This window comes from Ovis canadensis, chromosome 1 (genome assembly GCF_042477335.2).
Source record: "Ovis canadensis isolate MfBH-ARS-UI-01 breed Bighorn chromosome 1, ARS-UI_OviCan_v2, whole genome shotgun sequence".
NCBI classification, from domain to species: Eukaryota; Metazoa; Chordata; class Mammalia; order Artiodactyla; family Bovidae; genus Ovis; species Ovis canadensis.
This window is the reverse complement of record NC_091245.1, coordinates 174,396,179-174,468,267: the sequence shown is the minus strand read 5'-3', so window position 1 is coordinate 174,468,267 and position 72,089 is coordinate 174,396,179. Positions and strand designations below refer to the sequence as shown.

General features: G+C 38.0%; 1 long non-coding RNA gene and 1 pseudogene across 1 annotated transcript; one reads left to right on the top strand and one right to left on the bottom strand.

The window, feature by feature from the left end:
• Window positions 1-28,463: 28,463 nt before the first annotated feature.
• Window positions 28,464-47,938, top strand: LOC138419567 (uncharacterized). The gene is made up of 3 exons (XR_011249008.1): window positions 28,464-28,544; window positions 29,177-29,204; window positions 47,864-47,938. It is a non-coding gene; the product is annotated as an uncharacterized lncRNA (long non-coding RNA).
• A 2,428-nt stretch (window positions 47,939-50,366) lies between these two features.
• Window positions 50,367-50,910, bottom strand: LOC138430763 (ferritin heavy chain pseudogene; annotated as a pseudogene).
• Window positions 50,911-72,089: the final 21,179 nt, after the last annotated feature.

The window sequence follows — 72,089 nt, the reverse complement described above, 5'->3', positions numbered from 1 at the left end:
CGGGTTTCCCTGGTGGCTCAGTGGTAAAGCTTCTGCCTACAGTGAGGGGGTGTGGGTTTCTTGCTTGGGTTGGGAAGATCCCCTGGAAAAGGGAGTGACTGCCCACTCCAGTATTCTTGCCTGAAAAGACCCATGGGCAGAAGAGCCTGATGGGCTACAGTCCATGGGGTTGCAAAAGAATGGGATATGACTTAGCTACTAAACAACAACAAAATTCCATTGGACACATAGGTATGAGTACCATGTTAGAACTATAGGATAGAGTTGTTAGATATAGTAACTGTTAAAAAATAATCCTTAACACCCAGTTAAATTTTAATTTCAGATAAATAATATTTTTATTATAAGATGTCCCATGTAATATATGACTCTTTGTGACCCCATGGACTGTAGCCCACCAGGCTCCTCTGTCCATGGGATTTCCCAGGCAAGAATACTGGAGTGGGTAGGCATTCCCTTCTCCAGGGGTTGTTCCCAACGTTCGAACCCAGATCTCCTGCATTGCAGGCTGAGCCACCAGGGAAGCTCATATGAGATTGGACTTAAGCTAATTTTTTTTCATTATTTATCTTAAATATAAGTTTAACTCAGTGTCCTGTATTTTATCTGTCAACTTTATAGAAGGAATATTTAAGAAGCTGTGTATGTTTGCCTCTGAAGTACTGTGGAGGGGTAGTATGTGGAGAGTCCATGGAAAGAAGCAATAACTCTGTGGCTACACAGCTAAGTATGTGGCAGTGAACCAGGGGCTATTGTTGGTAAACAGAGTCACTGGTCAGGAAGAGGAGCTAGATCTGGAGCAGGAGAGACCAAGAATAACCTGAAACCCACTGGACACTTCTGTGCCCATAATGATGACTTCACATCTATCTTCTAAATTGCACAGAGACCTCTCTTGACCACACAGAAGGAGATTCTGGGAAAGGCAGTTTCTGGTTATAGTCAAATTAGTGTAACTCAGTGTCATATATCTATCCTTTTTGCCCTAAATTCATACTCTCTCTCCTTCTCTCTCTTTGCTAAGCTAAAATATATATAGAAATGAATGGATAATAAACATAACAGTTATATGAGTTTTGACAAATGTATATACTTATTTAAGCAATACAAAATCAAGATTCAGAATATTTCTGTCTCCCTAGAAAGTTTTCTAGCCCCTGTTCAGTTAATCCTCTCTCTCCAATAGGTACACAATATTGATTTTTTTTTTTATCATGGTTTTGCCATGTATTCAAAGTGTTAGTCACTCAATCACATCCAACTCTTTGTGAGCCCATGGACTGTAGCACACCAGGCTCTTCTGTCCTTGGAATTCTCCAGGCAATAACACTGGAGTGGCTTGCCATTCCCTTCTCCAGGGGGTCTTCCCAATCCAGGGGTAAAACCTGGGTCTTTTGCGCTGCAGATTCTTCACCGTCTTGGAGTTTTCTAAAATGGAAGCATACAGTATTTTTCTTGTGGATCTTGCTTCTTTCACACTACATCATGTGCTCGTCAGTGTTACTGCATGTATCAGTAATTTATTCATTTTTCTTACTGGTTGGTAGTTCACTGTAGAAATATATCCATTATGAAAATTAAGATAAATTTATTGAAAAGATAACTTTATTCCAACACTAGAATTATTGTCATATGTAGAAGATAAGCATGCAGAAAATTCCATAAAATACAATCTAATGCTAGTAAATTATGCTTGTTTGTCAAATGTTCTGAAACCCTGGTAATTTCCTGATGTTATCTAGAAAGGTATCAAATACATATAGGCACTGACCAGAGACTCTTTTTCTTGAGTGATCAAAAGTATTGATGAATGAAAGAAGATAACTTATTTTGATCCCTTAACTTCAAACAAACTAAAATCATTTTGTTCAGTATTAACTGACACCACCTCAACTCTCCACACACATTCTGAAAAGTATACACTAGAACGTGATGCAGGAATCCTTGGAAACTAGGGAGTTGGGACACCATGGGGTTCTCAGCGGTCCATAGTTCAAACACAACTGTGGAAAATAACTCAACACCGAGCCTGTGGCAAGCCTAGAAAAGCTTTCAGCAGAGCCCAGAATACTGCTGTTGGCCAAAACTAGAACCTAAAATGAGCTGGAAAGGACTAGACGTGGATATGACTTTGTAATAGCCAATTGGCCTGGGGTTCGCAGCAATTGTTATCAAACAAAGGGTACTGTAACTGATGCTTAAAAGTTTCCATATGCTTCTCTGTACTGCTCTTAATTCCTGCTTACCTGCTTCTGTGGTCTATCCCCTTTAGGATAGAAGCCATGTCCTTTAATCTATGTATCTCTATTGCTTAACAAGGTATATAACATTTGCAGGACACTTGAATGAACAGCAGTAGCAGTACGGGGATATATCATAGAAACAAAGGCACACACAACCTGTGATGAAGTTGGTGGAGCAAAGTAATAGAATGGGGAAGACTGAAACTCAGGCTCTTGGATGAATGCTTGTTTATAGCGGGACTGCTGAACTTCACGAAGCTCTGCTTTCTTCCAGTTGTCTGGGGAACAGATGTTTCTTAGGGTGACGTTCTTACACCTTGCTGGCATATTTCATCTACCAGTGGCTTGGCTGTTTCTGAATGTAAATACCAAGAGAGACTCATTAGTGACAGGTGTTCTGGGAGAAGAGTTTATGATACCTGAAGAGAAACAGTCTATTATTTGGAGTTCCAATAATGGGGAATGTGGTGTCAAGAAAACGCCCTCAATAACTAGACCAATTGATCACCTATTAAAAGGGGCTAATGTGACCTAGCCATGGCCAGAAGAACATAGATCTTCTAAGACTCAATACGGTTTTTTTATAAACTGGCTAAGGGCCCAAAAAGACACTAATGAGCATGGAGTATAAGAATATAATCACCCTTGCTCCCAACTGGATGGATGGATAGATAGAGATAGGTGATAGATATTATACATTAAAATAATAAAAGCTCTATGTAACTTTAAATAAATTTCACGGGACTGATGCATTTAAAGAATATATTTTTTAGATATTTAATCATTAGGTTCAAGAATAGTGGCCCTAGTGGTAAAGAACCCACCTGACAATGCAGGAGACAAGCAATGCAGGATCAGTCCTTGGGTCGGGAAGATCCTCTGGAGGAGGAAATGGAACCCACTCCAGTATTCGTGCCTGGAGAATCCCATGGACAGAGGAGCCTGGCAGACTACGGTTGATGGGGTTGCAAAGAGTCAAACATGATTGAAGCAACTTAGGATGCACAATGATAGATCCTTTTAAGCTTTCTGTCGTGATTCCATGCTAAAACAGAAGAGTGAGAACTAATGATAAATTCATTTGTTCTAATATTAAAGCAATATTTTTGAAGACAGGAAGGCATAAAGCATATTGTGAAATAATCTATAAAAGCTCCCAGCATGATGTCTGGCTCAGTAAATAGTCAATAAGTATTAGTGTCTTTTCATCTATTGAAATCCCAGGATTAGGAATTCTTGTACAGCCTAGAAAATGGAGTTGATAACTATCACTGACAAAAGCTTTACTTTTTAAAAATGCCTAAGTCTAGTAAAGAAGATACTAAAACTTTTTTAAACTTTAACATAAATGGTGTGTGTGCTCAGTTGCTCAGTCGTTTCCAACTCTTTGAGACCCTGTGGACTGTACCTGGCCAGGCTCCTCTGTCCATGGGTTTATCCCAGCAAAAATACTGGAGTGGGTTGCCATTTCCTCCTCCAGAGGATCTTCCCGACCCAGGGATCAATCCACGTCTCCTGAGGCTCTTGCACTGGCAGGCAGATTCTTTGCCACTGAGCCGCCCGGGAAACCCATTAACCTAGATTAGACCTACAATAATGAATGAATAGCAGAAATGGTTTCAGTGTAAAATGAAGTCTTGCTGTGAATGAAAGCTAAATTTACCTCATAGGTTTTCCAGAGGAATCATTTTATTCATGCCATATATACACAAGGAAGTTTTTCAACCATTTTTTGCTATTTGGCATGAAAATTGTTTTCTGATTTTCTTTGTGAATCCTGCATGTTTTGACTTGCCCATAGCTGTGCCTAATAAGTATAAATTAAATGAAAATTCGGCAACATGGGATGCTAAGTGGGTAAGGAGGGCTCTCCTTACATGAAACCAGAATAGCAACATCAGGAGGAAATTGTGATGAAAATTTGCCCTCAATATATCAGGAGAAAGAATTGCATAATACTTTGAAGGACTATTCTTACAACATAAGACCAGATTTCAGCAAAACCATGTTGTCGTAGACTTGCTTTCCCTTGCAGTAAGTGGCCTTTCCCCTTCCTCCTGGACCTGTTGTCCTTGTTGGCCCCATTCCTTCTGGTTTCAGTCCTGTGCCCTGGTCAGTGTAATCTGAACAGTGGCTAATGTGGACTAACCTGTTGGTCAGTCAAAGCCCACCCACCTGAGGCTGCGCTTCTCACCAGATCAGGTCCCCAGGGCAGACAGAATTGTCTGGTGCACCTACAAGACTTTATTATACAAGTAATAAATTGAACTACTATGTCTTCCAAAAAATTTGCATTTTATCAGAGCACTTAAAAGGTTTCAAATAATGTATCACTAATGCAAAAATTTTCCCCATCAATTTACCATGAAGTGATGGGACCAGATGCCATGATCTTAGTTTTCTGAATGTTGAGTTTTAAGCCAACTTTTTCACTCTCCTCTTTCACTTTCATCAATAGGCTTTTTAGTTCCTCTTTGCTTTCTGCCATAAGGGTGGTGTCACCTGCATATCTGAGGTTATTGATATTTCTCCTGGCAATCTTGATTCCAGCTTGTGCTTCCTCCAGCCCAGTGTTTCTCATGATGTACTCTGCATATAAGTTAAATGAGCAGGGTGACAATATACCGCCTTGATATACTCCATTTCCTAATTGGAACCAGTCTGTTGTTCCACATCCTGTTCTAACTGTTGCTTCCTGACCTGCATATAGGTTTCTCAAGAGGCAGGTCAGGTGGTCTGGTATTCCCATCTCTCTCAGAATTTTCCACAGTTTATTGTGATCCTCACAGTCAAAGGCTTTGGCATAGTCAATAAAGCAGACATAGATGTTTTTCTGGAACTCTCTTGCTTTTTCGATGATCCAGCAGATGTTGGCAATTTGATCTCTGGTTCCTCTGCCTTTTCTAAAATCACTGCAGATGGTGATTGCAGCCATGAAATTAAAAGACGCTTACTCCTTGGAAGGAAAGTTACGACCAACCTAGATAGCATATTCAAAAGCAGAGATATTACTTTGCCGACTAAGGTCCGTCTAGTCAAGGCTATGGTTTTTCCACTAGTCATGTATGGATGTGAGAGTTGGACTGTGAAGAAGGCTGAGCACTGAAGAAATGATGGTTTTGAACTATGATGTTGGGGAAGACTCTTGAGAGTCCCTTGGACTGCAAGGAGATCCAACCAGTCCATTCTGAAGGAGATCAGTCCTGGGTGTTCTTTGGAGGGAATGATGCTAAAGCTGAAACTCCAGTACTTTGGCCACCTCATGCGAAGAGTTGACTCATTGGAAAAGACTCTGATGCTGGGAGGGATTGGGGGCAGGAGGAGAAGGGGACGACAGAGGATGAGATGACTGGATGGCACCACCGACTCAATGGACATGAGTTTGAGTGAACTCTGGGAGTTGGTGATGGACAGGGAGGCCTGGAATGCTGCGATTCATGGGGTCACAAAGAGTCGGACACAACTGAGTGACTGAACTGAACGGAATGCCAAAATTCAGTCTAGGAGAGAGATTTTTAGAAGATATGGTTCCCTACTTTTCACATGCTTTTCATTAAGTTTTGCTACCCCAGCTTATGGATATCATCAACTTATTATTTCTGTTTAAACTTGAAGCCTTGTTACCCATTTAAAACCATTTGTACTGATCAATCGTACATAGACAGCCTGGTTCTCCCAGTCTGTACTTATGTTCCTCATAATATCACAATCTGACAGTGTTCAAACTGTTCTGGGGGCTCTAGAGCATGCCCCTTGAGGAAACTGAGCTTGCTAGACAGTGAAGAAATGTGGTTTGCTAGAGAATGAGCCCCTTACACTCTGCAGGATGCATGCATTTCAGGATAAATAAATCTTGAATTTCCTCCATCTGAAGTCTTCTTCCTCAGAGTATGAAAAAAATTTACAATGTTTCTCTTAAATGAATGACTGGTGGAAAGGAATAAACAACAATCTCAGGTTGCCCTTAAAGAATCATAACATTATTAATTCAGTAAATTACTGTGCATTTGTAACCTAAAAATGTTTGCATTTCCCCATGTGGCTTTTTAAAACCAGTATCTTTATATTTTACCTTTCGTTTATGTGTTCCACTAATGATGGTTATGCAGACTTGATAGTCTTGAAAATTCATGGCTAACCATGGTGCATCACTATTACTCTTTCAGCTGCCAGTATTAAAAAATATTTCAAATTAGTTCTTAAGCAGAAAGAGACTATATGAAAGCTTTTATATAACTGCAAATTTCTGAAGTAGCTCAGGCATGACTTGATCTAAAGCTCAAATGATGTCACTCACTGTTTTTGTTGTTGTTTGTTTCTTTGTTTTTTTTTCTCTCCAGCTTGTGTCAACTTCATGCTTAGAAACCTTCTTTCCTTGTGGTTAAGAGATGATTACAGTAGGTCCAGCCTCATAATTTATCAGATTCAACATGAGTGAGAACTATATATTGCTTTGTAGCTCACTTCCATCTGTTGAAGTGAATGTTCAGCTTATCCCTAAACCAATTACTCTAACTCTACCAGGATGAATAGATTAGGAAGAGGGTGATGACAGAAACACAGACAGACAGACAGACAGAGACAAAGAGATGGAGAGAAACAGAGAGAAAGAGAGAGAGAGACAGAGAAAGGGGAAAGAGAATTTCCATGAATGCAGAATGGTGTCTCTTATTAACCATCTTTTTTTCCAGTTTATTCCAAAAGTTTGGTACAATACTAGGTCCATAATACATAATCAGTACATATAATTTGAATTGATATAAAATTAATATCTGATTCAATTCTCACATTATCAGTTTTTCAGTTTAATGTTTTGTTGGATTACTTTAATTCTGCCAAGACAATTTAAAAATTCCTCCAACTTTTACTTATCTAACTCTAATTTATTTCCTTTGCATGTTATTCTGGTTTCTTTGTTTCATAGCTTCTTACACATTCACGCTTCTCTTAGAATGGTTACATCTGTTAGTATCACATGAAATATCAGAAGAAACTTCATAATTTGTTGTCTCATGAGACTTAAGGGGTGAAGGAGGGGCATGGCGAAGCAGGAAAAGAATGCATTGAGGGCTTATGATTACTCTACATACTCCATATGTATTAGCACCTTTAATCCTAAGAACAAATGCTTGAGGGAGAATAATCCCCATCTTACAGATGGGAAAATCAAGCATAGAATGGTAAGTTTCTTGCCCAAATTTTCAAAGTAGGGGTAAATGAGCCATTTCAGGAAAAAAAAAAAAAATCATGTCAGTAAACTGTTGATTGGTTGTTTGGCTTTTGACTTGAAGGGATAACGTACCCTGTCTTTCATGGTGCAGTTTTCCTTTGGGACTTTCATTTTATTCATTGGTGGTGTTTTGAATATTGACTTTTCCCTCTAACAAGGAGAAATATATTCAAACCTGTGTTTGCAAAGCAGACTTGGGGTGCATATTTGAGTACAGTGTTAAAACCCTTTCTCAGACAATATGAGGACAGGTTAGTGTGCATGTTTCCTGACTGTATTTTCACACTTAGTAGCTATTTCATCTAACAAGCCTTATGTTTTAGGGGGAAATTTTTTCCTACTGGATATTCTTCAGATATTCTATATAGGGGAATATAGGAAAATTTTAAATCCTTGCCATTTGGCAGTAAATTATTATGCAGTTTTCTGTTGGAGTCATCCCTGGCTCCCTAAGCAAGAGGCTATACTATAGTGAGAAACATGCTCTGTGTTCTCATGTTCTTTCACCTGGAGAATGTCATGACTCATGGAGCAAAACATAGAAGGAAAATTATTTCCCACCCTATATCTAGTTCCTTCTATTTATATTTACTAGAAATTACTCTTACATACCACAAATACATTGCATGATCATCTTAATATTTAGGTTTTAGGAATTTGCATCTTTTTCTGGATATCATAGATAATTTTATGGAAGTTTATATGGCTATTAGCCAAAACCACTTTAAACCAGACAACTCATTCATTAGTTTCATTGATTTTTATAATTTAACTATCAGAAAGTTATCTTCTATATTTCCTTTACTTACAAGTTATTGGTGGGGAAGAGCGAACTCATTTTTCTTGCTTGAGCTCTAACATTATTATTTTATACTCAACAACATAAAGATTAAATAAAATGAAAATGAAGTCTTTTTTTTAAAAAAAGATAAAAGCATCTAAGTGAAACTTATGATGATTTTATTTAAAATCAGTTCCACTCACTACTTAATTTAAATTTAATATTGTTCCTAACTTAAACATTAATTTATATAGTTGTTTATTTTAATTCTAGAAATTGAAAAATGCAAGGGCCTTAAAAGAGTACTAAGTTCATGAATTCAGCATTTAAGTACAGACTGGACAACAGGTATAGTATTAGCAAATTCTGAAGTCAGAGTACTAGAAACTTAACTCACTGTACTAGTACTGAGTTCCTCCTTATACTTTTTTCCTAGCTTATCATTGAGTCTGAATATTCTATTCTTTAAAATAGGAATAGTAAAATATATCTTATAAATAAAATCTATAAGATTATATATTAATAATAGATATAGATAAAATTATGGATATAAATTAGATACCCATATATAAATACAGATAAAATTATGGGTTATGGTGGAGAATTCTGAAAAAACATGGTCCACTGGAGAAGAACCACATGAACAGTATGAAAAGGCAAAAAATAGGACACTGAAAGATGAACTCCCGGGTCAGTAGGTGCCCAATATGCTACTGGAAATTAGTGGAGAACTAACTTCAGAAAGAATGAAGGGATGGAGCCAAAGCAAAAAAAAAAAAAAAAAAACAAACCACCCACTTGCAGATGTGGGTGATGGAAGTAAAGTCTGATGCTATGAAGAGCAACATTGCATAGGAACCTGGAATGTTAGGTCCATGAATCAAGGCAAATTGGAAGTGGTCAAACAGGAGATGGCAAGAGTGAACATCCACACTTTAAGAATTGGTAAAATAAAATGGACTTGGAATGGATGAATTTAGCTCAGACGACCATTACATATACTATTATGAGCAAGAATCACTTAAAAAAATGGAATATTAGCCATCATAGTCAACAAGAGAGTCCAAAATGCAGTACTTGGATGCAATCTCAAAAACAACAGAATGATCTCTGTTCATTTCCAAGGCAAACCATTCAATATCACAGTAATCCAAGATTATGCCCCGACCAGTAATGCTAAAGAAGCTGGTGATGAACGGTTCTATTAAGACCTACAAGAATTCTAGAACAAACACCCAAAAAAGATGTCCTTTCATTACAGGGGACTAGAATGCAAAAGTAGGAAGTCCAGATATATCTGTAGTAACAGGCAAATTTGGCCTTGGAGTACAGAATGAAGCAGGGCAAAGGCTAATAGAGTTTTGCAAATAGAATGCACTGGTCACAGCAAACACCATCTTTCAACAACACAAGGGAAGACTCTTCACATGGACATCACCAGATGGTCAATACCAAAATCAGATTGATTATATTCTTTGCAGCCAAAGATGGAGAAGCTCTATACAGCCAGTAAAAACAAGACTGGGAGCTGACTGTGGCTCAGATCATGAACTCATTATAGCCAAATTCAGACTTAAATTGAAGAAAGTAGGGAAAACCACTACAGCATTCAGGCATAACCTAAATCAAATCCCTTATGATTATACAGTGGAAGTGACAAATAGATTCAAAGGATTAGATCTGATAGACAGAGTGTCCAAAGAACTATGGGCAGAGGTTCTTGACATTGTACAGGAGGCAGTGATTAAGACCATCCCCAAGAAAATGAAATGCAAAAAGGCAAAATGGCTGTCTGAGGAGGCCTTACAAATAGCTGTGAAAAGAAGAGAAGCGACAGTCAAAGGAGAAAAGGAAAGAGACGTCCATTTGAATAAAGAGTTCCAAAGAATAGCAAGGAGAGATAAGAAAGCCTTCCTCAGTGATCAATGCAAAGAAATAGAGGAAAACAATAAAATGGGAAAGACTGGAGATCTCATCAAGAAAATTAGAGATATCAAGGGAACATTTCATGCAAACACAGGACAATAAAAGAAAGAAATGGCATGGACCTAACAGAAGCTGAAGATATTAAGAAGAGGTGGCAAGAATACACAGAAGAACTATACAAAAAAGAAGATCATCGTGACCCAGATAATCACGATGGTGTAATCACTCATCTAGAGCCAGATCCTGGACTGTGAAGTCAAGCGGGCCTTAGGAAGCATCACTATGAACAAAGCTAGTGGAGGTGACGGAATTCCAGTTGAACTATTTCAAATCCTAAAAGATGTTGCTTTGAAACATCTTAAGTGTTGCTGCACTTAACATACCAGCAAATTTGGAAAACTCAGAAGTGGTCACAGGACTGGAATAGGTCAGTTTTCCTTCCAATACCAAAGAAAGGCAATACCAAAGAATGCTCAAACTACTGCACAATTGCACTAATCTCACACACAAAGCAATGCTCAAAATTCTCCAAGCCAGGGTTCAATAGTGGGTGAACTTTGAACTTCGAGATGTTTAACCTGGATTTAGAAAAGGCAGAGGAACGAGAGTTCAAATTGCCAAAACTCGTTGGATCATCAAAAAGGTGAGAGAGTTCCAGAAAAACATCTACTTCTGATTTATTGACTCTGCCAAAGCCTTTGACGGTGTGGATCACAATAAACTGTGGAAAATTATTAAAGAGATGGAATACCAGACCACCTGACCTGCCTCTTGAGAAACCTATATGCAGGTCAGGAAGAAACAGTTAGAGCTGGATATGGAACAACAGACTAGTTCCAAATTGGGAAAGGAATATGTCAAGGATGCATATTTCACCCTGCTTGTTTAACTTATATGCAGAGTATATTATGCAAAACACTGGGCTGGATGAAGCACAAGCTGTAATCAAGATTGCCGGGAGAAATATCAATAACCTCAGATAGGCAGATAACACCTCCCTTGTGGCAGAAAGTGAAGAAGAGCTAAAGAGCCTCTTGATGAAAGTGAAAGAGGAGAGTGAAAAAGTTGGCTTAAAGCTCAACATTCTGAGAACTAAGATCATGGCATCTGGTCCTATCATTTCATGGCAAATAGATGGGGAAACAGTGGAAACCGTGACAGACTTTATTTTCCTGGGCCCCAAAATCACTGCAGATGGTGACTGCAGCCATGAAATTTTAAAGATGATTGCTCCTTGGAAGAAAAGTTATGACCAACCTAGGCAGAGTATAAAAAAATAGAGACATTACTTTGTCACAAATATCTGTCTAGTCAAAGCTTTGGTTTTTTCAGTAGTCATGTATGGAAGTGAGAGTTGGACTATAGAGAAAGCTGAGCACTGAAGAATTGATGCTTTTGAACTGTAGTGTTGGAGAACACTCCTGAGAGTCCATTGGACTGCAAGGAGATCCAACGAGTCGATCCTAAAGGAAATAAGTCCTGAATATTCATTGGAAGGACTGATGCTGAAGCTGAAACTCCAATATTCTTACCACTTATGCGAAGAACTGACTCATTGGAAAAGACCCTGATGCTGGGAAAGATTGAAGGTGGGTAGAGAAGGCGAAAACAGAGGATGAGATGGTTGGATGGCATCACTGACTCAATAGGCATGAGCTTGAGTAAGCTCTGGGAGTTGGTGATGGACAGGGAATCCTGGTTTGCTGCAGTCCATGGGATCACAGATTCAAACATGACTGAGCAACTGAAGTGAACTGAACTGAACTGAACTGATGGGTATAGATAGGATGTGAGTTTTGATGAACAATATTCAAAGAAATAATTTGAAGTAACAGATACTTGAAATGTAGGAAATGTAGGCATTATCCCTAATAATTATGAAAACATTTATTTTGGGTTTTGTTCCAAAGTATTTTAATTGATATTTCTTAGAAAAAGCTCTGATCCTCAATTAACAACTATTCTAAAGGAAAATGCCACCACTAGGTTTAAGAATGCCACTTCCCTCATCTTTTATTTTTTTTTGAAATTTCACATGCAGATTAAAAATAAACTTTGCATTTCACTTTGCATCTTTTTTTTCCATTTGAATAAAGTTAGGATAAGCTTGTTATTTTTTTTTCCAATACAAAAAGCCTACTTACATGGTCAAATTGCAAACTAATTGGAACATTTTCATTTCTTCTTAATCAAAGACAGATCAATACAGGCCAGTGTTCATTTTTCTTCAATTTTCTATATAGCCTTTCTTTTAAAATGATGTTTTGAAGAAGATCTTAACCTATTTGAATATAACCTAACAATGTACTACATAAAATCAAAGATTTAAAATATCTTCTGGAGTATCTTCTGCATTTAACTCTCTCATCTCCCGCTAATGTCATCATCGTCACCCAGGATGGCTTGCTTGTCCACAAGCTTTTTGTATTCAAGCTTTTAAATCAGCCCACCTATCAGTTATGTCCAAATACCTTCTCTTCCATTTTTCACCTAATCTTATTCTTCTCCTGAAGACTTGTCTACTCTATGAAGCTCTCCAAGAATGATATTATTCTCCAGGCAATTCATAATGCCATTTCTACCAGCTTTTCCAAGACAGCATATTTGAATTTGGCACTTGGTATTTCACTTCAGTATTAACCAGTATGTAAAAATACATACTGACACATAATTAGTGAAATCTCAGTGATGTATTTTCCTCAAGAAAACTTAAGAATAAAATCACTGGTCTGTTAATTTTACTAAGTCATCCTTTGTGTCGCCAACTTTGAGTCTATTATTTCATGTATAGAATGGGTATTTAGTAACTATCACTACTTCTCACACTACTTCTCCTCTACCTTTCATCAGTGAAGAAATAGTTTATTCTTTGCCTATTACAACAGTTTAAAAATTTACTATTTTCCTTACATATTTCCTTTCCGTATAATCATGTCCTGATTTTACAAATGGCTGTTATGTATATATCCCATTCAATGCCCACAAGCAACTCTTCAATAAGGCTATTAGTCATCTTTTTAGAGATGTAGAAACAGGCTTAATTAGTTCATATGACTTGACTGAAATTGTACAACTTAAGTAGTGGAACCAGGTATTTGACCTGGTTTTTGAACTGTTGGCAGGCAGAATATGTTAATGATTTCATAGCCTGCTCTGAAATTAGGCTGCCTCAGAATTCTGGCTCCTGTACTTACTAGTTGTATCACCTTGAACTGACTGACTTATTTTTACTCATCTCTGAAAAGATTGTCCTAATGGTATTAACCTCCTTGGACTGTTCTGATTCAACCTGTTAGTAGAAGTAAAACACTTTGAATACTGATGTTGTCCCTACTAAGTGCTCAGTAAGTATAAGCTGCTGATTTGAATGGAAGGGAAAGATAGGTGAAGACTGAAGCAATAAACTCTTCACGCCAGTTTGTCAGAGCTTGTCTCATTTAACACAAATGAAATATGTGTTAAGCTATTGAATAAACTATTGAAACATGGCAAGGAATAAAATATAAAATAAAATAAACCTACCAGCTAGCAGAAGATCAATTTTGTAGGAGTAGGTTAATTGGCAGTAGAGATGCCCACTTACATGAACAAAGCACTAAAAATTGGACAATGAAGTGTGGGGGCAAGAGATACCAACACAGCATCCTGGGAGGGTAATATTGCCCTGATGAGAAAATGAGAAATGACACATAATGATCTGATGGCCTCTCTGACTAAGAGTATAGTAGGAAAGTCCACATTAACTCCCTTTTAAGCACATTCCCTGAGACTTCGTCAAATTCAGCTGCACCATAACACCTGCTACGTGTAACAGTTGTTGACTCTGGGAACAAAGCAACAACTAACGTGATCTGTAAAATTCATTGACAATTGAAGCTTTGTGTACCACTGACCAGCTGAAGGGCTGATTATTCTTAAGGATGCAAGCCAAGAGAAGCAGAATCTGAATCTTTACAATGTGCTCCAAAATCACCGTAGATCATGATTGCAGCCCTGAAATTAAAAAATGCTTCCTCCTTGGAAGGAAAGTTATGATCAGTCTAGATAGCATATTAGAAATCAGAGACATTACTTTTCTAAAAAAGGTCCATCTTTCCAAGGCTATGGTTTTTCCAGTGGTCATGTATGGATGTGAGAGTTGGACTGTGAAGAAGGCTGAGCGCTGAAGAATTAATGCTTTTGAACTGTGGTGTTGGAGAAGACTCTTGAGAGTCCCTTGGACAGCAAGGAGATCCAACCAGTCCATTCTAAAGGAGATCAGTCCTGGGTGTTCTTTGGAGGGAATGATGCTAAAGCTGAAACTCCAGTACTTTGGCCACCTCATGTGAAGAGTTGACTCATTGGAAAAGAGTCCACATTTGGCAAGGTGCTCATCAATAATATTAATGTACAGGAAGTAATTCATTAATTAAGTACCAGATATTAGATGAATTCTCTAAGGACTATTATCCATTCATTTTTCTTCTTTTATTTTTCAGGTCCTATTGTGTCATTTTAGATAGTCAGAGGATATATCTAGACTTTCTTGATTGAACTCACAGTCTTGTTCTTAAACTTTTTCTTGGCATTTAATAAGAAAGAATTAAAAATGGACAAGTTTTCATCTTCTGAAAAAAAATACGTCAGATTTTCCTTAGTATATGGTCTAAGAAAACATGTCTCTTCTGTAGAACATGGCCTTTCTTTTTATCTTACAGTAAGAAACATGTAAAATCCTGAGGTTCCATTTTTACTTTGACACCCACCATATTCAAAACAAAGTTGAGTGTTCAAATACAGTAACAACTGCATTCAAATTCCTGAAAGAATTATCTCTCTCCCTTTCTCTTTACCTCCCTTATTTAACTGTATAACTCAATGGCCTGAATGCCGTGGTGTAATAAGTCTTTTAAAAGCAGTAGAAAAATAAATAATAATTATGTATATGTGGTAGAGGTGTTAGCTAATGCTGTATATCATATTGCAACACATAAATGTATCAAATCAACATGCTACATATCTTTTTTTTTCATGCTACATATCTTAAACACAATATTCCATGTCAGTTATATCTCAATAAGAAAATGAAAATCAACCAATTTGTAAGTCACTTAAAACCATTTGTGTAGTAGACATGGTGAAAATGGAAAATAAACAAATAAATAGTAATAAGAAATCTAAGACTGCAGGGCACAAATACCAAGAAAACAAAGAATACATGTGACCCATGATAAATATAATTAGGAAAACTAACAGTTGCTGAGCAAGGTATATTTAGACATTGAATGCAAATATAAGTGAAATAAGACTTAACTTTTCTGAAATGGTAGAAATTACCATGGAAATGTGGAGAAGGAAATGGCAACCCACTTTAGTACTTTTGCCTGGAAAATCCCACGAACAGAGGAGCCTGGTAGGCTACAGTCCATGGGGTCGATAAGAGTCAGACACGACTGAGCGATTTCACGCACTTCACTCACTTCATACTTTATCACTGAAGAAGGAAATAACAACCCACTCCAGTATTCTTGCCTGAAGAATCCCATGGACACAGGAGCCAGGCGGGCTGTGGTCCATGGGGTCACAGACAGCTGGACATGACTGAAGTGACTGAGCGCAAGCACCATGGAAATGTATAGAAATTGTTGTAATGAGATGATCAATTTTTATTTTCTTCAAACACATTTGCAGATTTTCAATATTTCCTGAGTGATTTTCCCCACTCTAAAGCTACACTAAAAACTTGCCATGAGGAAGGATTAGGCAGTAAAAGCAATTCTTTGCTCCAAAGATGCTTCTTAGTAAATTCAAAGAGCAAACTTGTTACTGAATGGATTCATTAATATGTGTCTTATGATGGCTTTCATTATATCAACTTTAAAATCACTATTCATTTAGAGCATCCAAAAATATTGCTGCTTTTTATAGAGAACCAAATCATAGCTATACCCAACCTTTGTGACATTAATGACAGAGTCCAGTGAGTCACCTTTTTCTGGAAATAAGTTTTGCTGGAAGATTGCTGTACCGATTGGTGACATTTTCATCTATGGCTTCTTTTTTTACTACAGTGCCAGAGTTGAGTGGTTGTGACAGAGACATGGCATTCCGAGTCCAGAATATTTACTATCCACTCTTTTACAGAAAGTGTTTGCTGACTCCTGATTTAGAGGATCTTGGGAATGGAACCTTCAATTGTTTTCAGTGATAATTGTTTTAGGATATTTTTCTTTTTTAATTCCAAGAATAGGAGAAAGCAATCATTGCCTTTCTGTCCAGCAAACATATTTTGAAAAAGAACACAGTATATTCCAGTCTGAACAGGAAGACAGCATATTTCAGTCCTAGATATTCAGTTCAGTTCAGTCACTTAGTCATATCCGACTCTTTGCGACCCCATGGACTGCAACACACCAGGCTTTTCTGTCCATCACCAACTTCTGGGGCCTACTTGAACCCATGCCCATCGAGTGGTAATGCCATCCAACCATCTCATCCTCTGGCATCCCTTTCCCCTCCTGCCTTCAATCTTTGTCAGCATCAGGACTTGTTCAATGCGTCAGTTCTTCACATCAGGTGGCCAAAGTATGGAGTTTCAACTTCAGCATCAGTCCTTCCAATGGATATTCAAGACTTATTTCCTCTAGGATGGACTGGCTGGACCTCCTTCCAGTCCAGGGGACTCTCAAGAGTCTTCTCCTATAGCACAGTTCAAAAGCATCAATTCTTCAGTGCTCAGCTTTAACTCTCACATCCATACATGACTCCTGGAAAAATCATAGCTTTGAAGATGGCCCTTTTTTGGCAAAGTAATATCTCTGCTTTTTAATATGCTGTCTAGGTTGGTCATAGCTTTTCTTCCAAAGAGCAAGTGTCTTTTAATTTCATGGCTGCAGTCACCATAAGCTATGATTTTGAGCCAAGAAAAAAAAGTCTCTCATTGTTTCCCCTGTTTCCCCATCCATTTGCCATGAAGTGATGGGACCAGATGCCATGACCTTAGTTTTTTGAATGTTGAGTTTTAAGCCAACATTTTCACTCTCCTCTTTCACTTTCATCAAGAGGCTCTTCGGTTCCTCTTTGCTTACTAACATAAGGGTGGTGTTGTCTGTGTATTTGAGGTTATTTATATTTCTCCTGGCAATCTTGAATCCAGCTTGTGCTCTATCCAGCCTGGTATTTCACATGATGTTCTCTGCATATAAATTAAATAAGCAAGGTGACGATATACAGCCTTGAGTTGGCTCTGTACCAGTTTTGATTATGTACCTGACATTATACCAAGATATTTACATAAATTAATTCTCATGTTATTGCTTAGAGATTGATATTTTTAGGTAAAATTATTGTTTTGATGCCCCCAAGTAATGATATCCTTTTGTGTTGTAATTTTTTAGTTTCTATCTAGTTTGATTCTGAGCTAATCCTGTGAATTACTTTAGCAGAAGTAACACTTTGCTAATTATATCATCATGCTCTTAAAGCCCTGCCATTGGCATGAGGACTAATCCAGGCTGAGAGACCATGCACAGCAGAGTTGAATAACCCAATAAAAGCTCCCCATAGACCAGTCGATTCTCAGCAAACCTACCCGCTAAAAATACATCCTGAATAAGTCATGCTGAGATCAGTCATGCCCAGAGCATCAGACCAGCTCAGACAACCCATAGGGTCTTGAGAAATAATAAAATGATTATTGTTTTATGGTGCTAAGTTTCTGGGTGATTTGTTATGCAGCAAGAACTGGTATAGTATTGCTTTATATTCCACTTTTCAGACAAGTAAATTGAAGAATTAGATTAACTAATATGATGAAGAATGCATAGATGGTTAGTGGAGAATTCAGGATTAGTAACCAGTAATCAAATTCCAGAGCCCTTAAAAACATTAGGATCAGGGTGACCTTACAAAGAATAGCAAGGAGAGATAAGAAAGCCTTCCTGAGAGATCAGTGCAAAGAAATAGAGGAAAATAATAGAATGAAAAAGACTAGAGATCTCTCCAAGATAATTAGAGATACCAAGGGAACATTTCATGCAAAGATGGGCTCAATAAAGGACAGAAAATGTAGGGACCTAACAGAAGCAGAAGATATTAAGAAGAGGTGGCAGGAATACACAGAAGAACTATACAAAAAAGATCTTCACAATCCAGAAAATCATGATGGTGTGATGACTCGACCTAGAGCCAGATCCTGGACTGTGAGGTCAAGTGGGCCTTAGGAAGCATCACTATGAACAAAGCTAGTGGAGGTGATGGAATTCCAGTTGAGCTATTTCAAATCCTAAAATATGTTGCTTTGAAAATGCTGCACTTAATATACCAGCAAATTTGGAAAACTCAGAAGTGGCCACAGGGCTGGAATAGGTCCGTTTTCATTCCAATCTCAAAGAAAGGCAATGCCAAAGAGCGCTCAAGCTACCACACAATTGCACTCATCTCACATACTAGTAAAGTAATGCTCAAAATTCTCCAAGCCAGGCTTCAGCAATACATTAACTGTGGACTTCCAGATGTTCAAGCTGGTTTTACAAAAGGCAGAGAACCAGAAATCAAATTGCCAACATTTGCTGGATCATCGAAAAAGCAAGAGAGTTCCAGAAAAAGCATCTATGTCTACTTTATTGACTATGCCAAAGCCTTTGACTGTGTGGATCACAATAAACTGTGGAAAATTCTGAAGGAGATGGGAATACCAGACCACCTGACCTGCCTCTTGAGAAATCTGTATGCAGGTCAGGAAGCAAGAGTTAGAACTGGACATGGAACAACAGACTGGTTCCAAATAGGAAAAAGGAGTATGTCAAGGCTGTATATTGTCACCCTGCTTATTTAACTTCTATGCAGAGTACATCTTGAGAAATGCTGGGCTGGATGAAGCACAAGCTGGAATCAAGATTACTGGGAGAAATATCAATAACCTCAGTTATGCAGATGACACCTCCCTTATGGCAGAAAGTGAAGAAGAACTAAAGAGCCTCTTGATGAAAGTGAAAGAGGAGAGTGAAAAAGGTGGCTTAAAGCTCAACGTTCAGAAAACGAAGATCATGGCATCTGGTCCCATCACTTCATGGGGAATAGATGGGGAAACAGTGGAAACAGTGGCAGACTTTATTTTGGGGGGCTCCAAAATCACTGCAGATTGTGACTGCAGCCATGAAATTAAAACACGCTTACTCCTTGGAAGGAAAGTTATGACCAACTTAGACAGCATATTAAAAGCAGAGACATTACTTTGCCAACAAAAGTCCATCTAGTCAAGGCTATGGTCTTTCCAGTAGTCATGTATGGATGTGGGAGTTGAACTATAAAGAAAGCTGAGCCCTGAAGAATCTATGCTTTGGACTGTGGTGATGGATAAGACTCTTGAGAGTCCCTTGGACTGCAAGGAGATCCAACCAGTCCATCCTAAGAGTTCAGTCCTGGGTGTTCATTGCAAGGACTGCTGTTGAAGCTGAAACTCCAATAGTTTGGCCACCTGCTGCTTGGAAAGATTGAATGCAGGTGGAGAAGCGGACAACAGAGGATGAGATGGTTGCATGGCATCACTGAATCAATGGACATGAGTTTGGGGAGACTCTGGGAGTTGATGATGGACAAGGTGGCCTGGCGTGCTGCGGTTCATGGGGTCACAAAGAGTCAGATACAACTGAGTGACTGAACTGAACTGAACTGAAGATCAGGGTAAGTGGGACTGTATCTGAAATGGCCAGGTGTGAGGACTCCTTATTTTTTACTGCTGTAATGTGGTTGTAAGAGGTTAGACAGAATCCTATTACCACCTCATCTGTAAGAGTCAGTAGTGCAGAGACGAGACAAGCAATAGTGTTATCTGACTGAGAGACTGACTGATAAAGCAATATGTTCCATTGCTGCAGTAGTAATAAAACTCCTGAAATGGTCTATAAAGCTTAGCAGCCAAAGGCAAAAAGTAGCGGAGCCTCATGGAGATGCAGAGACATCTGAGAGAGGTGCTGGAGCTAATAAATCAGAGTAGAAACTTGATGCTGAGAAACTTGTTTCAGTGGTTTACTTAACAGAAATTGGTCAACAATTTTCACAATTATTTTGAGTAAAAGCACGTACCTTAATACACTCAATATGACATAATAGACAGGAGAGAGTACAGAGAGTTTTCCTTATTGTTTTCTTTATGATAGCCAGGGCATGTTTTCATTGCCTTTGTGAAAGGTTTTAATTATATCTTTGTTTTCCATATTTTAGAAATTTGGGGGGCAGTGAGTACAATGGTGGAGAATGAGAAGAGAGGTTCAGACTGCAGAAATGTGGGCAGAGAGAAACAACAGATGAAGATAAAGAAACATCCATGGCCTACCTCCTAAGTAGACTCAAACAATGCACCTTGTACAGTGTTGTAACTTCCTTGTGGATTTAACAGGAAATTAGAACCTAGATTTTGTTTAAAACGTGAAACAATATCTGATGAAAAGAATGATTTTATTTTTAATAGTGAAAAACAAAAAATTAAAGGCACTTAAAATATCTACAGACTATAACTTGAATAAATAAGAAGTGTGATATTTATCCAATGGAATAAAATTCAGCAGTGAAAATAAAATAAGTATTTAAGAAAACAAAAAACAAACTATTTTAAGACAACAAGAGAGATAGCAAATGAATATATGATTTCATTTGTTAAAAAGTTACTAAACACATAAAGATAAATATAGTTGATTAGGTATATAGACATAAGTGATAAAACTATCAAAAAAAAGTAATGGGCTATCTCTGGATGTGGAGCTTCTCTTTCAGAAAGGCGCTTGGTGGTCTTCAAAGCAGTGGTAATTAATTTTTGTTAGGAGGAAAACGTGCCTGTGTTCATTTGTAAATACTATGTATTTCCTTACATATAAGGTACAGAGTGTAGAATCCACATGTAATAACTTAAGGCAGCATCCTCTCAACAAATCTATTAGTATGTTTTTTCCCATAATAAAGTAAAATTTCCCTTAGTTCACATTGCTTTCATATAAAATGGTGTCATTGACCTCATGTGAGTGACAGTGGAACTAGGGCACTTCATCAATTTTTAAAAAGTACCTGTAAAAACCATTTTTGACCCACAAACACTAAACTGAAGGTGCATTAGGATATAAGTCCATTTTGATTCTTGCATGTCAAGGACATCATCATAATTTAGTTTCCTTTGAGACGTCTTGAAAATGAAAGTGATAGAATATTGAATTAAAAAGAGCAAAGGACATGAGACAGGACATTAGCAAATTCAGTATGCATTTAAAAGTGGAAATACTTCCAGTAAAACAGCTATATTCTTACATCCTAATAAACTTATGACAAGTGTCCTTCATTACCTTCAAAAATTGAAAAACTCTATTTCCTGGGCACTGAAGGATCCTGCTCTGAGAGCCACTAGGAGGTGACAGAAATAGCTGCATAAATAATGAAGTTTGTACTTGCTCCCAAGTTACTAATAACACTGCATATAGGTTAAACATTCATAACTGGGTGACAAATTTTCCTCCCTTTTTTTTCCCCTGTGTCTTTAATGGATCTTTACTGTTTCTCTCTCAAAAGCATGTGTTTGTTAATTGCTCAGTTGTGTTCGACTCTTTGTGACCCCATGGAGTGTAGCCCACCAGGCTCCTCTGTCCATGGGATTCTCCAGAAAAGACTACTGGAGGGGTTGTTAGTTCCTTATCCAGGGGATCTTTCTGACCCAGGAATCAAATGCTGGTCTCCCAAACTGCAGGTGGATTCTTTACCATATGAGCCACCAGGGAAGCCCTCTCAGAAGCATAAAAAAGCTAACATATACATATTCCCACACTGACTCACACCTGAGGAAACTATGCAAAAGTGCTGGCACATTCAGGGATGAGCACAGGTCTTATCAGGCACTGGAAGTTAAACCAGACTGCTTGACAAATCTGATAGAAAAGCATCCTTACCCTCAATGCAATTGCTATGGAACTTGTGAGTGCACTCCCTGCTGGTACAGTCAGTAGAGAATCTACCTGCAATGCGGGAGACCTGGGTTTGATCCCAGAGTTGGAAAGATCCCCTGAAGGAGGACATGGCAACCCACTCCACTATTCTTGCCTGGAGAATCCCCATGGACTGAGAAGCCTGGCGGGCTGCAGTCCATGGGGTTGCAAAGAGTCAGAGATGGCTGAGTGACTAAGCACACAACCTCAATGCAATTTTTATGGAATCTGTAACTGCTCTCTGGATAAGTCCAATGTCTTACAAGAGCAGGGGAGAGTGAAACTGAAAGTCGCTCAGTTGTGTCCGACTCGTTATGACCCCATGGACTATACAATCGATGGAATTCTCCAGGCCAGAATACTGGAATGGCTGGCCTTTCCCTTCTCCAGGGGATCTTCCCAACCCAGGAATCGAACCGGGGACTCCTGCTCATGAATAAGCTCATGGGCTTTTCAGTTCAGTTCAGGTCAGTCGCTCAGTCGTGCCCAACTCTTTGCAACCCCATGAACCACAGCATGCCAGGCATCCCTGTCCGTCACCAATTTCCCGGTGTCCAACCAAACCCATGTCCATTGAGTAGTGATGCCATCCAACAATCTCATCCTCTGTCATCCCCTTCTCCTTCTGCCCTCAATCTTTCCCAGCATCAGGATCTTTTCAAATGAGTCAGCTCTTCTAATCAGGTGGCCAAGGTATTGGAGTTTCAGCTTCAACATCAGTCCTTCCAATGAACACCCAGGACTGATCTGCTTTAGGATGGACTGGTTGGATCTCCTTGCAGTCCAAGGAACTCTCAAGAGTCTTCTCCAACACCACAGTTCAAAGCATCATTCTTCAGTGCCCAGCTTTCTTTATAGTTCAACTCTCACATCCATACATGACCACTGGAAAAACCATAGCCTTAACTAGACGGACCTTTGTTGGCAAAGTAATGTCTCTGCTTTTAATATGCTATCTAAGTTGGTCATAACTTTCCTTCCAAGGAGTAAGCGTGTTTTAATTTCATGGCTGCAGTCACAATCTGCAGTGATTTTGGAGCCCCCCAAAATAAAGTCAGCCACTGTTTCTACTGTTTCCCCATCTATTCCCCATGAAGCGATGGAACCAGATGCCATGATCTTTGTTTTCTGAACGTTGAGCTTTAAGCCAATTTTTCACTTTCCTCTTTCACTTTCATCAAGAGGCTCTTTAGTTCTTCTTCACTTTCTGCCATAAGGGAGGTGTTATCTGCATATTTGAGGTTATTGATATTTCTCCCGGCAATCTTGGTTCCAGCTTGTGCTTCATCCAGCCCAGCATTTCTCAAGATGTACTCTGCATAGAAGTTAAATAAGCAGGGTGACAATATACAGCCTTGACATACTCCTTTTTCCTATTTGGAACCAGTCTGTTGTTCCATGTCCAGTTCTAACTCTTGCTTCCTGACCTGCATACAGGTTTCTCAAGAGGCAGGTCAGGTGGTCTGGTATTCCCTCCTCTTTCAGAATTTTCCACAGTTTATTGTGATCCACACAGTCAAAGGCTTTGGCATAGTCAATAAAGCAGACATAGATGCTTTTCTGGAACTCTCTTGCTTTTTCGATGATCCAGCAAATGTTGGCAATTTGATTTCTGGTTCTCTGCCTTTTGTAAAACCAGCTTGACCATCTGGAAGTTCACAGTTAATGTATTGCTGAAGCCTGGCTTGGAGAATTTTGAGCGTTACTTTACTAGTATGTGAGATGAGTGCAATTGTGTGGTAGCTTGAGCATTCTTTGGCATTGCCTTTCTTTGGGATTGGAATGAAAACTGACCTATTCCAGTCCTGTGGCCACTGTTGAGTCTTCCAATTTTGCTGGCATATTGCATGAAGCACTTTCACAGCATCATCTTTCAGGATTTGAAATAGCTCAACTGGAATTCCATCACCTCCACTAGCTTTGTTCATAGTGATGCTTCCTAAGGCCCGCTTGACTTCACATTCCAGGATATCTGGCTCTAGGTGAGTCATCACACCATCATGATTTTCTGGGTCGTGAAGATCTTTTTTGTGTAGTTCTTCTGTGTATTCCTGCCACCTCTTCTTAATATCTTCTGCTTCTCTTAGGTCCATACCATTTCTGTCCCTTATTGAGCCCATCTTTGCATGAAATGTTCCCTTGGTATCTCTAATTATCTTGAAGAGACCTCTATTTTTTCCCATCTATTGTTTTCCTCTATTTCTATGCATTGATCACTGAGGAAGGTTTTATCTCTCCTTGCTATTCGTTGGAAGTCTGCATTCAAATGGGAATATCTTTCCTTTTCTCCTTTGCTTTTCACTTCTCTTCTTTTCACAGCTATTTGTAAGGCCTCCCCAGACAGCCATTTTGCTTTTTTGCATTTCTTTTTCTTGGGAATGGTCTTGATTCTTGTCTATTGTACAGTGTCACGAACCTCCACCCATATCTCATCAGGCACTCTGTCGGTCAGATCTAGTCCCTTAAATCTATTTCTTGCTTCCACTGTATAGTCATAAGGGATTTCTGCATTGCAGGCAAATTCTTTACCAACTGAGCTATGTAGGAAGCTCAAAAATGCTGAAAGTGAAAGTAGCTCAGTCTTGTCTGACTCTGCTACCCCAGGGACTATACATTCCATGGAATTCTCCAGGTCAGAATGCTGGAGTTGATGGCCTTTCCCTTCTCCAGGGGATTGTCCCAACGCAGGGATCAAAACCAGGTCGCCCACATTGCAGGCAGATTCTTTACCTGCTGAGCCACAAGGGAAGACCAAGAGCAGGGTAGGACACACTAATAAGAAACATTTGGGACAGGATGAGGATCAAAACGCTGGGGACAGAATTCTGAGAGCCTCAAGCATTCCACACTATCTTGAACTCCTTCCAGCTTCAATTTTAAAATCACGAGGTGGAGGGGAAAAAGGTACTGGGAGGGCAGAGGGATAGTTTATAACGCTTCTCTTTTGATGGATTACCTGCTCTCTGGTACAGCAACTGAGAGAGACCACAAGGTTACAAGGAACATAAAGTGAAGGAGAAGCACTGGCATTTCCTGAATTCTGCACAGGTCCTGCTGCTTTGATACATGACTGCCCCACACAAGGCCGTCAGTTCTCTGTGCAGCTTCATGCAGAGTGGAATATGCGATTTGTGTGATTATAGTTATCATTATTGTATCAAGCTGAACAATACCGTTAGCTCTGTGAACTAGAGGGAGGAGAAGCACCAGAGGGGTTGGATTCAGACTGACAAAGGAGTGGAGAGGGAGAGGTTTGGAAATTCTTTTTATTCTCTCTTTCTCCTGGTTTCCAATTCTTGATAATGAATTGCATATCTGGGCTGTCATCTAATAGATTCAGATTCAGTGGCTAGCAGGCCAAGGAATCGACTTCTTATAAGAGGCCCCAGGTGACAGGAAATTTTTTAAATGGTGCAAAATCAGATACATTATGAGATTGAGAGTGAAAGTTAGTCACTCAGTTGCAACCTTATAGACTATATCCTGCCAGGCTCCTCTGACTATGAAATTCTCCAGACAGGAATACTGGAGTGGGTTGCCATTTCCTTCTCCAGGGAATCTTCCCAACCTAAGCATTAAGTTGCAGGCAGATTCTTTACCATTTGAACCACCAGGGGAAGCCTTACTATGAGGTGAAATCCCCTGAAAACATCTTTCTTTTTACTCTGAGAAACCTGATGTATATCGGTTAAACTTTCTGATTTTGTGAGATGATTGTGTATGTTTCTTGAGCGATATGAGTTTGTTTGGTTCCCCTGCCCCTAGAAGAGTATAATAGGTATCAATCAATAAATATAGATTTAATTCTAAAGGTATGCATATTCTGAGTAAAATCATGGCTACATTTTAGATGCTCTTGGATACTAGCTTGTCTACGCGGCATCCAGGAAGCTGGAGGTACAATGTACTCCTGTAATTTCATGATAAACATATAAAGGAGGCTCAAGATAAACCTAAATTTTTCAGTTATTTGCTCTATTATCTTAGACTGTGATTTAAGAAAATGTAGTACAGATTTACTCAGTGGTGCATCTCCTAGAAGCAAAATAAAGCCCCAGCTTCTCTCTTTAGAGCACAGATCTTGACAATGGCTTTATTGGCATATCTTCCCAGTTAGAGGGACTAAATTTTAGTTTAGGACATGAGTTTTAGATAGATCAAGAGGATTTTTCTCTGTGCATTGCTGAGTTTTCCTGTTCTATAAGAAGAATGAATTTTATTAATAAAATGGAGATTGAAATTAAATTTTGGAAAATGAAAGTCTCTGAATTGGTAAAAGTCAAAGAACACTCTAAATATTGGACTTTGACTGAATCATTGTAAGCTGACTATCCTCAGTATGGGAATAGTCTTTCATAAGCCACTGATCTGCATGTTAGCATGCATGTGTTGGTTTTTTTTTTCCCCCAGTAACATTTTCAGGAGCCGTACTGAGGACTTCATAGGGAGAATTAGGATATAGATAATGGGCGCTGTCAATAAGAAAAAATTATGTCATTTGAAAACATCTACCATATGAATTTTTGAAAATTCAAATGAAACAATATTCTGGAGACATTATAACATTAGGTAATTTGAAAATACATGATTTGAACTTGTTTTGCTGGATAAATAAATGAAGAAGAATTAACCTCAAAGACTGGATTTTTGCATTTGCATAGATGAATTCAAAGGACAAAATTTAAGTAGAATATTGACTTTATGATAATGCTAGTGATATGCACTACAGGCTTAGAGGAACATGCCAACAATTGTAGCATAGTCAATTATGTAATAGTTGAAAGCTGTGGCCACAGTGTCAGATGAGGTATAAAACAAATTTTATTTTTAAAATTTTTTGTATATATTATATATAATGCATCAAATTGTAATTGATTCACAGATAATAATTAGAAGGAAGGATATAGGGCCTTGAGCTTCCTATACCTGGTTCTAGGTGTGGGGATATAAGCAGCAAACAAAGGGAAGTTCCTTCTATCACAGAACTCATATTGTCATGTACAATAGACAATACATTATGTAATATGTCCAGTGATGACAAATACTATGAATAAAACTAATAAAATAGGATGAGGGGATAGGAAGTGATGCAGAAGGTGCTATTTTGTGTAGACTGGGTAGGGAGTAATGAATGTATCTGAACAAATAAGGGGACATTTCAGCAGAAACCTATTTAAAGAGGATGAGCCAAGAAAATAGCTCCAAGAATAACTTTATAGGAAGAGGATGCATAAGGCCAGAGGCACTGAGTGGAGGCATGTCTGGCATTTTTAACATCAAAGAGGCCAAGGAGGATGGGATAGACTTTGAGAAGGAAGGTAGCACGGGATATAAAGTCAATCAGGGTAGTAGAAGGTCAGATTACATGGAGCTTTGATGGCCATAATGTTCTGAGTGACATGGGAGGTTGCTGGAAATTTTGAGCAGAGCTGATGCTCTGTTTCGTGATTAACAGGATGGTGCAGGCTGCTGTGTGGACGATGGATCATAGCAGGAAAGAAGTGAAAGCCAGGAAGCCAACTGTGGAGCCAATAGACAGCTCACTGAGGGATGACCCAGCTTTCTGGATTTCTGGCTAAGTACTTCTCGGATACGTAGAAGTCCTCACCTTTTCTGAATATTTTGTCTCTCATGAGATTTCTTTGGTAGCCTGAGTGAAAGCCTCATTTGGTTACTATCCAAAGCAACTGTGAACAGAGCTACCAATTCTGGCTTGAAATTATTAATATCTCCAACTTATTGCCTATGATGAAAAAAGCATTAAAAATTTGATTAAGATAATCTTTCAATTTTATTGCCATCATTTTGCATATCATTCAGCCTTACTGAAGAGACATTTAGAGAGAAAGAATATTAGCATTCATATGATTTACATTAAAGCCTGTTATACCTATTTGGTTCTAAGACTGATTTTTATTCTTATGATGTGGCAGAGAAAAGAACAAAAGATTTTAGATTATGAATTTGGAATTGTTGAATCTTTTCTCTGCAGGAGGTGGTGTTACTTGTATGCAAGGGTCAAGTGAGTCCAGAAAACTAATGCAGAAAGAAGGACTTCCAAGAAAATTTGTGTCTAATTTTGAATCTCTCATGCAGCATTATAAAAGAGAAAAGAAAACAAAGAGTGGAAAGTTGGAGATTAGATAGCAGAGTAGATTGTTTACTTTCCTTTGCCTCTTGGATTTTTATTTTCTTTTATCTCTGAAGCCTTGAGGTTTTATTGGCACCCATTTCATTTGTCTTTCTCCAGGTTTAAAATTGAGGGGATGAGATGGAATATTACCTGTGAGCTTCGGAACATCCATGAGTGACATGTGATAGTTGCCTGGGAAACTGGAGGTGAAATTCTACAGGCCTTTGAAATGCTTTATATTTGAGAATAAAGCTCAGCTGAAGTTTAAACAGCATACTGACAGAGGGTATTGATCTTTCCCATTATCTCTTAGGACATTTGAGCTGCAGATAACAGAAAACCCCCAACTCCAAGTGGTTTAACCAACAAAGAAGTGTAGAGCGAGAATGTGCTCCAAGTGTGTTGTAATGAGAAGCCTAATATAATCAAGGACCATGTCCTTTTCTTCTTTCTCCTCTTTTGTACTCAGCTACCTCCTAGGGCTGATTGTCCTTATGGTTTCAAAATGGCTGCCAGTGACATCTTGTACAATATTAATTCTTATTAACTGCTGGCAGGAGAGGAAAAGGAAGATTTCTCCTTTAAACCTAGAAAATATTCCTTCTCTTTCATCTGATTGGAAAAACTTAATTCACAATTCTGCCTCTAGAATAAGGAATGCCATGATCTAACTGGCATAAATAAAAATCCTCCTTGGGGACTAGATACATTGTCACTTTCTAGAATCTAAAAGGGCTTTTACTAGGAAGAAAAAGGGGAGAGGGGATTGGGAAATAGGTGTCATATATATCATACAATGGGGAGACAAGAGTTAACAACAGATTCTACACTGGAAAAAACTTTCAAAGGATGTAATCTGCCCCGTTTTGTTATTTTTTGTCCCTTGTCATCAACATTGTGGACATGTTTGTCCCTAAGGATGAAAACAGAAGTGGAGGGAATTCTGGTGAGTCCAGTTTCTTTTTTATAGAGTATTTTGAAGCACTTTGTTAAAGAGCTTAGAAGTAGTAATTTTAAAGTATAAATGATTCTAAGGCCATTGTTCAATATCCAAAAGTTAAAATCAATGAATACTTGTAATGTTATAATAGTAGTTTGTTGCTTATAATTTCCTATACTCTGAATTCTTAATGTAGAAAGAATACTGATACTGATAATAACTTATTTCAGCATCTATATTAGCTATATCTATAGATATAAATTTTACTAAACAAACGGATCTTTTGAGACATTTTCTCTTTCTTTTTCTTTGACGTTTTCTTTGTTAAAAGTAATTTTAGCATATTAGAACCTAACCATGCAATAGCAGGTATATGACAAACTTTGCTGTTTGCAATTTCTTTATGAAGATTTTATTAATTTTCTATTGCTGTATAAAATTGCTCAAACTTAGAGGCTTAAAGAAATACAAATTTATTACCTTACAGTTCCTGTAAGTCGGAAGTCTACATACATCATAGCTGAGGTTCTCTGCTCAGTGTTTCACATGGTTAGAATCAAGGCTGCAACCAAGTGTTGATCACACTGTCATTCTTGTCTGAGGCTCCACATCCTCTTTCAAGCTCACTAAGCTTGTTGGCAGAATTCAGTTCCTTGTAGCTGTAGGAATGTCCCCATTTTTAAATAATGTTGCCAAGGGTCCCTCTTGGCTCCTAGAGTCTGTTCACTGTTCCTTACTAGTATCTCCTTTTCCCCAGAACAACAGGAGCATGTCTCTGACTTCCTATGTTTCTAGACACAAATCTAAGGATGCATGTGATTAAGTCAGGCCCACTTGATAATCTATCCTAATGTCAGATGCCGGGGTTTTAATTTGACTTGCAAAATCCCTTTTCAGTAGTACCTAGAAATGAAGACCTGGGAGAAAGTTTATGTACACTAGGGAGCTTCCACACCTAAAGGCTGTGCTACCATCTCTCAATGAAAGACTCAAATATTTTTTTTGCTTGGGTCTTATGTGTTGGACACTAAATGCTTCAAAACAACTATACCTCTCTCCTCTCCTTTCCCTCTAGCTAGACACAAATAGGTTGAATTCTCCCTTCAGAAAAAATATATATAAAGAATTATCTCCATAGGTTGGAAGGACAGGGTGAGAAGGAAGAGGAAAGTAATGAAAAAAAGTAACATTATGTCTGAAGAAAATGAGGAAAAATGTATTTGAGAAGTTGTGAGAAGAAACAAATAACAATCAAAAAAACAAGCATCCATGAGAGAGAAGAGAGTTGGTGTCAAGGGTTTATGGGTTTGAGATAAAATTTGAACAAAAAAAAGCTTTATAGGAGAATGAAAAGATGGAAAAGCAAGGTTGGGAGATCAGAGTTGAAAGTGATAATAAGAATGGCACTCATGCCAGGGATTTGCTCTGAACAAGGCACTCTGCATCTTTGTCCTAAATAGTTTCCTGTGGTGAAGGAAGGCTGATGGCCGCACATATTTGTGTATATATCTTGATCTTGTTAACAGTATTTCTCAACACTCCCTTTGTTATGATCTGGCTGCTGCTTTGAGGAGCCAGACAAAGCAGATGATATTACACTTAATAAACACATATGAAGGCCAGAAATATAGCTACAGACAAAAGAAATTTAAAATAACCCAAGGTAGTCGTGTAGTCTCCTTACAAACTGTTTGGACAAGAAAATGAGAATGTATAAAACTCAGTGTGTTTTTGCTTCTTTTTCTTTTTAAATATACTAACAAGGATGAATATAATTTGAAAGCAACTTTGTAAATCCATTCCCTTCAGAGCACCATGGAGTAAAGAAATATTCCATATGGATACCAACTGTTCTTAGTTACAAATCAGAGCTGATCAAATAAATTTAATGACAGAGGGTTGGCTAAGCTGACTTTCAGTAGCACGTTTGTGTGTGTGTGTGTGTGTGTGTGTGTGCATGCGAAATCTAGGACAGATGTATTCTAAATATCTGTCCTTTAAGCAGGCCATACACATCTCTTTTAAAATTAATTGTGAACTATTGCAGAACTATTGTGAACTTTTTTTTTTTTAAATTTTAAGAAGAAGGAGTATATATTACAAATGAAAGAGACTTTGGTTTGGCTCCCGATTTTCTGCTGCTCCTGAACCTTTAGGTTTTTAACTCCATAATAGAAGGGCCTTGGCAGAGGTTGAGAGTTCCTATGACACCATCAGTCAGTAGCAAACAAGATGAGCAAGTATGCCAGGCTGCTCCTAATGTCCTCTATGAAGGTTCACTTTTCTCTTTGATTGTACACTGTTGCTGTGAGGTTATGCTGCAACTGATTTTCATTTTCTTCGGGGAATTATGAGAGGGCTACAAAGAAGGGAGATGAAGTGGAAGAAACAGCTCTCTTTCCCTCTCTGCCAAGAAGCTTTAGAGAATAGCAGAGGGATGATTCAGAAACCAGCCTTCTTGTGACTCTGATGCTCATTCTAGTTAGATGACTACTTGTTTGGACTTTGTAAACATCTTCCCCAAGAATGAACTGTTTTTCTGAGAATAGAGGCAGAGATATATTTGTAGAATTGTTGATAACAGCTGCCAAAGACAGCAGTGATTGCAAGATTATTAACCTAAAAGGAAGACAAAATTTAGGCTACTTAGTTTTACATATTTTATCATTTTATTAAGAATAATTCCAAATGGGCTATGAAGAAAACTTATTGAGTTTGATGAGTTTTCCAAAAACTCTTAATGAAGATATGTTCACCAATAAACAGTAAAACAGCAGAACTATCATATACTGGGCAAAGAGTCAGGCTGATACCAAAAGCAACATGCAACATAAAAAAGATACAATATAAAGGAAGACAATCTGTTGAGGATTAAAAATCTTCTCCATATGCACTCTTTGCATCTAGCACAGAACTAATTAGCTATCAAATCCAAACCGTACCAAGGTAAGCTTGGCTGATAGAAGCCAGGAGTCAGTAAGGGGCGGAGAAATAGAAGTTCCTCAGTGCAAGATCTGAATAGTGTTTTGGAGCATTTCCCTGGCTGGTACAAGCAGTATCAAAAAAAATCTTAATTTTTGAATTAATTTATTAACTAAGTCACCAACATTGATCTCAGGTCTGTGCACCTACTTTTCACCCTGGCTTCTAGATCTGACTCCTTGTGGTATGTGTTGCCATTCAGGGATTACCAGGCATCATTTCTCTCAAGTCCTCAGATAAAAGAATCGCCTGTGTTCCATTCCCCATGGTTTTCAGGTCGAAGTGTTTGTTACTAGAACACCAGAATGCAGGGACACTTTGCCGTTTTTCGAGTATGTGTGGCTTTTCAAAATGCAGTTCGTGAAAGCTTCCAGTTTCTGAAGTGGTGATATTTTTCATCACAAGGGATCAGTAGTCCTGTGATTCTTTGGTTCAGGAAAACTTGCCACCTCATTGCAAATTATGACTTAAAAATACTGAAGGCAACCTTGTCAAGGGGATGTAGTTTTTTCTGTTACTTGACCCTCATCTTGGTGGGTCTCAACTCTAACTAAGACTAGCATGGATGATTCTAGTTTGAAAATATCACAGTTATAACAAGGCCTATGTATATATTTACATTTTGTTATGTCTCTACACACAGCTGCTACTGAATTTTCCTGGGAGAATATACTAGAAGGGCTAAGATCAATGTACCAGTTTATTGATAGCAGTTCTTAAAATCTTAATATTTATAGTTCTTGAGGAAAGAAAGTGGTTTAATGCATAATAGGATTCCCTAATGCATAAGCAGGATCAAAATCAACTACTTGTACCTTGTTAAGAAATCAGAATTTCACTTGAGAGTGAAACTTACTTCAAATATAAAATAATAATAATGCTATCATCATTCATTTCTTTTTCCTGAAATTTGTGACTGTAAATACGTGACTTTATTATGTTTTCAGAGAAAGTTCTTAAGAGTGACAGTTTTGTTTGTTGATATTGTATATCTTCATTTGACAAACCAAGTTGCTAAGCCCATATTAATAGGTTAAAAATGATTTTTTAATTACATCTGGAATGCAAGAGTAAATTAAGAATTTATTAAATTAAATGGGTTATTTTATTCAAATGTTTCCAGAGTGATTATCATAATACCTAAGTAATCAGATTCAATCTAAATAAATTAATTCAATAAAATACTAGCCTAATTTGTGGCTTAATGGAAGCATTTCATTAATACTGTCAGGAACAAGGAGAAAAGTTTCAAGACTTTTTAAAGAGGTAAATGGAGCCAGTGCATTGTGGCTGGTAGTGGCATTTACCAAGTTAAGGAAGCTATGAGGCCGATTAGAAAAGGAGTGATAATAACACTCCCTATTTTACTGAGAATTTTAAGGGTCCCCATAAGCAGGTACTCATTTTCCATCTTTTATATTTCTAAAAGCACTCTATAATTTCTATTTTCCATTTTTCAACCTGTGAGAAAGAAATAATATTTTTTAACCAAGGCTGATCCTTCTGTTTGTGCTGTAATCGTACTCGTTGTTTGATCTTCTCTGGAGCTTTGATTTATCAAACATGGCCTTTACAATTATTTGTCTCTCTATATATATTTCTTTAATTTTTCATTTCCAACTATTTTCTTTTCCTCTGCCTGAAAATATGTTTCCAATGAGCAACAAGCAACCAAACCCCCTGATAAAAATAAACAAAAATATACATTTCCCTGAATTCTATTGCCCACAAATCACTTATATTTTTATCACTTTCTTTCCATTTTCTTTTAGCAATCTTAGAAAGTGCATATACCCTTGGTGCCTTGTGTTCCACATAGTTGACTTATTTTGCATATTTAGAATTCTGTACCTAATGAAGCTGTCACTTCAAAGATCACCAAACAATTTTAACTAAAAATTTTATTTCATTCCTCTTCTATTCTGATTTCCAGTGTTGACAGTTTTTCTTGAAACATTTTATTGGCCAATGTTCATTATTTGTCTCATAATTTTTTCCTTCTCATTTTTAATTTTTTTTAAAGACAGATTTAGGATTTTGTAAGAAATTACTAAGTTAAATTTAAAAACTCTGTCAAGTACTGAAGTAATGGAATAAATAATATTTTTAAAGTTCAACATTTAAAACATATTTATATTGAAAATGACTGAGTTAGAAGACATTAAATAATGTGGATATGCACCAGGAAGGGTTTAGGTAATGAAAGGCACATCATTTCACCATAAGAAATAAAGACCATAGTTTGAAGTTAATGACCAGCGAAAGCCTTAGTTCTTGTGAAAATTTTCCTAGCTCCAAAGGGTCAATATGGGGGAACCTTCTTTATGGTACTTAGCTGAAATAAACATATGGCAGTTGGAGAATTTTAGTCTGTGACCCCAGTGTCGTGTTAAAAAGAAAGCACTCTTTAAAAAAAAAAAAAAAAGCTTTTTGTTTGACACTGGAGTATAGCTGATCAACAATTTTGTGATAATCTCAGGTGGACAGCAAAGGGAATCAGCCATAGATATTAGTTCAGTTCAATTCAGTTGCTCAGGCATGTCTGACTCTTTGCGACCCCATGAATTGCAGCACGCCAGGTCTCCGTGTCCAGCACCAACTCCCAGAGTTCACTCAGATTCACGTCCATCGAGTCAGTAACGCCATCCAGCCATCTCATCTTCTGTCGTCCCCTTTTCCTCCTGCCCCCCAATCCCTCCCAGCATCAGAGACTTTTCCAATGAGTCAACTCTTCGCATGAGGTGGCCAAAGTACTGGAGTTTCAGCTTTAGCATCATTCCTTTCAAAAAACACCCAGGACTGATCTCCTTTAGGATGGACTGGTTGGATCTCCTTGCAGTCCAAGGGACTCTCAAGAGTCTTCTCCAACACCACAGTTCAAAAGCATCAATTCGTCAGTGCTCAGCTTTCTTCACAGTCCAACTCTCACATCCATACATGACCACCGAGAAAACCACAGCCTTGACTAGATGGACCTTTGTTGGCAAAGTAATGTACCTGTATCCATTCTTCCCAAACTCCCCTCCCATCTAAGCTGCCATATAACATGAAGCAGAGATGGGAAAGAACAAAAGTCCCTAATAATTTGGTGACAGTGAAAATTCTATTGACCTATTAAGGATAGCTTTTTTTTTTTTTTTAAATAAAATAAGATTCTTGCCTGGCTGAACTAGAATTCTTTCATTTACAAAGTCAAAATTCCATGTAAAAACTTCCTTCCTTGTAAACAAACAAAGTATAGATAAACAATTGTGATATTTCACCTCAGATACAGCTATATGCCAATATTTAGGGGAAAAGATCTTAGATAATTTCATTTTTAGATAACCTAAGTCCTTGAAAATAGTGCTAATATCTCTGACTGACTGGGTATCCACAACAGCAAAGTGAATACAAGGTTTAACAATGATAAGAGGTTTCTCAAAGAAACTAGTGTTTCCAGTTAAACAGATACAGTTACTTTACTGAAAAGTCTAACAGTCACTGGCAGAACTTGCTTTGGGTCAGCCTCCAGCTACCAATTTTCTTTCACAAATTTGTACCAAGTGTCTACCCATTTTCTTCTGTATGATCTCAGAACCTAGATTACTTTGTCCGAAATATGGAATCACTCAGCCGCCATGTAAATTTTAGTGTATTAAGAAACAACAATCTATATGCATAAATGAAATGAATTTTCAAGATAAAATGAAATATCCACAAAAGAGGTTAAATTAAAAACAATGGAGAAAATAAGAGACAATATAACATCAAAAAACAATACAGATATAAAGCAGGCAGCTTCCTACTCATGCCACAGGATATGCCTTCATTAAAGTGTACTCTTCCTGGTTGGTATGAGCAGCCCAGCTAGAGAAAGGAGAAACCATGAACTCTAAGGGAGCAGACGCAAGCCAGGCAGAAGGCCCATCCGAATTCTCCAGGCATATTCTCAGTTGTTTCTGGTGGAGTAGGACAACCCACGGAGCTCAGTGTCACGTAGCCTATAACTCTGCCCTTTCTGGTGGGCTATGTTGTTCAGTCGCTAAGTCACGTCCAGCTCTGCAACCTCATGACTGAAGCATGCCAGGCTCCCCTGTCCTCCACTATCTCCCAGAGTTTGCTCAAGATCTAGTGGGCTATACCAGTATGTGTTGGGTAGAGTATGACACTGTCTCTACAATCCCAAATATATATATATGTATTCCCATTATATCAGAAAAGTGCATCTTTGCAAGTCTTTTCATCTGCATCCTCACTAGCAATCATTCCAGATGCTTTTGTTCAAATTTCTAGAATGTTCTTGAACTGGACATGGATACTTATACCAGAAATCTGTGCCAATTCAGACTGCCATGTAGATGGTAGAAATGAGGCTAAGCCCGTGGATAATTACAAATGGTGTAGCACAATGGTTATTCATCTGGCATTCAGAATGCTAGCCCATCCTCCTTCTCTGGCAGCTTCACCCTCAGGCTCAAACCACAGCACCCTACTCTCCCTGCACCTCCTCTGAGCACTTCCCTACAGAGCCTGCTTCTTCCATAACTTCCCCTCATCCCTCTCCATCTCCACCCCAGTCCCAGGCCTGGCACTGGACTGCCTCCTAAATTTCTGAATTCACTATTTCTTCCCTCTTACCTTCCTAGCTTTCAAAGCCCTAGCTCTGCCTATGTGCCAGATAGGAATTAAATGAAAGTCTTTGGTTTCACTTCACTACGCTTTGCATTTGTTTTCTTGGTGACCATATGAATTCTCTTAGTCACAGTCATTTTTATTCTATTGAGTCCCAGGTTTGTTTACTAGTGATCTAACTTATTCCTAGGATTCTAACCTTCATTTTTAGATAGGAATAACTTGCTTATACCACAATTTCAGAAATCTAACATTTAAATGGATTCACAATATCTATACTTACACTTTTTAATTTTTAAAAAATTTTTAACCCCTCCACATTCCCAAGACACTAACTTGAAATCACAGTGATAAAGTTTGTATCTTCTTTCATCTAACCTGACATATCTGCTTAGATATCCTGTCTATAGATCAATTTTCCTGTGTTTCATTTATAGTTTTTTCTTTTCATTATTACAGCCAACATTTGAGTTCAAGATTTTGTTTCCTCCTAATATATTCCAATAGGGTTCCCTCTTACTAACAATGTGTCCTTCCCATTGCTTTATCTGCAAATCCCATGAGATGATGGTGCCTATCCCTGTTGTTCTCTTCATACTTCTCTCTCAATAAGTACCTTTTCATTCCTATTCTACAGTTTGATAATATCACACTTTTGCCAAGAAGACTATACATTTTTTTATTTGGAAGCCAATTAAAGAAAAATTCTTACCCCTACATTTATTTGCCATGATCATCAAAGCTACCATCATATCTGAAAACAAAACAACTTCTAAACTGTATTTTTTCCATTTTATAGATACATTCTCATTAAATTGTCAACAAATCTATGAAATCAGTATATTCCCCTTGTTAAATGGTAGAGCTGTAACTCAAAATGTTAGCTACTCAAGCCACAAAAAATTATCCTTCAGGATAGGGAGTGTAACTGATCATGGTTCCAGCTGTTGGGCTCTGAAATCCATTTCCACTGTGCACCAAAGTCAGAGTTTCTAAGGGCTGTTCCTTGTCAATGACTGGGAGATACAGAACTCCTCTGACAAACAACTTTGCTCAAAAACTCCCAATTTTGTAGAAATTTTCAGAGCTACACTGCAATCTAAAACCTTCCTTCCTTTCTTCTTTTTCTCTTTCACAGGTGGCAGACCTAAATCATGGTCTGACAACCTTCTTGACCTTCTCTGGCTCTCTATTTTCTCTAATAGGCATTTACTTCTGTAAGCTCTAGCAGGGCTAAATCTCTCTTGGTATGTGCTTCTCTGAAGACCCAGACTAACAGTTCAGTTCACTTCAGTCGCTCAGTCATGTCCAACTCTTTGCAACTCCATGAGCTGCATCATGCCAGGCCTACCTGTCCAACACCAACTCCTGCAGCCCTCCCAAAGTCATGTCCATTCAGTCAGTGATACATTCAAACCATCTCATCTTCTCTCGTCCCCTTCTCCTCCTGCCCTCAATCTTTCCCAGCATCGAAGTCTTTTCAAATGAATCAGCTCTTCGCATCAGGTGGCCAAAATATTGGAGTTTCAGCTCCAACATCAGTCCTTGCAATGAATATTCAGGACTGATTTCCTTTAGAACGAACTGGTTGGATCTCCTTGCAAGACCAAGGGACTCACAAGAGTCTTCTCCAGCACAACAGTTCAAAAACATCAATTGTTCGGCGCTCAGCTTTCTTTATACTCCGACTCTCACATCCATACATGACTACTGGAAAAACCATAGCCTTAACTAGACAGAACATTGTTGGCAAAAAAAAAGTCTATGCTTTTTAATATGCTGTCTAGGTTGGTCATAACTTTCCTTCCAAGGAGTAAGCATCTTTTAATTTCATGGCTGCAGTGACCATCTGCAGTGATTTTGGAGTCCCAAAACATAAAGTCTGACATTGTTTCCACTGTTTCCCCATCTATTTGCCATGAAGTGATGAGATCAGATGCCATGATCTTCGTTTTCTGAACGTTGAGCTTTAAGCCAATTTTTCACTCTCCTGTTTCACTTTCATCAAAAGGCTTTTTAGTTCCTCTTCACTTTCTGCCATACAGGTGGTGTCATTTGCATATCTGAGGTTATTGATATTTCTCCCGGCAGTCTTGGTTCCAGCTTGTGCTTCATCTAGCCCAGGGTTTCTCATGATGTACTCTGTATATAAATTGAATAAGCAGGGTGACAATATACAGCTTTGATGTACTCCTTTTCCTATCTGGAACCAGTCTGTTGTGGTGGTGTCGTTTGCATATCTGAGGTTATTGATATTACTCTTGGCAATTTTGGTTCCAGCTTGTGCTTCATCTAGCCCAGCGTTTCTCATGATGTACTTTGTATATAAGTTGAATAAGCAGGGTGACAATATACAGCTTTGATGTACTCCTTTTCCTATTTGGAACCAGTCTGTTGTTCCATGTCCAGTTCCAACTGTTGCTTCTTGCAGGTTTCTCAAGCAGCAGGTCAGGTGGTCTGGTATTCCCATCTCTTTCAGAATTTTCCACAGTTGATTGTGATCCATACAGTCAAAGGCTTTGGCATAGTCAATAAAGCAGACATAGATGTTTTTCTGGAACTCTCTTGCTTAATTGATGACCCAGCGAATGTTGGCAATTTGATTTCTGGTTCTCTGCCTTTTCTAAAACCAGCCTCAACATCTGGAAGTTCACGTTTCATGTATTGCTGAAGCCTGGCTTGGAGAATTTTGAGCATTACTTTACTAGCGTGTGAGATGAGTCAATTGTGCGGTAGCTTGAGCACTCTTTGGCATTGCCTTTCTTTGGGATTGGAATGAAAATTGCCTGTTACTCCAGGTGTTTCTTGACTTCCTACTTTTGCATCCCAGTACCTTATAATGAAAAGGACATCTTTTCTGGGATGTTAGTTCTAAAAGGTCTTGGGAGCTTCTTCAGTGTTACTGGTCAGGGCATACACTTGGATTACCGTAATATTGAATGGTTTGCCTTGGAAATGAATAGAGATCATTCTGTCTTTTCTGAGATTGCATCCAAGGACTGCATTTTGGACTCTTTTGTTGACCATGATGGCTACTCCATTTCTTCTAAGGCATTCCTGTCCACAGTAGTAGATACAATGGTCATCTGAGTTAAATTCACCTATTCCAGTCCATTTTAGTTCACTGATTGCTAGAATGTCAACGTTCACTCTTGCCATTTCCTGTTTTACCACTTCCTGTTTGCCTTGATTCATGAACCTAACATTCCAGGTTCCTATGCAATATTGCTCTTTACAGCATCAGACCTTGCTTCTATCACCAGTCACATCCACAACCAAGTGTTATTTTTGCTTTGGCACCATCCCTTCATCTTTCTGAACTTATATCTGCACTGATCTCCAGTATCATATTGGATGAACTCCCCAGATCGGTAGGTGCCCAATATGATATGTAGATCAGTGGAGAAATAACTTCAGAAAGACTAACTCAGCCACACCTGCCGGGGTCCAGCCCCGGTGGATCCAGGGAATTCGAAGGGTGGACGGCGTTGGCGTGGAAAGACTTGTTTATTTATTGATATAAGATTAGATTAAGAAACTATAGTGTAGTAAGAAGATTAAGTGGAGGAAGAGGGCTGAATAGCTTGGTTTACGCGGAAGACCAATAAAATTCCAGACAAGGAATTTGCACCATCTACGTTGGGCCACCGGCGCCTGCTCGAATATCTAAGGGTGCCTCGCCTTAAGCTCCCTTTCGTGCGGGTCTTAACAGCCAGGGCAAGTAAGTAGACCTGGCGAGCCTCCGTGCCCCAGGTGGAGATTCAGCCTGAAGTTAAAGAGCAGAGAGAGGGAAAGGGAGAGAAGAACAAAGAGAGAGAAAGACATGGGGGGAGCCAGAGTCCCAAGAAACCAGGCCGAGACTAGTTCGAGAAACTGGTCCGAGAAGCTGGTCCCATCCTTTATTGTTCAGAAGGCCTTTTATACTTTTGATAAAACATGGAGCTCTATGGGTAACACAAAATTATGTAGCGTTCGCAGCCCAGACTCTTTCTATACATCATTTTGTATACAAAAGGTCTCAGGTGATTTACATTATCTTCTGGCCAAGAGGCTTGCTAACACTTTTTGGCTCTCTTCCTTGTTAATTTTGTTTCCCCTGAAGTGTTTTTCTTTAATCTGCATCTCCTTAAAGCATTAAAGTTACATCTCTATAGAACAAAGGTGCAGTGGGATATAACAAAGAAGGTACTTAACTCAAAGATCTAATGTTGCTAATACCAGGTCTACTACTTGCATTTCTATATACCAACTATATCTAAAAATAAAGGATATGAAAATTTGGCAGCAAGCATTGACTCAACAAATGAAACTTTTAATCAGTCCTATTCTAAAGATTTTGACTCTTCGGAAGCCCCTACATTCCTAGGATGTTTTAAGCTTCCTGTGCCTCCTGCGGTCAGGAGGCCTCAAACAATCACACAGCGCAGCTGTACGAGTGCTGCAGGCAGGCTAGAAAGCCATCAGAGGAGTATTTGGATTGAAACACTCTTTCAAATGCAGAAGACTAAAGCCCTGAATTGACTTTTTCCAGAAAATGTCAGAAGAGTGGAAAAGCAGAGCACAAAAACCGGCAGATTTTTGTTGGGGTACATGCTTAGGAATTTCCAGAGGGGCCCCTGAAGTCTGAGCACGCCTTGTGTATGTCAGCTTCCTTCCTCATGACCTTGTCACAGGTGGGATTCCTCACACTGGCTCCCGGCACACACCACTATTTGGAAGCTGCGTTAAAACTGTACTCTAGAATATCTAGTTCCATAGTCAGTATAGTGACTATATTTCTATTCATCTTCAATCCACCACTCTCTATCCAAACCAGGCTAGTATCCATTTCCATTTCATTGTCTTCCATTTTGAATGCCTTCCACTCTCCCTTTCAACATACGTTACCTTTCAAGATCTATTTCAAATACTGCCTATCCTTTGAAGCTTTTTAAAAGTAATCATTGGCCCTAGTTTGAATTCTCTCTTCATTGCATCTCTACCTGTGCTTCTTTTATTAGTTTGGGGATTTTAACATTTCGTGTAAGATAGTGCCAAACTATGTGTTGGGTACATTCTCATTTCTACAATTGATTTTCTATGTGATTTTATTAATGAGTCCATGTGACATGGTGCCTTCTGTGCTTCACTTTATTCAATCTGACAGTAAGCAGATATAAATAGAAACAATTTCTCAGCTACAAAAGTAATCTTCATAGTGCTGAGATCTCATGAGACTTGAAAATATCAGTTACAGCATTGTTTTAAAATAATGGCTTTTATTCATTAGGATTTCTATAGCATTAATGAAATAATATGTCTGATGTTTGTGTGATATTATCAGCTATTAGATTCCTAAGTGTAGTGATTTTTAGCATTGATACATTTTTTTCTCTTTCTCCCCCACCTTCCCCGCACTCTCTCTCTCTCTCTTTCTGGGAGAAGAAATACCATATGCATCCATTTTTCTTTTTCTACATTCAATTGATGGGAATAGAAGAACACAATATTTCCTTCAAACATAGTTACAAGGATAAATTGATTTTTCTGAAAGTAATTTAGATCTAGGTATTAAGTATTTATAGTTACTAATATCACAAAAAGAAAGATGACTAGATGCTGTATCTCTTGATAGAATGTACAGCTATGGAATAATGTTGTCAAAAAATAAAATGTAGGCGAAATCCAATTTAGAAGACATCTTTAGATCCAAATACTAATTTAATGATATAACTAATGAACACGTCAACTGACACTACGGGAATGCAATCAGCACCTAGGTTCTTTTTTGCCACATTTAAATTGCAAGTGAGAAAAATAAAATTGAAGGTGATCCTTAGAGATTAAAGAAGATTTAAAAAACATATCGACCAATTGCAATGTGTGGTCTTTATTTAGATGCTGATTCTAACAATTGTTAATAAAAATAACATATATGAGACAGTTGGAACTTTGAACATTTAGGCATATTTTCAGTGATGTGAAGGAGCTTCTATACATGTTTAAGTAATAACTGGTTTATGTTTTTATTTTTTAAGAGATATTCTTTAGAGATATATATTAATATGTTTATTGTCAATGGGCTATGGATACACGGTGCCTCATTGTGCCATTCTGTTTTCTATGTTTGAATGTAATAAACAGCCTAGAACAATTAATAAGATAAAGATAGTGTCTTATTGGAGAAGCAACAAAGGCTTACTACCCTTTCTGCTGATTCTCTCACAGTCCATTTCTGCTTCTTTGTATTAGTCTGTAATACAGATCGGTCTGTGTTAGTTCCTACCACAGTAATGAGGCCTCAGAAAATAGTCATAAGCACTAAATCACAAGCTCCTGCTTGATTAGACATACTATGGTAGTATTAAGTGAAAAGAGGGATTAGAACAGCCAAGAGATTCAGAATCTTACCTGGATTTTGTCAAAATGTCTTATTCCTAGATGGAATAGTGAAATTACTGTCAGAAAGTTTTTGTAATGAGCAAAAATTCAAGATGAAGATTCTAAATGATTTTAGGAAATAGTATTATCAAGACTTATATATGTCCACTTTACCATAGAGATAAAACTGCTAAACAGACCAGAATATCTGTGATAATAGCCAAAACAGCCCATTTCTATTAAATAAGGCCAGGATTATATTGAGTAAAATTTTTTGGTTGTCTCACATTCCAGACTCAAGGAAGACTATTTCTGTTATTTTATTTTCATGTGTTTAGGTGCACAGGGCATAGCTTGTTTATCATTGCATCTCTCCACCAGCACAATTTTGTAACATATAATTGGTATTTAATAAACATCAGTTCGGTTCAGTCGCTCAGTCATGTCCGACTCTTTGCAATCCCATGAATCGCAGCACGCCAGGCCTCCCTGTCCATCACCATCTCCCGGAGTTCACTCAGACTCACGTCCATCGAGTCCGTGATGCCATCCAGCCATCTCATCCTCGGTCGTCCCCTTCTCCTCCTGCCCCCAATCCCTCCCAGCATCAGAATCTTTTCCAATGAGTCAACTCTTCGCATGAGGTGGCCAAAGTACTGGAGCTTCAGCTTTAGCATCATTCCTTCCAAAGAAATCCCAGGGTTGATCTCTTTCAGAATGGACTGGTTGGATCTCCTTGCAGTCCAAGGGACTCTCAAGAGTCTTCTCCAACACCACAGTTCAAAAGCATCAATTCTTTGGGGCTCAGCCTTCTTCACAGTCCAACTTTCACATCCATACATGGCCACAGGAAAAACCATAGCCTAGACTAGACAGACCTTAGTCAGCAAAGCAATGTCTCTGCTTTTGAATATACTATCTAGGTTGGTCATAACTTTCCTTTCAAGGAGTAAGCGTCTTTTAATTTCACGGCTGCAGTCACCATCTGCAGTGATTTTGGAGCCCAAAAAAAATAAAGTCTGACACTGTTTCCACTGTTTCCCCATCTATTTCCCATGAAGTGATAGGACCAGATGCCATGATCTTAGTTTTCTGAATGTTGAGCTTTCAGCCAACTTTTTCACTTTCCTCTTTCACTTTCATCAAAAGGCTTTTTAATTCCTCTTCACTTTCTGCCATAAGGGTGGTGTTATCTGCATATCTGAGGTTATTGATATTTCTCCCAGTAATCTTGATTCCAGCTTGTGCTTCTTCCAGCCCAGTGTTTCTCATTATGTATTCTGCATAGAAGTTAAATGACTAGGGTGACAATATACAGCCTTAACGTGCTCCTTTTCCTGTTTGGAACCAGTCTGTTGTGCCATGTCCAGTTCTAACTCTTGCTTCCTGACCTGCACACAGATTTCTCAAGAGGCAGGTTAAATAAATAGATAACTCCATGTGGCTTTTACCTTATATTGCATTCACTGCATTTTATTTTTTTGCCACTTTATTTTTTTTTAATTGAAGGATATTTGCTTTACAGAATTTTGTGGTTTTCTGTTATACATCAACAAGAATCAGCCACCTGTAGAAACATGTGTGCCCCCTCTTTTCTGAACCTCCCTTCCATCTCCCTCCCCACCCACACTTCTAGATTGTCACAGAGCCCCTGTTTGAGTTCCCTGAGACATACAGCAAATTCCCATTGACTATCTATTTTGCATATGGTAATGTAAGTTTCCATGTTACTCTCTCCATGCACCTTACCCTCTCCTCCCCTCTCCCCATGTCCATAAATCTATTCTCTATGCCTGTTTCTCCACTGCTGCCCTAAAAATAAATTCATCAGTACCACCTTTCTAGATTCCATACATACATGAGTCACTATACAATATTTATCTTTCTCTGTCTGACTTACTTCACTCTGTATAATAGGCTTTTGGTATGTTCACCTCATTGGAATTGACTCAAATCCATTCCTTTTTATGGCTGAGTAGTATTCCATTGTGTACATGTACCACAGTTTCTTTATCCATTAATCTGTTGATGGACATCTCAGTTGCTTCCATGTTCTTGCTATTATAAATAGTGCTGCAATGAATATTGGAGTATCTTTGTTTGTTTGTTTTGGAGTATCTTTGTCTTTTCTGGTTTTGGTTTCCTCAGAGTATGTGACCAGTAGTGGGACTGCTGGGTCATATGGTGATTTATTCCTAGTTTTTTAAGGAATCTCCATACTGTCTGCCATAGTGGCTGTATGAATTTACATTCCCACCAGGAATGCAACAGGGTTCCCTTTTCTCCAGACCTTCTCCAGAATTTATTTTTTGTAGACTTTTTGATGATGTCCATTCTGACTGGTATGAGGTGCTATCTCATTGTAGTTTTGAATTGTATTCTCTAATAATGAGCAGTGTTGAGCATCTTTTCATGTGTTTGTTAGCCATCTGTATGTTCTTTGGAGAAATGTCTGTTTTAGATCTTTTTCCCACCTTTTGATTGGGTTGTTTTTCTGATATTGAATTGTATGAGCTGGTTAAATATTTTGGAAATTAATTCTTTGTGCATTATTTCTTTTGCTATTATTTTCTCCCATTCTGAGGGTTTTCCTTTCACCTTGCTTGTAGTTTCCTTTGCTGTGCAAAAGCTTTGAAGTTTAGTTAGGTCCCAAATTGTTTATTTTTGTTTTTATTTCCATTACTCTAGGAGGTGGGTCCTAGAAGATCTTGCTTCGATTTATGTCATCAAGTCATTGCATTTTAAATTAGCATACTTCTGAAGGATTCAGGATTCTAAATAGTGAGCTGTTAGTTAAATGCAATAGTTGACTTCATCAGTTTTATACTAATAATCATGAGCCTCCGTGTCACCATGCATCTTCTAAGTTGATTGCATACTCCAAGGCTGTAGCCTGTCAGGAGTATATAGCATCACACAGTGTAAAAAAAAAAAAAAAAAGAATGCAGGTTTAAATCCCAGCTCAAGATAACCTTTACCACATGAACCTATTTGTTCTTTCCCAAAGGTGACAGCTTTTTGTCTTCCATGTACTTGCATATTCTATTCCCTGTTCCTTGAATGATCTTTTCCCTTGTTTGCTTGGCTAACTCTTACTTTTTCTTGAAGATTCAACTCAAACCCTGCCTCCTTCTGGAAGCCTTCTCTAAGCATCCCTGGCCTGGATGAGATAATGCCTTTTTTCTGTACTAAGAGACACATCAGGCTTGCCAGCATAGGGCTTATAGCCCTACAACATAATCATCTATATATTTCTCCTCTAGTCCTGATTACTCCTCATACTCCTACTCCATCTCATTTCAGAACACACACACACACATCACTCATTCAATTATATATATATATAGAGAGAGACTCTGATAGCTCAGTTGGTAAGGAATCCACCTGCAATGTAGGAGACCCTGGCTTGATTCCTGGGTCAGAAAGACCCACTGGAGAAGGGATAGGCTACCCACTCCAGTATTCTTGGGCTTCTCTAGTCACTCAGCTGATAAAGAATCTTCCTGCAATGCGGGAGACCTGGGTTCGATCCCTGGGTTGGGAAGATCCCCTGGATAAGGGAAAAGCTACCCACTCCAGTATTCTGGCCTGGAGAATTCCATGGACTGTATAGTCCATGGGGTAGCAAAGAGTTGGACATTACTAAGCTACTTTCAGTTCGCTTCAAGAGTAAGGACTGTGCTTACTCTTTCGTATCCTCAGTGCCTAAAATAATGGATGGTACACAACTGATGCTCAGTATGTCTTCATAGCAGTTGACATGACTTAAAATTAAATAATTGTTTGAAGTTGTTAAACTTTTGCTTCCCATTTAAGAGGAAAAATGTTATTTGTCCTGAGATAAAACAAACATATACCTCAAAGTGATATGATTTCTATTGGTAATGAAAGGAGAGTCACGTTTATAACCAGTTTGACATCACAATTGCTTGGCATGATTTAGGAAGCATCAGAAGGACCTAGCCTTCCCACTCATAAATAACATTCTGGCTGTGACACAATGCCCGAAATAACCACAATTATTCACTCCTATGGTTTTGGTAATAAATACTGCTGTTACAGTAAAAAGTTAACTTATAGAAGAAACTTGTTTGATAGTTTCCCAGGAAGCATGACATTTAAATAATGAACATGAGTCAGATATATTTGAAAAGAGGAAATGAATTCCAAATACATAGAGAATGGTTCTATGGTAACCCAAGAGCATCATGAGAACACAACTCTAATAAACTGTTTCTGGATTATAATACATATTAACTATAAACTCACCAATTTCCCCTAGTACCAGTTCTGAATAGAATCCTCTTAGTAACACTAGGGACTGGAGGTGAACAACAGGTCATTCTAGAATTTCCTAAAGTTCCATCAATCAAATACCACTTTCCTAATTTTGCCATATCTGGATGCCATCTTTGAAGTTGAAACTCCAATACTTTGGCCACCTGATGCAAAAAGCTGACTCATTTGAAAAGACCCTGATGCTGGGAAAGATTGAGGGCAGGAGGAGAAGGGGACAACAGAGGATGAGATGGTTGGATGGCATCACCACCTCAATGGACATGAGTTTGGGTAGACTCTGGGAGTCGGTGATGGACAGGGAGGCCTGGCGTGCTGCGATTCATGGGGTCGCAAAGAGAGTCACGACTGAGCCACTGAACTGAACTGGGTGTCATCTTTACTATTATCTAATATTTATATTTATATTGAAGGACTTCACCGGTGGCTCAGATGGTAAAGTGTCTTCCTACAATGCGGGAGACCTGGGTTTGATCCCTGGGTCAGGAAGATCCTCTGGAGAAGGAAATGGCACCCCACTCAAGTACTCTTACCTGAAAAATCCCATGGACGAAGGAGCCTGGTAGGCTACAGCCCATGGGGTTGCAAAAAGTTGGACATGACTGAGTAACATCACTAATATTTATATTGAAATTAATTCACCTTTTAAAATTAAATGCCTGTGATAATCTCAGTCTTAAAAATCACATCTGTGATATCTTGAGTTAAATGTGCTACTTTTTTTCCTAATACACATTAAGATAATAATATAACTACTGAAATAACTGAATTCACCTAGGCATCTTAAGTTGGGAAACAATTAATAAATTATCTTTTGAAATTAGGTTGACCAGCTTTCAATTACTGTATCTAAAATTTACTTGCTATATCTTCAGACAATTTATTTCAAACTCAGATTCAATTTATTTTTTAGTAAAACAGGGTCAATAATAATGCCTACATTTCAGAGTTCTGAGGATAAAATGTAAAAATGACTGTAATGTATTTAGCACACTGTATGTCTTGAAAATATAGCTGATGCTCAGTAAAGGCTAAAGCTTATTTGTAACTTAATCATCAATAGCGATGTCTCAAATATTATGCAGCCTTATTCTCACAGAATTCTAAATACTGTACTTTTACATTGCCTGATTTGTACTTGAGACCTGGAAGCAGTATATGGTATCATCTCCATTTTATTAAGTCATATTTCACTGAAGCAGAAATAAGCTAACATATGGATTCCCAATAGTTCATGATTAGACTATTTCTCTGTTTAGTTTGTGTGTGTGTGTGCGTGTGTGTGTGTGTGTGTGTGTATGTAATCAAGGTTGATTTGAATCATTCTATAACAAAAGATTTAAGTAATAATTGGTTATAGATGGGTTAAACTATCCAAAGTAGCAAAATAAATCATTGGAAATATTTCTATTTGGAATAGTATTAAATTAATCAAAGATAAACAGGCTCACAGACATAGAGAATAAAACTTGTGGTTACCAAAGGGGAGAGGGAAGGTGGGAGGGACAAATTAGGGGTATGGGATTAACACACAAACTGCTATATATTAAATAGATAAGCAACAAGGATTTACATGTCAGCAGAGAGAATTATACCCATTGTCTTCTAACAACCTGTAATGGAATATAATCTGTAAAATACTGAATCACTATGCTATATACCTGAAATGGAATACTTCGGCCACCTGATGTGAAGAACTGACTCATTGGAAAAGACCCTGATGCTGGGAAAGATTGAGGCAGGAGGAGAAGGGGACGACAGAGGATGAGAAGGCATCACCGACTCAATGGACAAGTTTGAGTAAACTCCGGGAGCTGGTGATGGACAGGAAGGCCTGAGGTGCTGCAGTCCATGGGGGTCACAGGGACACGACTGAGCAATTGAACTGAACTGACAGAATATTGTATATCAACTATATTTTTTCAATAAAAAATTATGCAAAACTTGAACTTCATAAACACTACCAGATACATAAAAATATGAGATTTGAAAAAGAAAGAGATGGGGAGAAGGAGAGAGTAGAAAGAGTCTCTGTGTATGATTCTACTAACACAGAGGTTAGAAAGGTTTACTTAAGCAATACAGACACTTTTTTGGCACCAGGAAAGTGATACACTGACATACAGACTAACTTTAAGAAGCCTGAGATAGGAGAAGGAAATGAACCAATTTATTCTAGCAACTTAGAAAGTCAGTTTTTAAAATTTTAAATAATCAATTTTATTTGTGTGAATTTGTGTCTAACATCATCACTATTATAGAAAAAAAAGCATATTCAGAGCATAATCTCAAATTAGAATTGAACAAAATGGGAGCTACTATTTTAAAGTTTAAAGCTCTAAGTCATAATATTTTAATAGTATCAGAACCTCTACATTTTAAACATTCATGGTTTGTTGAGTCTAGTCTATTGAGCCCAGTCTCAACAAGCAACATGCTAACATCTGTGGCCCAGTTCCCACACATCACCGCTTCATTTAGCATTTCAGTTTTGCAACATGTGGTTCATGCGTCTTTACACCTCTGCATAAAATGAGCCTGCCCTTTTAACTATTTATGCCTCTTGGTATTTTTGTCACTCAGTATATATTATTTAAAGCTGAAGATGGTAGTTTTCAAATATCTATCTGTGGAACATAGCATACATTGGCTATTTGGATAAACTGAAACATGATTATTTATATTAATAATTATTATTAATTATTATTATCAATATTATTATATATTGTATATTATAATATACATATATATTGGGGGATACTAAATTACTTTATTTGAAGGAATGGTACTAAAGAAAGAACTTAAGTAGATGTTTTATTACAAATTATAGAAAAGATGAAGGTAACCCAAATAGGCATGCACTGCCTTGGTGATCAGGGAAGTCACCCCTGCGGCTGTGGGAAGCCAGCCTGAGGCTTAGCTCTCACTGTGTCCCAGGCTGTGCTTGTCAAGGAGGCACTCTGCCATTCCAGATCCAGGGGCCCCCATCTTGCGCGGGTTGGTTATGTGGTCACCCAATTCTTGGATGGCTTCCACCTGTTCATTCAGGTAATAAGTCTCAATGAAATCACAGATGGGGATCACTTTTTTCAGTGGCCAGTCTGTGCAGCTCCAGTAGTGATTGATTCACACTTCTTTCCAAGCACAGCGCATATTCCATTGTATTCTGCCCATTCTCCCAGTCATCACGGTCTGGTTTCTTGACATCCTGAAGGAAGATCCGGCCGCCTCGCCAGTTCTGCAGCTGCATTGTTTTCTCAGCATGTTCCCTCTCCTCATGAGATTGGTGAAGAAAGTATTTGGCAAAGTTCTTCAAAGCCACATCATCGCAGTCAAAATAGTACGACATGGACAGGTAGACACAGGAGGCATAGAGCTCCAGGTTGATCTGGCGGTTGATGGCGGCCTCCAAGTCTTGGTGGTAGTTCTGGAGCACCTGCGAGGCGGATGCGGTCGTCATTGGTGGGCAGCTGAGAAGGGACGGTGGTGGCGGTGGCGACGGCTGCGCAGCGCTGGAGCGGCGGTGGGGACCTTGGGCCAGTCGGACGGAGGGAGCTGTCAGGTGGTGACGAGAGTTGGCTCGTATTATATATGTGTGTGTGTGTGTGTGTGTGTGTGTGTGTGTGTGTGTGTGTGTGTATGACATGACATGACACGACGCAACGTTGAAGTTGCTCAGTCATGTCCGACTTTTTTGCGACCCCATGGACTGTAGCCTACCAGGCTCCTCCATCCATGGAATTTTCCAGGCAAAAATACTGGAGTGGGTTGCCATTTCCTTCTCCAGGAGATCTTCCCCACCCAGGGATCGACCTGGGTCTCCCGCACTGTAGGCAGACGCTTTACCATCTGAGCCATGAGGGCAGTCCATAAATTGCAGCCATGAAATTAAAAGATGCTTACTCCTTGGAAGGAAAGTTATGACCAACCTAGACAGCATATTGAAAAGCAGAGACATTACTTTGCTAAAAAAGGTCCGTCTAGTCAAAGTTATTATGGTTTTTCTAGTTGTCATGTATGGATGTGAGTTGGACTGTGAAGAAAGCTGAGCGCGGAAGAATTGATGCTTTTGAAGTGTGGTGTTGGAGAAGACTCTTGAGAGTCCCTTGGACTGCAAGGAGATCCAACCAGTCCATTCTGAAGGAGATCGGCCCTGGGTGTTCTTTGGAAGGACTGATGCTGAAGCTGAAACTCCAATACTTTGGCCACCTGATGTGAAGAGTTGACTCATTAGGAAAGACTCTGATGCTGGGAGGGATTGGGGGCAGGAGGAGAAGGGGACGACAGAGGATGAGATGGTTGGATAGCATCACCCACTCAATGGACATGAGTTTGAGTGAACTCCGGGAGTTAGTGATGGACAGGGAGGCCTGGAGTGCTGTGATTCATGGGATTGCAAAGAGTTGGACACGACTGAGCAACTGAACTGAACTGAACTGATATATATATATGTAATCTTTGTGTTTTTCTTAAGGTGAAAAGAAAAACAGTTCAGCCATGTTTCTACATTCAACTCTTGTTCTTTCTCATCTTTATCAGGTCTCTTGTAATAATTTATCCTGTTTTGTCTTTAGTTTATTTTTTTTTCCTTTTTCTTTTTCCTCACCTTGTACTTTCCTGGGTGTCTTGTGTTTGCATATCTTCTAAACTGAATCCATCACTACTGCAGAAAGTAAATCCTTTGTAAAATATTAGAGTTTTGCAAGGAATTCCTTTTTACAACTTTTCTATATAAACATCATGATATTTGTCAGAAAAAATTAATACAGGAAACTGAGTGAAACAAGTCTACTGAATAAGAACAAAGTAAACATTAGGCTTCTTCATCTTGGAAGCATAATTTAAACAGTGACCAGTATTTATCTCATAAATACTTATTGAGTACCTTTTATACTTCAGATCCTGTATGGGTTTTGATATAGAACAGTGAACAAAGGAAAACAATTCCTCTTCTCATGGAGCTTACATTCAAGTATCAGTAGAAAGTCTGTTATTAAGGGTCAAGGTTTAGAAGGCTTACAGTGTATATAATTGGGAACAGGGGTATTTGAGAAATTTAGGAATTTAGGAATACAAAATTGGACGTATAACTATTTAGAACAAAAAGAAATTCACAAAATTAAAAAAAAATTAAATCTGGTACATGCCACAGGCATAAAATCAGGAAAGTAATAACAAATTACTTCTACTAATAAACTGACATACCAATATAATACTTTTTTCCTAAAATGTTAGTTGTACATTTTTATAGCTTCTTCATACATCTTTGACTTTATACCATCTTCTGTAGAGAGTAGAGGAAAAAAAAAAAGAAACTTAGGCTTTTTGTCTACATGATTGAAATACTTATTAGTTATAGTTTAGAAAAAGTTCCAGTTTTGCAACTCACCAAGAAATATAATGTTGAATTTGTAATTTATTATAAAAGGATGAAAAATATATGATTCTTTACACACTGACATACTCTATGGTATACCTACAGGTTTGTTCTCTAAAAAATTTAGAATTCTAATCATTTCTATATCATACAAATGCATTTATAGTAATATAATTTCTTCACTGAATAAGCAGAAGGGAGAACTGAGTCTTCTCCTTAAATATTTACCTGTTTCTCCTCCATAGCCCACACATTTCTAGTGTCTAGTACTGTAGGACTCATTCTTCTCACAATATGATTCTTATCCATGCACTATTGGAGACCAGCACTAACTTAACCCTTCATGGAAGGGAATGTGAACCACATACATAAATCTCATTAAGCTTAAACTAAGTGTATCTCCAATGCAATTTCCTCTTAATTGAATTCACCCTTAATTGAATTGGATTCTGGGCCAGGAGGGGACATGTGCTCAAAGGAAAGCCAGAGTGGAAATAGGCAGTTGTCTTATGCAATTGTGGCTAAAATTGTCTTTTGCAAATTTTACAAAAGCATTGCTAGAGCTCTTCTTGGAGATTTGGAAGAGGCTTGAGCAAGAGAGACTCCGGGATTTCAGCTACATTAGATTTACAGTAATTCTGTTTCTGTGGTCACAAATGAATTGAACAAAACTGCTTTACTTCTCTAGAGATGACATTTTCAGAGACACAGTGTTAATCTTACCGGTTCAAGGTAAACACAGTCATAGCAAGGTTAACAGTATCTTTCGGTTAACTTAGCATTTTGCTGGGGGGACCTCTCTGGAAGTGATTGTATATGACTCTCTTGCATGAGAGGAATATGGATACAGAGTTATCCACCATCCATAGCCTCCACTGGGGTAATGCCCCACTTGGTTCCTATTGTCATATATTTGCACCCACTGTTGCTAGATATGGTGTCCAAGTTTATTCTACATTCACTATCTGAAACTGCTCTGAACCTAGTGGCTCTCTTTCAGTCACTTTCAAGGTTCCCTCAAATGTTGTAGAAATAATTCAGGTATTTTCCTTTTCCACAGAGGGAGGTGCTGACCCTAATATGCTGCCTGAGAGTCTACTCACCATTCCCATCTCTCAGCACTTGCAATTCCATTTCTGTATCATCTCAATTGAAGCAGTTGTCTAAGACTTTCTAGTCTGCTCTGAGATATTTTCTATGCTTTTGGATTCCCATTCACCTCTTAGAGTTTCTAATACCTTTGCTCCTCTAATTCTTGGCCCAGAAGTTGGGGCACTGAGTCTTCATCTCCACTTAGCTTTACTATTCAGATCAACCTTCTTTCAGAGGCAAGTCACACTTTTACCTCCTTTTAAAATAGATCTAATTTTTAGGGAGCATTCTGCATTCTTTCCAAGTCTGCCTGTGTCTAACAGTTAAGATTTAAGAAATTAAAATCAATTTTTCTGTGAATCATCTACTTTTGTAATTGAAAGTTCTTATTCATGATATGTTTCTCTGCCATTAATTAAAAAGTATATGTGGGCAACTCAGTGGATTTCTCTTTCTGGATATTAAATACTTTTCCAATTAGGTGATGAATGACACTGGAGCAATTAGTGGGGTGTCTTGGGACCATAAAACAGTGTGGCCATAAAAATGTCTCTATTTAAAATTTCCATGCCTTATCCTGTTAAGACTAATAGTGATGAAAATGAGCAATTTTACCAAATGCCATATGGCTGGATTGCATCACCGACTCAATGGAAGTGAGTTTGAGTGAACTCCAGGAGATGGTGATGGACAAGGAGGCCTGGCGTGCTGCAATTCATGGGGTCGTAAAGAGTCGGACATGACTGAGCAACTGAACTGAACTGAACTGAACTGAATATATTACATTTTTTACAAGGAGATATCTTTTAAAATATTTCAACAAGTAAAAACCATGGAGATATATTTTAAATGTATAACATAAAATACTACTTCAACTGGAGAATAATATGGAAAAGTTTTGTTTTATCAAAATTAAAATAACTTTGTTCTTATTATAAAGTCATTTCACATTTATTTTTAAAACCTCATGTAATAAATTGCATTTAAAATTGCCCATACTGAAAGATAATGCTAGTATTTAATATTCTTATTCAAAACTTGAAGAATTGCTTATTCCAAGAGCTAGTATAGGCAGAAAATGAAAATAAATGTAAAAGTTCTTAACAGCAGTGTACAGATGAAAGTAATGGGTCTATAAATGGAAAATGGAATTATTTTACCATAGGTAATAGCTATTATGACTTTCTTTCAGCTTCTATTGACTGTGTAGTCTTGTGCTGACCCACAGTCAGCATAAAATGGTTAATCAGCAAAACTCTGAGGATAACTTGAACTGGCAATTGCCCCAAACTTCAGGGTAGTTATTATAACTCTTCCACTGTCTCAGGCAAAGATAAAATGAAGAGAGAAAGTATGAGGGCAGTGCATTGAGATACAAAAGAAAAAATCCTGGGAAACATGGCAATGATCTTGGGCCACTTTGGGAAATATATTTTGGAGGACAAGCATTTTCATATTTCAGTGTTTCACAAATCTCCTGAGAAGTAGCAAATTAGGAAAGGCAGTAAACTGAGCTTTAGCAAGAGAGTTGATGTCAACTCAGTTTGAATTTTGAACAGTTGCAAAAAACAGCATTGAGAAAATATCTCTCACACATTCATATTTGTTGTTGCTCAATCACTAAGTCATGTCTGACTCTTTGCAACCCCATGGACTAGAACAGACCAGGCTTCCCTGTCCTTCACTATCTCCCAAAGTTTGTTCAAACTCATGTCCATTAAGTTGGTGATGCCATACAACCATTGCATCCTCTGTCTCCCCCTTCTCCTCTTTTCCTCAATCTTTCTCAGCTTCAGGGTCTTTTCCAGTGAGTTGTATTTCACATCAGGTTGCCAAAGTCCTGGAGCTTCAACTTCAGCTTCAGTCCTTCCAATGAATATTCAAGGTTGATTTCCTCTAAGATTGACTGGTTTGATCTACTAGTTGTCCAAAGGGCTCTCAAGAGTCTTCTCCAGCACCACAATTCGAAAGCACCAATTCTTCAGTGCTCAGCCTTTCTCATGGCCCAACATTCACCTCCACATATGACTACTGGAAAAACCATATAAAAGCCCAGAAACTCAAATATGCTTACTCAAAAAGAGTCTAGAATAACATGTGCAATAACAAACAAGTCTTGTTGTGATGATAGTTAAGACAGAACACCAAATAATCCTTTTAATTTCAACCAGTTTGGGGTGCTAAAAGCTCCTTATGTGAACTTAAAATCAGTATCACATACTATGAAACATTTATAGGATAAAAAACATAGGATAAATGAAAAATATATAAGTAAACTTCAGAGAATAATGCATAGAAGATAGGAATGACTTAACATGCTGGTGGAAAATATCATAAAGAAAGTGTTACTTGAACAGGACCTGAGAGTTAGAGAGGACTGATAACTAAAATAAATTAGAAGGCTTTCAAAGCAGAAATTAAAAAATTAAATTGTAGAGATGAATGTACTATGTTGTGAAATAAAAGATACATGACAGATAGTGAGAAAGATAGGTAAGATAAGCCAAGAAACTTTTGTGTCAGTTCATTTCAGTTCATTTGCTCAGTCGTGTCCGACTCTTTGCGACTCCATGAATCGCAGCACGCCAGGCCTCCCTGTCCATCACCAACTCCCGGAGTTCACTCAGACTCACGTCCATCGAGTCAGTGATGCCATCCAGCCATCTCATCCTCTGTCATCCCCTTCTCCTCCTGCCCCCTATCCCTCCCAGCATCAGAGTCTTTTCCAATGAGTCAACTCTTCACATGAGGTGGCCAAAGTACTGGAGTTTCAGCTTTAGCATCACTCCTTCCAAAGAAATCCCAGGGCTGATTTCCTTCAGAATGGACTGGTTGGATCTCCTTGCAGTCCAAGGGACTCTCAAGAGTCTTCTCCAACACCACAGTTCAAAAGCATCAGTTCTTTGGCGCTCAGCTTTCTTCACAGTCCAACTCTCACATCCATACATGACTACTGGAAAACCATAGCCTTGACTAGATGGACCTTAGGTGGCAAAGTAATGTCTCTGCTTTTGAATAGTAAAAGAAAATAGTGTTGGGTCGGGATTTTACTCTTAGACCTGATCCTAACTTTCTGGTTGTTGTTAGGCAAATCTCTCATCTGTACCTCATTTTCTTTCTTTGTAAAATTATGTTAAACATGGCATTTCTAAAATTTGATATACATGATAATGAAAACTAAAATGTATTAAATATTCTGTGAACATAGCATGCTTTTAGCATCCATTTCACACCTGCAGTTTTATGAGGCAAACTGTTATTATTCTCTCTTTGAACATAGCAAAATTGATCATTGAAAAACTTATTCAAGCTTATTTTGTAGCTAGTTGACTAGGAAAAAATATGGGGAAAGTAGAAAATTTTAAGGAAAATGAGTCAGGGTACTGTGTATAGGAAACAGTATATAATGCTGGAAATTTTGTAGGGAAGCAATCCATTAAGGAGGTCAAAAGGAGATCAAACCAGAAAACCCTAAAGGAAATTAGTCCTGAATATTCATTAGAAGGACTGATGCTGAAGCTCCAATACTTTGGCCACCGGATATGAAGAACCAAAAAGGTCTTTTCCTTTCATTGGAAAAGACCCTGATGCTAGGAAAGATGGAGGGCAGGAGGAGATGAGGATGACAGAGGATGAGATGATGGGATGGCATCACTGACTCAATGGACATGAGTTTGAGCAAGCTCTGGGAGTTGATGATGGACAGGGAAGACTGGCTTGTTACAGTCCTTGGAGTCACAAAAAGTTGGACATGACTGAGCGACTGAACTGAATCCATTAAGAGCATATTCTAGAAATCAGTTTATGAATTGATATGAGATCAGAATTAAAAGTTAAAGGAGGGAACACAGAAGAAAGAATTAGCTTAGGAGACATTTCAATGAGTATTATTGAAAAATAGTTATGGATGTAAAAAAGAAGACCGGTAGAATATAGCTTTGGAGTCAGGAATGCCTAAACTCTGACATTTTCTCTCTGGATCTTCAAACTTAGTTTCCTCACCTGTAAAATAAGAGTCCAAATACCTGCCATGTCAATTATTTGAAGACTGAAATTAAATATGATACAGTGTGCCAGTGTTGAATTTCTTAATTGCTAACTTATTAACATCATGTGATGACAGGTTTGGAGTTTTCATCGAAGCATATTATTGAGTTACTAATGATACTACTTATTATGTACAGTATCAACAATAAACATTTACTTAGCATCTCTTGTAAGTAGTCTACTGCTAACTTTGGGAAAATGTAAATAAACATGTGATGCTGATCCTCTGTATTAATGTTTCACAATCCTTTAGCAAAGGTAAGAAAAGTAGGGCTTCCCTGGTGGCTCAGCGGTAAAGACACCACCTGCCAATGCAGGAGACATGGATTTGATCCCTGATCAGGGAACATGCCACGGAGCAGCTAAGCTCATGTGCCACAACTATTGAGCCTGTGCTCTAGCGCCCAGGAGCCACAACTACCGCAGCCCATATACCCAGGCTCTGCAACAAGAGAAGCCGCTGCAATGAAAAGACCACATGCTGCAACTGGAGAGCAGCCCGTACTCACCACAAGTGAGGCAAAGCCCAGGCAGCAACAAAGATCCAGCACAACTGAAAGTAAATAAAATTAAAAGAAAGAACAAAAAGAAAAGTACATAAAGAGAAAACCAAAAGTCAAACCACTATGTGATTATGCAGTAAGAGAATTACAGGGTACAGTAAGGATTGAGAAATTAAGAAGCTTATTTCTGGCTAAGGGATGAGAAGCATAAAACTATGATCTAACTCTTAGAAAACAAGTAGAATTTCAACATACAGAGTTGGGATCATACCACATTTTTGGACTAGAGTGAAAAAGGATACGTTATTAGGAAAAGGGCAAGAATACTCTGGTTAAGGTGGTAAGTGTATACTGGGAGTATAATTGAGGAAAAGTTATGCATGGTTTACAGATGATTTTGAGTGATAGGTGGCTCAGAGGTTAAAGCATCTGCTTGCAATGTGGGAGACCTGGGTTTGATCCCGGGGTTGGGAAGATCCCCTGGAGAAGGAAATGGCAACCAACCCACTCCTGTATTCTTGCCTGGAGAATCCCATGGACGGAGGAGCTTGGTGGGCTACAGTCCATGGGGTCGCAAAGAGTCGGACACGACTGAGCGACTTCACTTTCACTTTCACTTGAGTGATAAGCCAGCATTGAATTTTATTCTTTAAGAAGCAAGGAGGGAGGTGACGTTTTCGAAAACAAAATGACACAATGAAATTGGTGATGTAAAGAAATTAACAAACTAAAAAATTGTAGTACTGGGGCATGTTAATATAATAACCGATGGATTCAAGCGTAAAAGAAATGTGTTTATTTTTACCCATACACTTTAAAACAGGGATCTTTTATTTGAGGAATGATTCACCCCTCATACTTGTGTTCTCTCTAAAGATTGATCTGGTTTCTCCTTTATGACCAATTGTTTCTAAGGGTAAACCCAGAGTCCCAGAGGACTTCTAAGGAAGAGTGAAGTTTACAAAGAAAACCAGGGGTCTGGTGAGATAGGTGCAAATGAATTTTTGTGGATAGTATTTTGTTAAGTGGGGATTTTTTTTTCTTTTTTTTTCCTGGGAACTCTTAAGCCACCAATGTCCGCTACTGTTCTAAAAACATGTTGTTCTGATGAGGACAGACATAGAAGGAACGTAGATGAATTTCTCAGAAATTCTAGGTTCAAGTCTTATCTTTCAGTAGTTCTGGAGAAGGAAATGGCAACCCACTCCAGTATTCTTGCCTGGAGAATCCCAGAGAGAGAGGAGCCTGGTGGGCTGCTGTCTATGGGGTCGCACAGAGTCGGACACGACTGAAGCGACTTAGCAGCAGCAGCAGCAGTTTTGTAATAATCGACAGGCAGCATAATTTCTCTGTACTCTGATATTATCATCTTTACAATAGGGATAATAGGGACTTCCCTGGTGGTCCAGTGATTAAGACTCCATGCTTCCAGTGCAGGGGGGCTGGGTTGGATTCCTGGCTGAGGAACTAAACTGAAATGAAGAACATGCTGAAATGAAGAACAAAGATCCTGTAACTAAGACCCAATGCAGCCAAATAAATAAATATTTTTTAAAAAATAAAATGGGGATAATAATAGTTCATAGGGATATTGTGAAGCCTCAATGACAAAATACACTGCATCACAGTAAATGTTACGTGATATTTAGCTTCTGTCGTCATTAGTATCAATTATTTTTAGGTTAAATTCATTGTAACAGCTCAAGAGTTTAGCAGAACTAAAAAAGTTGAGAAAAAAAAATAATGACAAGGGTAGGACAGTTAAGATAATATAGAAAAATTATAAAAGAATAATAGCCCTTGAACGCAGAGAACTGGAGAAACAAAAACCTGTGGGGTCAGGCCTACAAATCTACTAGTCCTAAAATCAGTGAAAGTAAAAGCATGTTATTGGAATAAGTGCTTTGAAATTGAGGCATAGATATGGAGTTACTGTAGGATGTAGCACCGTCAGTTTGCTGAAAATGAAATAGAAATAACAGAGAGTTGAAGAGTCTTGAATAATACCTAGATATATAGAATGCACTAAGAAAAAATAGAAAACAAAAAGTGAGACCAGAGGATTAAATGAAAATCAAAAATATACTATTTTAAAAGCCCAAATTAAAAAACAACAACAAACTTCTATGGTGATTTATGTGGAATTAATATTCATAGGTTCAGGGAAATGGTGATTGAAAGTAAAAAATAACTCAGAATGGAAATTACAAGGCTAATGTTGTCCCTTAAATAAGTATCATCAGAATCGTGTGAAACAAAGTCAGATATGGAAGAATATGTGGCTAATGGATAATAAGAAATAGAGGTCCAATCATCTTTGCAAAATAAAGTAGGCAGAATCTGGATTTAATGAGTAGCATTTAAAAGTTTTGTATGTGTGTGGAATAAGCTGGAAAAAATGAAAAGAAAAATCCCACTAGGTTAGAGCTTGTTCGTTACTGAGTACCATGAATTTTCAGTGGGCTAGATCCATATGATTGTCTGTTTTACAGTCCTGGCCAATAAAGGAGAAAGTAGATCCAGGGGTAATTCAATGTTCAGAATGGGTTCCCTCTGAGTTAAACCGTGAGGCAGTCTTGCTGCTGCTAAGTCACTTCAGTCGTGTCAACAAATATAGCATGAAAATAAATGTTCACAGAGGCAACTTGGTAGCCAAATAGTCTCTAGAATGGGTCTTACTTCTTTCAAAATAGAAGCAAACAATATCTTGGCAGCATATACTATAGTGGTGGCCTCATGTTTATAAGCAACTTGGTTGTTTCTTAAAGTTGGCTTTAAGCCTGAAGAGAATATGCATTTCGAGTCTAAGAGGGAACCAATAGCAGAAGGACAATAACAATTAAATCCAGGTTTACCCCTCTGCTAACCCATTTAGCTATCTCAGCCTCACAGTCTGAATTTGGCAAGGGAGCTATCTCAGTCTGTTCCTCCTTCTTGGCAAGGCAACCATCTGGCCAATTGCACCTGTTTCCAGCAGCCCTACTATTCCCAGGAGCCCTATGTTGGTTTAAATGAAGTGGGAGCTAATGGGACTTGAATTACACATGGAATGGAATGGAAATGTGTGAAAAGGAGGGCTAAGCAAAGCCAATTAGCTAACCTGGAATGGATAAACTAAACTGAGTAATTGGAAAGAATGGCAGAACAAGGTTAGACAAAATAGCAACCAAGATGATGAATGTACTTGGAAAAAAGAAGCAGACAAGTTCCTGGTCTAGGGGGAAAAAACAAAACTCCATCTGCTTATTCAAGTGGCTCCAGCTTCTCATTCATATTAAAGATAATTCTGAACTATGCTCCAGCAGCACTGCTGAAAGAAATTGCTTCAGGGAACAGGCTTCGTCTCACCTAACCTCGACTTGATGACTTGCTGTACATAATGAGTGCCGTGGTGCTGTCAGAGGAGCGGAATCTGCACCTAGAAAAGCTTAAATTGAAAGTAGAGTGAGCCCTCAAAATAACATATCTTTTCTCCTTGCAGAAACAATTGATGATATTTTAATGTAAAAATTGCTAAAATGGTCTAGATGTGAATTCTGCTTCATTTTATATAGAATTTTGGACTTTTTCAATCTCCTCCCATTACTTACTGTTTCAACTATACCTACTGCTCCACCCACTAGTTGTGCAAGTTCATACTAGCAAAATATATGTCACAGCATTAAAATTCCTTTGTTTTCTATACTGAAAATGCTGAAGATTGTATGACATGGTTATGTACCATGTATGATATATAAACTACTGTGATAATTTGTGAAATTTCATATCCTTATAATAGCTTCAACCATATATGTACCATATATGATATATAAACTACTATGATAATTTGTAAAATTTCATAACCTTATAATAGCTTCAACTAAATAATTAACCTTGAAGTGAAAGTGTTAGTTGCTCAGTCATGTCCTACTTTTTGCAACCCCATGGACTGTGGCCTGACAGGCTCATCTGTCCATGGGATTCTCCAGGCAAGAATACTGAAATGGGTATCCATTCCCTTCTCCAGGGGATCTTCCCAACCCAGAGATTGAACCCGGGTCTCCCACATTGCAGGCAGATTCTTTATCATTTGAGCCACCAGGAAAGCCCATTATAATTAACTTTAGATGCCCAGAATATTAAGACAGAAACCTTTTGAAATTACTTGCCCCAGAAGTAAATCGGCAAAAAAATAGTATATTGAAATTCTCTGCACATGAGTACATGCATATGTGTTCAACTATCTAACTCATTGCAAAGTTTTCCTCAGAAGTAATAAGTTACCAAAACATACCTACATGTCTTAAATTTAAATTATTTTCATTAATCAACATGTCTCAGAGCTAAACATTTCAGAAAACAATATGGGAAACTATTTTCTATGATTTCAAACTTATATAATAAATCCACATGTGCCCCTATATCTACTGAGCTTTGCTTCTTCATGAAAGGCCAAGGAAAAAGTGAATATATGTTTTAAGAAAAGCTCAGTTGTGGTAAAATATAGACATTTTTCCTATTTTCAAACATTTTCTGTTCCTACTTATTTACTCTATAATTCAATAAATACTTGGGCACTTATCAAAATTAATCCTTTCAGTATAAAAATTTGAAAAGGACAAGTTTCAGTGTATGTGTATGTGTGTGTGTGTTTAATGCCAGACACTGCAGATTATGAAGTAGATGATATTATGTCTATCTTCACATTATATTTCTATAATTCAAGTCTTTTTCTAAAGATTTTCATGTGGGTACTGTGGTGCCATATGATAAAACTCATATTAACAAAAAGTCATTTCTTGTGGGTAGTTTGAGATATACAGGTTTTTGATCTTTGATCTTCATATGGACTCCTGAAATATATTTTATATGTAATGAAAAAAGAGAGCTATTAAAGTTTATGAAAAATCACTGTAATCAAGAAAAATTTTTTTGACTCTAGAATCTTCCACATAGAGATTATCTTTCCTTTATCTTATCTGGCCTATCATTCTTAGACATACACACACACAAATTGTAAAAAGTCATTGCTTTTCCAGTGGCTCAGAGGTTAAAGAATCTGCCTGCCATACAAGAGATCAGAACCTGTATTGGGTCAGGGAGGTCCCCTAGAGAAGGAAATGGCAACTCATTCCAGTATTCTTGCCTGGACAATTCCATGGACAAAGGAGCCTGGCAGGCTGTAGTCCACGGGGTCACAAAGAGTCGGACATGACTGAGTGACTAACACACACTTCCTCTTTTAAATTGGTCAAATGTGTTTCTCTTATCAATGACTTATAAAAAGAAGGTGTTGATTTAGAAATGAGAGCAGCCACCTAAGAAGAATTTCATTTATTCACTGTAAAGATCACAAAACAAGCCTACTCTATCTAGGATGTTCTGTATAAGGAAATAAAATGAGATTAACTGGGCTAAATGCCAAGAGAAAGTGGTAATTAGACAAGCCCAGAAGTGCCAAACCTTCTACACTACCAGAAAAAAATGAAGAGACACTGAAATGGCAACGTGAACACTACATTCAAATATCACACTTTTTTCCAGATTCAAAGATTTCATTAACTTTAGGGAGAATTTAGGTTAAAGCCATGTAATAAAATAGTTGTTTGAAGGTTTAAATTCAGGCTTGAAACTTAATGTAGATGTGTAGGTTAATCAGGATACATACTTAAATTCAGAACCATATGAATTTTCTTTGTAAATTCTCGTTTATTTTCTGCAACTCACCTCTCCTTTGTATTTGTAGATTTGAAATGCTCTCCCTTTAACTATTAAGAGAGATGAATTCTGTGACATTAATGAAAGAATTTGTAGAACTTGAACTTCACAAAAGCATATTATGATGATCATCATCTTCATATTTCAGAAACTTCTTCCAGAGACAAATGGGGCCTCAACATAGAAGCAAAATGTGACAAAGGATTGGTTGACTTGCAAATGAATTGAGGAATTGTTTTGGAGAAACAGCTGTATATCTATCAGCATATCATGCAATTTCAAGCATAGGATTGGCTTGAAGACAGTGCACAGAATTTAAAAATTAACTGCAGTAGTGCCAATCCTCCTTTTGTCAGTGAGGAAGGAGGGCAAGGTGGATATATTTAGTAGCGTTGCATAGAAAACTTCATTGCTTCCATGTCTCCTGGTAATCGTGCACCCCTTTCATTCTCATTCTTCAAGAAAACAGAGACATTACAAACATATCTTCCTCTATTGTTCCACCAAAACTGATAGCAATAATACTGAAGATGACCTTGATACCACAAAAAGAAAAAAGCCGCTAGTAGAGATGGATGGAGACACAAGTTAATAGAGAGCGGCTACATCACAGACCCAGAGCCAACATTTTGTAAAGCATATGTGAGGGTACCAAAGCTGATGCCCCGAAAAACTATCGTCATGTGGAAACCTTAATTAGTAACAGGGGCCTAAAAATATAAGAAGCTGACATCTCAGCATAAATGATGTAGAACAAGGCAGTGTTCTGACAAGAACTACTTCATTAAGTGCAGTGGTTAAGTGTTGTTGTCGGTTATTTACAACAGAGGAATTTAAGACAAATCCAAATCCAGTGTACTAACTCTTTATTTCACTCTGTATAAATATTTCATAATCTCCCTCAACAAACTTGTCATCTCCATAAGGTCTTAACTTAGATACCTTTAATCTCTGTTACTAAACATACCTCATCTAATAAAACCAATGCAACCGTTATAATTAAGTTTCTAGTTTCCAGTGCAGGAAAAACACAAGGAAAGAGTATCCCTTTTCAAGTTGTCTTTCAAAGCTAGTATTCATTTCCTATGGAGCATAACAAAAAAATCCAGAAGACTCTTTTAAGCTGAAGATATAAAAACATTGTAGTCAAGAGTGTGGTGATAGAGCATATTTTAGAAGCCAAAGCTATTACATGGTATTAGTCCCCACTGTTGGCATATCTAGATATATTTCACAGCCACAAAGATGTTAAGTCCAGAGGTATCATTTTTTTTTTCACTCCAGTTTACCATTAGGCAATTTCTTAGTCATGCTCTCTAGCCAGAGATTTCTCTGATGTCACAGGATGAAAAGCGTAATTACCAATAAACTCTTCATTGATAATATCATCAACTCGTATTGCTTCTAACCACTGAAGACAATTTCATTAAATCCCAACCCTCCTTTTGAACTAGGTCTTTTTCATAACCAATCTACTGATAAATGAAGCCTCACATTGTTTAGGAAACTGTGCTTGTCATGAAGCCTACATTTGTCAGACCATCCCCCCAGAGAATCGCATTCATCAGGCCTTGTCAAGTTGCATTGCTCAGCCTCATTAATGCCACCTCACAGGCTGCAACACTGCATCCCGCCCGGAACTGCCTGATAGACGGCTCCTCCCTGTACAGACTCCTAAGGGGCCCTTTGAGTAATGCTTTATTGAGAGCTCCAGTGAAGGAAACAGCACCCTAATGAAAGACACGCACCAGAGCGTAATTAACTATTACTGCAGCCCATTGCTGTTGGCATCAATACTTCCGTCAAAAAATTTGTCACCTGTGAGAATGATGACTAAAGTTTCTTAAGGGAAAGAACAAATGATGAGAAAAATTAAAATGAGAGGAGGGGTGATTTCAAAAACTGTTTTATAGAAATGGTTTAGATAATGTTGACTAAAAGAGGAACCAGTCCTTGCTCTCTCAGCTGATGTAGTTAGATTAAGAAAAACAGCCTCAGGAGAACAGAAAAAGTCGGAACAAAGGCCAGAGATTATCAAGAAAACCATTTAGCACCGGAGGTAAATGTTTATTTGAATTGTGACAAACACTGTCAGTAGAAGATCAAGATTTGGTAGATTTAAGCTCTTTGTCATTGCAAATACTCTAAACACAGAGTTTGAATGGAGGATCACTTAAGAGACACAGTGTATCTTTGAATTAAAAGTGACAGGAATGAAAAGCAGAGATTGATGACAACTATGCTCTTTACAGCACTAGCCCTTGTTCTTATTTTCCTAATGTCAGCCTCTTCGAAAGAATTAAAATCAATGAAAAGATTATTTATTTACACCTGCTTTAAAATGCTCCGCATACACACAAACACACACAGACTCTGCATTCATCATTATTCCACAATTATATGCAGCTTCTGCTCTAGTCTAATTGCCTTTGCAGAACAACAAAAGAAGTAAATGACTTATTTTTACTAAGCTGTAAATCAAATTCCTTTTAGCGACAGTGGCATCTGTGGGTGTAGAGGCCCCTTTAGCAAGACAGTGTCCAATTATGAACAAACATTGCTGTTATCCCCAAGGGAAACAGAATTCAGAGGATCTGTGAGACAGCACATGGGCAGATAATCTGATGTTTTGGTTACTTTTTGACATTACAATATTTATTAATACTAATAATGGTAAGGTGTATTCCTGCCCAAGTCGAGTTTAAAAGGGCAGCTTTAAAAAACAGAGTGCTAAGCCTGAATAAAGCAGTGTGTCTAATCAAGTTCTCTCAAAAAATCTATAATTCTCTGGAAAAACCATGTTGTCAGATTTTCTTCATAATATATGGATGGATATTACTTTTATCCCAGTTTTTAGGATCTGATTTTTTTATTCCTAAAAATGCTTTCCACTGAATGTTTATACTCACCCACAATCTCTCATTAAAAGTCCAAAACCTAAGAGCTCCCAAATCTTAAAATTGATGTTACCTTATCTGATGGTAACCTCTGCTCTAACTTGAACCAAACAGCAGTGACACATCACATGAACTTATACGAAGACATTCCTATTCTTTGTTTTTCCACGTAGAGTGGATATTGATACACTGCATTCCAATGTCTTTGAGCAAAGCACACTGACCCAGGCTTAGAAGAGGTATTATTTCCAATATATAATAAATGCCCTGCAGTACCTTTGTCACATTGGAAATGTACTCGGTTCTGAAATATTTGTGCCCAAGGAATTCAGTGATTGTATGACGTATTCTAGCCTTATTTTATCATCTGATCCTGATTTTTCCTATAATTATATGGGGGGTTTTGTTGTTTCTGTTTTGTATTTTAGTTTTTCTTTTTCTTAACAAAGATGTCTTCTGCCTTTTCTATTCTTTCCAGATCCATTCCCTACCTAAAGAAGCCTCAGTCTAGCCCTTAGAAATATTCTATGAAGATTTTTGAAAGATTAGCTATAGAAATTCTGAAAAAACTAAGTGGACCTGGACCTGAGATCTTTCATAAAGCCAAGAGCTGCTTGTTTCATAAAAATAAGATTAGTCATGTTTTATCTACCACTGACTAAAGAAACTGCAAGGAACAATGCTACCTGCCAGAGGCTAAAGGTAGAAATAGTCACACACCAGAAATGTAAATTCAAGCCTGTCATGCATAAGTTCACATTACACTAGCCATGGTTTGGAATTCCAATCTAAGAAATCATTACAAATATGAATGCTGGTCCTGCTGCTGCTACTGCTAAGTCACTTCAGTCGTTTCCAACTCTGTGTGACCCCATAGACGGCAGCCCACCAGGCTCCTCCATCCCTGGGATTCTCCAGGCAAGAATACTGGAGTGGGTTGCCATTTCCTTCTCCAATGCATGAAAGTGAAAAGTGAAAGTGAAGTCGCTCAGTCATGTCCAACTCTTCACAACCCCATGGACCGCAGCCTACCAGGCTCCTCTGTCCATGGGATTTTCATGCAAGAGTACTGGAGTGAGTTGCCATCGCCTTCTCCGGTTATTGTCTTACTCCAGCGCTTTTACAAAAATGCTTATCGATGACTTGCTTTTATGCTACAAAACTAAATTAAACTTGGTAGCAAAGGGACTTTCACTTTGTGTAGTGGTTATTTCAGAAATGACTCTCTTATGGAAGGCTACTGAAGAAGTAGTAATGGGGTCTCCTTTAACTATGTCTCACAGTCAATCGAGTCTCTTCTATACTTTCAAAATACGCCACACAATTCTACAAGCCAACAGACTTCTTGTGAAGTATTGTTCCTTTAATACCCTGGTGTTTGTGGGTTTGTTTTGTCTTTTTGGCCACGTGGTATAGTTTACAGGATCTTAGTTCTCTGACCAGGGGTCAGACCTGGATGCCCCATAGTGAAAGCACCAAGTCCTAACCACTGGGTGGCCAGGGAATTCCCAAATGCTGGTCCAAACCACTTCTATTCGCTTTTATTGTTGTGTAACAAATTACCACCAACTGGAAAGAAATAGCAAACCCCTCCAGTATTGTTACCTGGAAAATCCCATGGAAAAGGAGACTGGTGGGCTACAGTCCATGGGGTGGCAAAGAGTCAGATACAATTTAGCAACTTTAGCAGCCACAGTGGCTTACAATTCTTATTTATTAACTCACAGTGCCCTAGGCTAAAAGACCTGGCAGACCAAGCTCTGTTCTCTGCTTTGGGTCATACAAGGTCAAAATCAAAGTGTCAGCTGGACTGAGCTCTTATCTGGACATCCTGAGGGAAAATCTGCTTTGAGGTTCATTCAAGTTGTTGGCAGAATTAAGTTCCTTGTCAGTGTAGAGTGGAGGTACTTGTTCCTTTTCTATCTTTAATTACATTTGAAAATTTTCTTTGCCAATATGTCAGTCAGAGTTCAAACAGAGAAACAGAAGAGATGTATGTTAAGGGATTTATTGCAAGGAATTGGCATATATGAATGTGGGGATCGGCTAGGAAAAGTCTGAAATTCATTGGACACACTGGCATGAAGGGCAGACTGGAATGGTAGTCCACAGGCAGAATTTCCTTTGGGAAGTCTCAGTTCTGCTCTTAAGGCCTTTAGATTGATTAAAGGAAAAAAAAAAAGTAAGGCACCAAAATAAATAAATAAATAATTAGGCTAAAAGTAAAAAATTTTCCAGAGACTAATGTAGTAATATCATGTGCCAAGGTAGAATGGTTGCTATGAACTCAATTAAGAGAGTGAATAGTACTTTCAGTCAAAGACTCTGAGAGTTTATTACTTTCAAAATAGACTTTACTAACAAGGAAGTTGACGCCAAAACAAAGAGTGGGATGGGAGGAGAAATGAGCAAAAAAACTGATGAAAATGTTTGTAAATTTACATAATCATTGACGGGTACTACTATGGTTTTTCCAGTGGTCAGGTATGGATGTGAGAGTTGGACTATAAAGAAAGCTGAGCACTGAATAATTGATGTTTTTGAACTGTGGTGTTGGAGAAGACTCTTGAGAGTCCCTTGGACTGCAAAGAGATCCAAACAGTCCATCCTAAAGGAGATCAGTCCTGGGTGTTCATTGGAAGGACTGATGTTGAAGCCGAAACTCCAATACTTTGGCCACCTGATGCGAAGAGCTGACTCATTTGAAAAGACCCTGATGCTGGGAAAGATTGAGGGCAGGAGGAGAAGGGGATGACAGAGGTTGAGATGGTTGGATGGCATCACTGACTCAATGGACATGAGACTGGGTGGATTCCGGGAGCTGGTGTTGGACAGGGAGGCCTGGAGTGCTGTGATTCACAGTGCCACAAAGAGTCGGACACGACTGAACAACTGAACTGAACTGAACTACTTCTACTAATAACACTAACAATAGCCAACTAGGAAGAGGCAATGGTTAACGGCAAGCTGAAAGCAAAATACTAAAAATAAATAATCAGAAAGATGGGAAGATGGTATAAATACTACATGGTATTTCAAACAAACTATATCAACAGAAATACATCTTACAATCTTCAATGAAAAAAATTTACTCAATTTTAATTTGATATGAAGCAACATTGAATGAAAAAAAGCAAGAGGCAGGAGAATATGCACTGTGATATACCACATAGTTTTATTTTAAAAATACCCAAAATGATACAGAACATTGATTTGGATATATGCATACAGGATACAATATTTTTAAACTGTTTTTTACTTGAAGTATTCCCTAGTCACTCACACAATGTGGGATACCTGGGTTCAATCCCTGGGTCAGAAAGATCTTCTAGAGAAGGGAATGGCACACTCCAGTATTCTTGCCAGGGTAATCCTATGGACAGAGGAGCCTGGTGGGCTACAGTCTGTGGGGTTGTGAAGAGTCAGACAAGACTGAGCAACTAACACTTTCACATACATAGTTAATTTACAATGCTGTGGTTAGCTTCAGGTATACAGCGAATTGATTAAGTTATATATGCATAGATCCTTTTTCAGATTCTTTTCCATCATGAATTTTCACAAAAAATTGAATATAGTTTCCTGTCCTATGCAGTAGATCCTTGTTTATCTATTTCATATATAGTAGCCTTAATCTCAGTCTCCTAATTTCTCTCTCCAATCTCCCTCCTGCTATCCCTTTTGGTAAGCACAAGTTTGTTTTCCATATCTGTGGGTCTACTTCTGTTCTGTAAATAAGTTCATCTGTACCTTTTTGTTTTTCTAGATTCAACAAATAAGCAATATCATATAGTATTGGTCTTTGTCTGTCTGACTTACTTCAGTTAATATGATAATGTCGAGGCCTATCCATGTTGCCGCAGATGGTATTATTTCATTCTTTTTTATGGCTGAGTAATATTTTGTTGAAGGTGGGAAGAAGGAAGCATACCAACTTCAGGGTACTATGTTTGTTTGGGAAGGGTGGGAAGGAAATTAAAACATAGGGGTAAAAAGTCTTTGGATTATCAACAGCACTTTATTTCCTAAAAAATAAATCTTCTCAAATATATACCAAAAATATTAAAAATTTTAAATATACTTCTCTGTTATTCTTTGTAGTATCTTGTGTATTTGGAAGATTTCTTTCTTTAAAAGAAAGAAAAATACATTGCATATCAATAAATGAGATTAATTGGAAGGGCTCTGTAAAGTAAAATCAGAGAACTGTTGCAATTCTGTTTCAGTAATCCATGCAAGAGATGTTCTATGACAGTGGTTCCAAAAGAAAAGATTAATGAGACCTCTGAAATGTAAAGTCAAATGACTTGATGATCAATTTTGTATGAGTGGCAAAGGAACATATTGAATTAAGAATGATTCTAAGTTTGTTACTTGAGAAATTATTTGTTTTGTTTTGTTTTATTAATTGGAGGATAATGACTTTACAATATTGTGATATTTGAGAAATTAAATGAATGCTGATGCTTTCAATTTTATAAGACAGAAAGTTGAAAGGTCTTGATAGTGTTGTCCAAATGGTATCTAGAAATATTAATCTGAAAATATGAATCTGGATTGTAGACAGAGTTTGGAATTCAGTGGATGGCTAGATAAATGGATGGATAAGTGGATGAATGGGTAGGTAAATAAAAACCTCTATGTGTACATATTCACTGTTCCTTTAATCCTCAAGCTGTTTGTCTTTAATTTTTATTGACCCTAATTGCCCATATTGTTGCATTCTAAATTTTTTTCTTTTCTATAAAATTATTTCTTGGTATTTTATGTTTCTTTTGAATATAGTTTCTCTTACAATCTGCTTGTGTGATTCTTTTGAAGATTTTGAAAGATAAAGGAGCTATGTAAAGAGCTAGCATGATTTTAAAGAGCATAAACATGGATTGTATAATAGAATCATAAAAGAAATCTCATAACACAAATAGCTGAATTTTCACAATTTGACTCAATGAAGTTTCCTCACAGTTAAAATTTCGACTTGAAGCTATTATTTTCCTTTTCTACTATCGTCAATTATAGAAAACTT